Raw genomic sequence first — 72,089 nt, 5'->3', positions numbered from 1 at the left:
AGTACCTAGACATCAAAGGAGAAAAATATTTCATTCATCTGTTGATGGTGGTACATATATATAATGAAATGCTACTCAGCCATAAAAAAGGACCAAAAAGTGCCATTTGCAGCAACGTGGACGGACCTAGAGATTATCATACTAAGTGAAGTAAGACAGACAGAGAAAGACAAATACCATATGACGTCACTTACATGCGGAATCTAAAATAGGACACAAATGAACTTATCTATGAGACAGCAAGAGACTCAGATATAGAGAACTGGAGGGCTGGAGTGGGAGTTTGGGGTTAGCAGATGCAAACTATTATATATAGGATGGATAAACAAGGTCCTACTGTATAGCACAGGGAATTATATTCAATGTCCTGGGATAAACCATAATGGAAAAGAATATGAAAAAGAATATATATGTATAACTGGTTCACTTTGCTGTACAGCAGAAATTAACACAACATTGTAAATAAGCTATTCTTCAATAAAAATACTCTATCTCACATGCACACACAAATACACACACACTATGTAAGACTAAATTTCACAAGAAGGAGCACACATGAAGAGAAGTATAATGCGTCACTCAACAGCAAGGGAATAGCTAGGAGACAATACACCCTTTACTGGGGGGTAAGGCTACACCGTATCACAGAAGCGTTCCTTCTCTTAAATGAATATGTAAATTCACTGCAATTTCCATGAGATTCCTGCCTTGCTTTGCATCAACTGTGCTGTGAATTACAGAAATCCCCAAATAACAGCACCTTTAGCAAGAAAAAAAGGTTTATTAAGTGATGTTTACCTTTGAAAATCTGTACGAATGCTTTCAGGATAAAAGTGAAAATTGAATTGCAGAAGATGAAGGATAAGCGTGAGGCTGGTGTGTGTGGCCCTCCCGGGGAGGGGGGGGGAAGGAGGGAGGGGATGGGGGTGGGTGCTGAGCCCCAGCACAACTGGTCTGTGGACCCCTGCCCGAGGGGTTTACAGCCCCCGGGAGGGAGGGCAAGGCTGGTCAGTCCAGCACAGGAAGATGGGTGTGCCCGAGGAGGGCCCGCCTGCTCTACGGCCTTCGTCCCGGTGGGGGTGGGTGGCGTCACGGGTGAGATGGACCTCGCAGGTGACCTAAGCCCGGCCCCTCTGCTCCCGCCCACGGGCCCCCGAGCTCTCAGAGCAGCCTGACAGGCTGGCGTTGTGCCCACATGAACCCAGCCCTTCTGGATGGAGAGGTTTGGGGTCCAGCGGAGCTGCCGGGGGTTGAGGGGGCCAGCGGCCATGTCTGGGACAGAAGGAGAGTCAGGGCAGGGCAGTGGCCAGGCCAGGACCAGATGTGACCCCAGAGCAGGGCAGGGTGACAGCCCCATCTCAGCACACGTCTCCAGAGCGAAGGCCGGTCTGGGTGGACCTGGCTTGGCTCATTGGGGGTTGCAGTGGGGAGGGCCTTGGGGAGGGGGTGGGAGATGTTTTATGGGATGGGGGCGCCCCAGAGCCAAGTGCTCCAGGGGGCTGGGTAGAGGGGGAGCAGAACCCCTGCAGGTGGGGTTCTGGGTAGGGGGCTGAATTTCACCGGCAGAGGGAGGGAGGAGATGGCAACACAGGGTAGGCGAGAGTCTGGGGATCATTTAGAGGGTGCCCCGTGCTCCCGCCCCCAGGCCTTTCCCCAGGGTGCCATCACATCAGGGGCACCGCCCCAGGCCAGGCCTTTTGAGGAGGACGAGGTCTTGGGGGCACGTGGGCCCAGCCTAGCTGGCCTGCAGCACCTCCGCAGCCCTGGACGCGCAGTAGGGCTGATCAGATCGGCTCTGAGCGGGGCACTGGGACCGCTCGGCAGACTGTTCTCCGCCCAGGGCGGGTTTCCCACCGTGGCCCTGTCAGCATCCGGGTCCTCAACTGTCTGTTGAGGGGGCCCCCGTGCACGGCAGGTGCTCAGAGAATCCCTGGAATCTCCACGAGATGCAATGCTCCCTGGGTGTGACACCTGGAAGGTCTGCAGAGCTGGCTACCTGTGGTGGCGGGAAGGACAGCCCCTGCTCCCGTGCCTTCCAGGCTCCTTTCTCCCAGGGCGGCTGGGGTGCGGTGAAGTCCAGCCTGGGCGGAGCCTTAACTGGCTTTGTCCCTGTCAGAGCGGCCAGCTCTCAGCAGCTGAAGGGCGGAGCTCGCAGAGGACGTGGGGTCTTCCTTGCAGCCACGATGATGGGCGGAGCTCGCAGAGGACCTGGGGTCTTCCTTGCAGCCACGATGATGGGTGGAGCTCGCAGAGGACGTGGGGTCTTCCTTGCAGCCACGATGATGGGCGGAGCTCGCAGAGGACGTGGGGCCTTCCTTGCAGCCACGATGATGGGCGGAGCTCGCAGAGGACGTGGGGTCTTCCTTGCAGCCACGATGATGGGCGGAGCTCGCAGAGGACGTGGGGTCTTCCTTGCAGCCACGATGATGGGCGGAGCTCGCAGAGGACGTGGGGGTCTTCCTTGCAGCCACGATGATGGGCGGAGCTCGCAGAGGACGTGGGGCCTTCCTTGCAGCCACGGGGGGTGCAGAGTCCATGGGCAGCCCAGGGGCAGTGCCAGCTGCCCTCGGGCAAGGCTGCTGTATGGTCTTTTAACCTGAATACATCTGTGGACGTCAACTTTGTCGTCTGAAAAATGGGAGGGAATTCCCTGGTGGTCCAGTGGTTAGGACTCTGCACTTTCACTGCTGAGGGTGTGGGTTCAATCCCTGGTCAGGGAACTAAGATCCCCCAAGCTATGCAGTGCAGCCAAAAAAAATAAAGGGATGAAAAGACACAGGGGTTGCCAGGAGGTGCCCTGAGATGATGCCCGCCGAGGCTGCACACAGCGAACCAAGGTCTCTCCCCGACCCACTATGCCGCTCTAGTCCCTAAAGACCTCCGCGTACAGCACACTTCTGTGTGACTCGCCAGGAGCCTGGGGGTTTATTTCTGGCTCCACCGATACCAGGCTTTGTGCCGTGAGGGTGGATGAGCGCCCTCGGGGGTACAGAGGGTCCCTGTTCCCTCGGCTCAGCAGGGGTTGAGGCCCGTGGGGCGTGCACAGCGGTCCCGCGGCTCCAGGACACTGTCCCTCACCGTCCTGTGGGATCCCAGTTGGGATCAGCCCCAGCCTCCTCTCCCAGGAAGCCGGTGACGGGCTGCGGCTGCACTTGGCCCCAGGCTCAGAACGCGGACCCCGCGGGGCCAGTCAGAACCCTCTGCACAGGAGCGAGTGCGAGTCCACTGACACCAGCCGGTTCCACTGCTCCGTTGGTGGGCGAATCTCTCTGCCCAAGCGCTCAGAGGGCCCCGGTCTTCTCCCTGCCTGTCAGCTGCCTCCGTGCCTAACGCAGGGCTGGTGTCTGACGGGCTCCTGCCCACTACTCAGAATTTTTATTTACGTGCAAAACTGCACATGCGGATCGCGGACAATAAAGGGAGCAGAAGTGCAGAGTGCAGAAGAGGCAGCCTTTGCTCCCGGCACCTCCCTTCAAGGCCAGCCCGAGGACACGGTCCCCACGTGTAACCTCCGTCCTTCTCCAGTACAGACTCCTCTTCTCAGCTGGTGGTCAGCCGCGGGTGGTCTGCAAACACCCCGCGAATCCTGGGACCTGCTTGACCCTTCAAATGTGTTGGGTTCCTGAGACAAGACCCTGGCCGAGCCCTCTGTGCTCAGGGCGGTGGCCTGAGAACCACGGGGGGGACAGCCTTAGATGATGCAGAAGGAGGGCAGGGGGTCCCCCGCCCCCGCTCCAGGTCCCTCCCCAAACCAAAGGGAAAGGAGTGGATGGCAATCACGGGAGATCTCAGCCAGCAGGACTTCGATGGTCAGAGCTGAAAATAAAGCACTTCTAGCATTAGTCGCTGAATCTGTGCTGTTTGTTTGGTAACAGGGCTCACATCCTCCTGGATGACAAGAGGGTGGAGGCCCCGTGAGTACGGAGCCCCCGGAGGCTCAGGGGGACACTTTGAACCCACGACGGCCCTTCCTAGATTGGAACGTGCTCACCAGCAAACTGCAAGGACAGGAGAGTCAAGAGCTTCCCGTTAGGAGTCTAGGCCAGAGGCGGGGCTGGAGGCGCCCGGGAGCCACGCCCACTCCCTGGGGTGGAAGAGCTAAGATCTCCCCCGCCGCGCTTCACCTCCCTCTCCACAGGCTGAACCTCGCTTCCCACTGTCCTTTCAGTGCCCCCTGCCCACCCCCCTAATATTAATACCTTCAGGTCTCATCCCCCCAAACCCAGGCCTGAGATGTTTCCTGCTGTCCTGCACCCAGGTGACTGGAATGAGGCTGCAGTGACCGTCCATGAACCTCCCACTCGGTCTTCAGCCTGCCAGCAACTGACCAACCTCCTGGCTTCACCATGGCTGCCATCACGTGCCGCTCTCATCCCAGCCCCCGGTTAGGGCCGACGGCACCATCCTGGGAGCTCCTTCTCCCATAGCAGGAGGCTCTGGGCAGACTTTCTTGCTGTTCCTTGGCAGGAGGCCTCTCTTCCTGTGTGCGGCTGTTTCCTCACCTGGCTCCCTCTGCCAGGCCTCTGCCTACCTCGTCGGGGGCTCTCCCAGCTCCCCTGCCCTCAGTAGGGTCCTCTCTAATGACTCGGCGCTCAGGGCCGGCCTGGCTGCAATGCGCGCTTGGGGACTGGTGGCTCCCAGAAGATACGTCCACCTCCTCACCCGGGAACCTGTGGCTGTCACCTTATTTGGAAAAGGGTCTTTGCAGACATGATGAAGTTGAGATCTCCAGACAACTTCACCTGGGATTAGGGTGGGCCCTAGATCCAGTGACTGGTGCCCCTGTAAGTGACTCACAGGGCCGGGACACTCGGGGAGGAGGAGGACACGTGAACACAGAGGCAGAGGTGGGGGTGATGCGGCCGCGAGCGCAGGATGCCGAGGGTGGCGGCAACACCAGAGCCTTCCAAAGGAGCCAGCCCTGTCCGCACCTGATCTCCAGAAATCTCTGTGCTTTAAGCCTCCCAGCCCGAGGCACGGCCGCCCTGGAAGCAGCCCCGGCCCTGTGGATTGAGTGGAGGTGTCTTTCTTCTGGTGTCGTCCAGACGCCGTGCACACCTGGGACAGGCGGCATTGCAGCTCACAGAGCAAGAGTCACGGTGTGCTCAGGGGGGTAGCAGTGGCCACCGCCAAGGCCCGGGGTGCCCCATGTCGTCAGCTGCAGGAGAGGGTCTGCTTACGTTTCGTGCATCACGGAAGGGAGGTTTATTGCTGTAACCCCAACACCTTGGAAACCAGGAGCAGCCAGGAGGGATAACAAGGAACCCCTGCTGAAAATACGCAATGTCAAAGCATCGCTCGGAGGAAGCGCTGCAGGGGCCCAAGGCCACGTGGACACGAGCCACAGACTGAGCTGCGCCTCAGGATAGGCAGACCCAGGGTCTGGGTGCAGCCGAGGCCCGCGTGGCTCTTTGAGGCCCTCCCCAGGGGTGGTGCTGGTGGAGGGGAGCGAGCTCTGCACGAAGACCCTCATCTGCACGTAGGTGCACTTGTCCTGGGCTTGAGGTAACCCCTGGGGTGGTTTTGAAGCCCACGGGTGATAATAACTGTGAGCATTTTCAGTGCAGACCCTTGTGGTCCCGCAGACGTGGAGGCCGGGTGCTCCGGCCGGCAGCTGAAATTTGCTAAAAATACGAATGTCCCCCCTTTCAGGTCTTGCTTCTCTGGGAATTGTTTTGTTTTGTTTTGATCCGGAGGAAGAAGGATTACACCTAATTAGGCATTGTCACTGCCAAGGATTTAATTGCAATCTCTCAATATTTTGCCCGTTGTTGAGCTGCGTGGGGGGTCTGTAATTATTGTCTACTGACGCGGCTGCTTTTGCCAACGATGCATCAGCCCCGGCTGCCATGCCTGCCCCCCCCCCGCATATCAATGTCTGGGAGTCACCCCCCAGCCTTCCCGTGGAGGTCAAATCTCTTAATTCACTGAATAATTAGATTTCCATGAAAATCAAAGAGGCCCGCTCGTGACAAGTAATGGAGACTTTGACGTATATGATCCCACACACCTTGGCCGCTTTTTATGGATGTCTCTTTATATTTTAGTGAAAGGAAGCCACTTAGCTATAAACTGATTACTAAGAACATAATCGGGTCATTTCTTTGCAACAAATCAATCAACACAATGCTAATTACGGATGGTCTTTTAGATTTGGATGAATCTATTAGTAATTAAAGTGAAGTGCAAATCCAACCTCCATCTCAACTGTAGCCAAAAGGCACAAATGTCTTTCTGTTGACGGATAACATGCTGTTATCTCTCCTGATGGAGGAGAGCCGTTAAGACATTCACAGACCTAAAGACATTTTTAGGGGAGGTCTTGGGAGGCATTTGGGGGAAGTGCAACCGGGGTGATGCTTTGGAAAGATGGGATCTTTTTTCTGATTCATTTATAATTTAATTTGCATTTTTATTGTGTGTATAAAATAAGCTGTTTTTCCTACAGCAGAGTCGTAAATTCCCAGGCCAAATTCTCATGTCACACGTCTCATTTCTCTCTTTGGCAGAGAATGGCGGGTGGTTGGGGTGATGTCAAGGTGATGTGCTGAAATTGAAACGGCCAAGGCGGCCCCGGGGCTGAGGCTGGGGCAGCCTCACCTGGATGCTCCCCTGAGAGCAGGTCCCACGGCTACTACCAGGGACCCCACGTCCGTCCAGAGCCATCCCCCGGTTTTCGTTACAAAGCCTTTACGTTATTTTGATTTGTAACTTTAAAACTAAAGTACGTTAAGAGCTTTTTATTTTACTAGTTGAGGAAAGTCAGAGTCAGACAGGGGCCTTTGTGCTAGAGGTGACGTGGGTGACTGGAGAACCAAGGTCCGGGGCCCCTGGACGTGGGCAGAGGGTAAGGAAGGAATCGCTGGTGCGCTGATGACCACATAGACAAAAGCATCATAAACAGGCCTGTTATAAATGGGGCTTGTTTGGTGAGGACCGTCTGGGGAGAAGTAGCTTCTGCTCCCAGGAAGGGAGACACCAGCCCCGGCTGGACCACGTGTGCTGGCTTCCTGCCTGGTGGTCCTGGCTTTGGCCCTGGCCCTGGCTTGTCCTCCATGGGGTGACGACTCCGCACCCCCTCTGCGAGGGCCCTTTCTCAGGGTTCCAAGTCTGGCTGTCCGTTCGCGGGACAGCGTGGCCATGGACCATGGATGGGGTGCCCTCTGGTGCAGCCTCCTCGCACGTCCGGGGTGATTTCACTCTGGGCCTTGGGGTAGCTGCCGCTATCATTCTATCAGAGCAAAACCTCTTGAAGTTTGAGGATAAACATATAAAAAACGGCCGGAGAAGTGGAAAGCGTAATTAATCAGAGAATTAGCATTTCAAAGGGACTTGAGCCCTTGGCCTGAGTGATGGGGAAACCGAGGCCTCTCTCACTGGTGACTGGACTGTCACACCCACTTGTGGAAGGAGGCGCAGGGCAGGGACGGGTGCCTTTAATCACGGCCAGTCAGGTGTTCAGCCGACTTTGTGAATCGGGGTTTTACAGAACCTCTCCGACAGGCGGGCACCACCAGGCTGTGGGGAGACCAGAGCTGGGTGCAAGGGCACGGGCTGGCCTGATGGGCGTTTGACTGCAGCTCTGCTCGCCCAGTGCTGCCCCGGGGGGCTTACATGGCCCCTGCACTAACCAGCTCTGGCGGTCCACGTCTCTGTCGAAATTCAGGTCCAGGGAGCTGGGGGGTTCCAGTCGCAGCTGCTGGGCTGCTATCCTTGGCGAGGACATTTCCTTGGGTTCTGTGGTCCAGAGGCCACACAAACGGCCCGGGAGCTTGGTGGCTGCAGTCTGACAGCCCGACCACCCGCCCTCCCCCAGCATGGGTTGCGCCCCATCTAGTCCCGGCCTCCCAGGTTGTTGACTCCTTTCTCTTTGCCCCCAAATCAGCCAACTTCTTCCAAGAAAGCCGGTTAAAGACAAAAGGCACATCATGTCATTTGATTCAGGCTGTGAAACAGGCTGAGTGGTGAGCTGTCCACTTGTTATTTCATGTGCAAAATCATGCGTGTGCATCGGGTTGTCATCCTGCTGCTTGGAGAGGACCCTCTGTCTAGTAACCGGGGAAGGGAACATCTTTCATGTCATGTAATTAGTTTCTCTTTCCCTCCTTTGATAAACAGCCTCATTTAAAATGTGTTCCACGGAGGCTCTCCTCCTGGTAAAGGGAGAGGTTGCCCCTCATGCAGCCCTGAGCCCAGCATCCCCCCTCGCCTGCGGTTCATGCTTCATCGGGAGATTCGTTCGCTCTTGCCACACGCCCAGAGACCAGGCCTGGACTGGGCGTCCTCCAGATGCCCACCCCCTTCAGCATAGCTTCTCCTGCTGTCTGGGCCCTGGACCACGCTGGACCCAAAACCTGGGTGGGAAGAAGGGGGGAGGCACATGTCTCCTGTCTCCATCCTTGGTCTCCCCCGTCCTCTCTGTCTTTCTGTTCTTCATTCAATCCCTCGCTCATTCAAATGAGGCAGCATGCTCCCCCCCCAACCCCCGTCCTCAGCCTCACAGGCCCCCGACCCTCGCCTGCGGGCAGTTCTGTGGGGTAATTAGTGGGCTAGCCTCCCCTCTTGAAGACTCAACCCACCGAGAGCTTCAGCAAAGCAAACTATAAAAAACAACCAAGTGGGAACCAAAATGTACAAAAACTAGGGAAAAAAAGGCATCAGTGTTGGCACTCTACAGCAGATTAGAGGTCGCAGAAGGAAAGGTCAGTGAACTTTCAATCAACAGAAATGATCTCGCTGGGGAACAGAGACTGAAGAAAAATGAGCGGGGCCACAGGGAAAATGAAAACAAAGTGAAAATGTGTGTATGCAGATAAATCAGGGATTAGAGGAAGTCTGATCACTATACCCTTATATTGGAAAATGAGCAATGTTTCCTGTAATCTAGGTTTGCACCATGAGCAGTTATAAAAAGACAGTAACTTAAACTTAACGGGAGCAGAAGGAAATAATCAGGTGAGAGCTGTGAGTTGATGATAAAGAAAACAACCAATAGAACAATGGAAAAAGAATCTGTGAAAGTGTTGATAAAAATGATAAATGTCTAAGAAGGGAAAACATGACCCTAGAAGAAGTTCAAGGTCTGCAGAGCTCTAGACCCGTCGAGAAACAAATGAGAAATCTTCCTCAAGTAGGTTCAAGCAGTTTCACAAAATTTTGCTGGTAAATTCTTAAAAAAATCGATGAATGAAATTTGCCATAACTAAGAAAGAAAAATGGTATGATCTCTCACTAGATACAGAAAGATCATCTGATAAAATCCACCATACTTTACTTAAAAAACCTTTCTGTGGCTGTGGAGAAAAGGGAACCCTCCTACACCGTTGGCGGGAATGTAAGTTGGTGCAGCCTCTGTGGAGAACAGCATGGAGGTTCCTTAAAGCACTAAAAATAGAGCTCTCCTATGACCCAGCAATCCCACTCCTGGGTATATATCTGGAAATGACAAAAACTCTAATTCAAAAAGATACGTGCGCCCCAGTATTCATAGCAGTACTATTTACACTACCCAAGACATGGAAACAACCTAAATGTCCATCGAAAGATGAATGGATAAAGAAGATGTGGTACATGTATACAACTCAGCCATAAAAAAGAACGAAATAATGCCATTTGCAGCAACATGGATCATACTAAATGAAGTAAGCCAGACAGAGAAAAACAAATACCATGTGATATGGCTTATATGTGGAATCTGGAAAAATGATGTAAATGAAATTATTTACAAAACGGAAACAGACTTACAGACTTAGGAAATGAACTTATGGTTACCAAAGGGGGAAGGTGGTGGCAGATAAATTAGGAGTTTGGGATTAGCAGCTACAAACTACTAGATATAAAATAGGTAAACAACAGGAACCCAAGTCTCAGGAAGAGAGAGGAAAGCAGGAGACCCAGACACTCTATTTTCACCCCCTTTTCCTGGAGGAAATGAAAGTAAAAGCTTAGACTGAATCTCTTTTTCCCAAGAAGACAAGAGAAAAGGAACTCGTTCTGCTTCTGTGGGAAAGTCGATGGTCCTCAGGATAAAGTGGATCTCGGGGGCTTTCCGTCACCTCAGAAGCTGGAAAATCCTGCTTCCAAAGCCTCAAAAGGAGTTTTTCAATGTTTCTGATTACTTTATCTTTTTCTTGAGACTATTAGGAAAATAGTCCAACTGCACAAAATAGCAAACACACGAAGACGAGACATTTTTAATACGCATTTTATATAATCAGGGTGTTCTTGATTAAAAAGCCAACTTCCACGTTTCTTTTCTTTTGCTTACGTTATGCAAAGACTTAAAAAAATCGTTTCCCTAATGTCAGCAAGTTGGGAAAAGATATATTTATACGCAATGTATAGGAATGTCAACTGGAACACATTTTTAAAGACCCATTTAAAAAAATGACTCAAAAGCTAAAAATAATATTCTTAAATAATTCACTTTTAGAATTGGCTCATTCAGTTCAATGGATCTAACCCCCCCCCCCAAAGTACTCTTAAGGACTTGGGATCTTTAATATCATTTGACTCCAGGGGTGGGTTAGAGAGTGTGGATAACAGCAAACCATCGCCACCATAACCATAACCAGCAGTAGGTGAGGAGAGCATACAAGCCAGCCTGGATCACCACCCATCACCTTGGTGGCTCTGTTGCTACGTCCAAACTAGGCTTGTTTACAAGCAGGACACTGGCCGAAAACTGGGTTGCTGGCTGTGCTCCCATTGTAACACTGATGCATCCATACCCAGAAAGATCCCGGAATGGGCTACGTGTCAACGTGAACTCTGACTTCTGCCGGGGGCGTCACAGGTGTGTTTCCTTCCTTCTGTGCACTTGATTCCATCTCCTGAACCATATGCCCTAGCAGGGGACATCCCAGCCCTGCGTCCAGCTGGGCTCAGGGCAGAGGGCCCTGCCCTTAGCTGACCACTCAGAGAGGAAGGGGGGTCCAGGTTCATTTATATTCAGCATTTCTTATGGCCTCTACCTTTTTGTTTCCTATATTTTAGGTTTCTACATCCTAGGTTTAAATTCTATACCTTTTCTCAAAGTACCTCTTTTTCTGAACCTCACCCGTCTTGCTAATGTGGTACATTGATTATCCTTCACTTTTAAGTATCTTCTAATTCCCGTATAGGAATGCGTTGATCAATTTCCAAACATGTGAGTTTAAACAATTCATCTGTTTATTGCTGACTTCTGATGTAACTGACTGTCACACGTATTCTTTGACCTTTGTTGGTATTTGCTCTTTGCCCGGTGTGTGCCCTTAATGAGAGGGAAGCTCTACCTTCTTCATTTATGACCCATTTAGGTAGTTTGTTCAGATGCATCTCCTAGCTTACCGGTTATTCTCTCTTCAGCTGTGTGCCCATCGCCTGAATTCTATGTCAACAATTCCAATTTCCATTTCGAGGAGGTAATTTTTTTCTATTTCTGCCAATTCATTACTGATGACCTCTTGTTTCTTTCTCTTTTTATTTTTTTGGTAATTTCAGTTTTATTTCTTTAAGCATTTTACAGATGGTTAATTTATGTTCTACAGTTTATGTTTTCCCATGTTAGGGCCATGTGGGGATAAGGTCCCCGTTGTTACGTCACCGCTGACTCATTCGTGCAAGACTTTCCCTTGTGTGTTTGGCGATTTTTGGATGTGAACTCATTTTGGGGAGATTTTAATTGCTGGAAATCATGAAGGTCACTTTGAGAGTGACTTTCTCCAAAGAAGATCATGCTCGTCCGTCTACTTCTGGAGACACGGTTGACCTGAGATGCTCTCCTGACCGCTGAGCTGCCCTCGGGTGGCCACCCACGCCAGGTCACTGCCCTGCTCTGTCCAGCCCGACTTTCTGACCCCCCTTCCTTGGCAATTCCCATTACTCTCCGAGTCCTTAAAAGGAAAAAATAAATAATCTTATCTGTGGGATGGAATAACTTAGAACTTTCCTCTTGTAAAGTTGTCTTAACTGTACTGATGGTACATCTTGCTCTAGGAGAATGTGGTGGGCACAGATGGGCTGACACCTGCGTTTCCATCCCACTTCTTGGCACCAGGCTCTGAGCACACCCCTGTGGCTGGTTTGCAGCAGCATCATCAACGCCCCCATCCTCAAACCCTACATGTGCCGGTCGGTCACAACGCCAAATGAAATCATGTTGAGTCCATGAGTGAATGAATGAACATAGGACGCTGAGGGCGTGCCTGGCACAGGAGTTTGGAGTTCTTAATCCACGACAATAAGTAACAGTGATCTGTAATGTCGACTGTCAGCAAAGGTGATTTCTCGTGATTTTGGCCAACTTCTGCTTCTGCATTTATTTTACATTTTAAACGTGTAATATGTCTTTATACATCAAATTTTAATGGCTTTGCCATTGTCTAAATTCACTAAATTCTGAATCAGGAGAATTAAGCTTTCATTTGAATTACATGTACTTCTCAGGTTATCGATCTTGAAATTAATTCTTGCTGACTTTTCTTTTGGAAAAGTAATTAGAATGCTATGATCAGGCTTTTAATTAAAAACAGGATGATGTAACATATGAATGAGTTTATTCTCTCTTACGGCCTCGTGCTCACTGGATGAAGCCCCTTGAGGACAGGTCTCTGCCTCGTCCACCACTGACCGTGACGAGGGCTGGCCCTGAGCAGCCCTGGATAAAGGTTTTCAAAGAAAAAAATGAAGCTTTGGGATTAGGTCCATCAGAAGTCATCTCGGAGGCACTGGAGGAAGAACAGGAGATAAGTGGGGTGTGGTCCCAGCGCAGAGCGGGGCCTTGAGAGGTGGCTGGCGACCCCAGGGAGCTTTCAGGAGACGCGCTCGTTAGAGTCTAGAAATGGAATTTCTCCACATGGAGGGACAGCCTGCCCGATTCTGAGCTCCTGGGATGGACTTAACTGCACGTTCTTGAAAATCAGCGTGTTCTTTCTTTCTTCTCCTATGCATCACTTGCCTACACATGCACACGCACACACGCTCACACACGCACACAGAAAGCAATGGCTGATGGCCTCCCTTCGCATTAGGGTTTCTGGGGAAGCAATGCTTCCTAAACCCATCCCAGACATATTTGCGACGCCTCACTGATGTTCGTCTGCAGAGCCTGGCCAGTCCCTCTGAGCGTGTCTGGGGTGGGATGTTTTGGAAGAGCTTCCTTCCCAATGCTGAGCAGGCAGGATCCCTGTGGGACCCGTGGCGTTTTGCCTGCAAAATGATCAGACTGAAGATGGCCCTTGCCTGGAGTTCTCAATATTCTTGAGCAATAGCGACGTTGGTACAGAAGCCACACAGCTCAGACAGGCAGACACTTGTGTCCCCAAATACTGTCTAGTCACTTGTTACAGTAACCGCTCCTGGACATTACAGCCACACCTCGCAGGTTCCTTGACCTTCCTGTCAAAGTCATCAGCTTGCTCTAGACCTGAAACCTGCTCTCACTGGCCCTAAATGTTGTATTTTCAAACCTGCGAGGTCCTCCACTGTGACACCTTCTGCCACCCAACCCTGTGGTTCCCTAACAAGACAGCCCTTCTCATCTTCCGTTGGTGCAGGGATGCCAGGTCCCCTCCAGACCCCGACAGCCTGTTTAGCATCTCAGGCTTTGGCTGCACCTGGGAACCACCTGTCCAGGATGCGCAGAGCAGCAGGGGCCATGGGGTCGTTTCCCAGCAGAGTGAGCTCCTCCCGGCCAGGAACCTGGCACACACGGGGCTTTGGCTGTGACAGGAGGTGGCCGGCAGTTACCCGGCTCTGCCCCACATGCAGGTCCAATCCCAGCCATGGCCCAGGACCCTGGGTGCCGGCCTCGAGCGTCCCGAGGGGCTCTGTCACCACGGTGCAGCTGGTCTCCCGCGGGGCAGGGTTTAGCATCCTCTACTCTTGCCGCCACATGGGAACGCAGGTATGCAGCTGTCGCTCTGAGCGTGATCACGGCCTCACTGCAGTTTCATGGCCCATTAACGGTTTGCTAATGTTGTTTCAGTTTGCAAATTAGTGCCACTCCGTGGGTGCGGGAAGGGTCCGTGGCTGCCATCAATCAGCCGGGAGCTCCTCATGCATGAGATGAAAGCGATTTCCAGGCTTTGAGGCTCAGCAACAGGTACTGTGACCAGAACTTGGTGGGGGGCTGCAACGTGCTCTCTGCAGTTCCACTAACTTCATTCCTGACGCGGGAGTGAAGCAGACAGGATTGCAGGTAACGGAGCTTGAGCCCCTCACTTCCTAGAACCACAGCGATTGGAACAGAGCCCTCTGACGTTGCTGCTCTGGAGGGTGGGGGACACGGACCCCCGACGACCCCCAGGCCCCTGAGGCTGAGCTCCTAGCTCCAGACGCCAATTGATGCACAGGTTTGCTGAGGGTGCAGACAACCCTCGCTGGGGACCACGCTGTCCCCCATCCTTACCAGCTTTAATCACCAACACTCCTTCCTGTTACATATTTAGATGAGATTCTTGTGAAATGTCTTCTCAATGATTCTGTGCCATTTTAGCTTGGAAGGCAGTTCAGAGAGGGTGTTGGCAGCAGGTGTAGGTTTGAACGCTGCTCTGATGCCTCTGAGCAGCTCACTACTATTGTTATTATCACTAAACCTCCCTTAATGACTGTAATGTAATCCCACCAGGAAGCTCAGGGTCTTCAGGAGGCCTGGCGGAGGCCTGGCGGCTGAGCCTGACGCAGGTCAGCGCACCGCATCTCCCCCGAGCCTGTTATTACATGGATTGCAAATATTCACTCACTCGGGGCTCTTGGCCACACTGTGAAGCAGGTCGTCATGCTACGGCTGAACTGCATCCCCCCCCAAATTCATATGTTGAAGCCCTAACCCCCAGGACCACAGAATGTCACTGTATGTGGACGCAGGGTCTTTACAGAGATTATTAGGTGAAATGAGGTCACCAGGGTGGGACCCTGATCCAATAGGTCTGGTGTCCTTATAGGAAGAGGAAATCAGGGCACGGACTCACATGGGGGGACGACCACGTGAGGACAGGGGGAGAAGATGGCGTCTACACGCCCAGGAGAGGCCTCAGTAGGGGCCAGCCCTGAGACACCTGGATCTTGGATTGCAGCTTCCAAGATGTGAGACAGTAAGTGTCTGTTCTTTAAGCCACACCGCCCGGTGTTTGTTATGCAGCCCGAGCTGACAGTTCACTCCCATTTCCCAGATGAGGACACACAGAAGGTACAATGACAGACAGCGTGCCAGACTCCCACATGACCTGAGCATCCGAGCTCAGGTTCCAGCTGGGGCAGGAGACCCAGAACCCGCACACAGACAACTGCCACCCCGCTGAGGAGAGTTGACCAGATCCTTGAAATCACGAATGCACATTTCTGATAAATCGCTGAGGCTGCAGCCACCGTGGGACCTGTATCCTTCCCCTGGGATCACAATCCAGTGTGAAAGGCAGGGGTCTGAGCATCACCTGGGCCACTCTACACCCGGACTGTGCCCTGCTTCCCCTAAGTGGGAGTGCATGGCATCTCCATGTGGACATGGGCAGGTCGTGGGTCCACCTGAGGCCGTCCATCCTTTCCTGTGTTCATGCAACAGATGGTCATTCATGGTGTCCCCAGTTTCCCCATAGTGCACGGGGCTGCCACGAATATTCCTGCAAATGTTTTTCCGTGGATGTTGGAAGATGCCAGCTTACCATGAGCACAAATTTAAATGTTGGTAAATGTGATAAACTGCTCTCCAGAAGGTCCTTCCACTAGGTGGGGCTGCTGCCCCCCAGGGCCTTGTCAGCACTGAGTGTCAGCAATCTTTCCAATGTTTGCGACCGATTTCACAAATAACAGTTTATTATTATTCCATTTTTCTTCATTTAATTCTATTGAGGTTGAATTTCTTGTTTATTCACTGTTTCTTCCCCTTCCCCTCCTCCTCCTCCTTCTTTTTAGCGCATTGGACAATTTTTTTCTCAATTGAGGCTCTGTGTTGACTTTGAGGAAATTTCATATTTTATAGATACTAATTTTTTGTCTGGCAGATATGATGTAATGAGTTATTACAGCTTGCAGTTATATAATTATGTATCTGTGCTTCCCTTGAACACTACTCTGGAGCCAAATCTTTCTTTTTTTGTCTGCGTTAAGTGCTTTTAAAAATAAAAAATACCTTCCCGACAAAACTATTCTCTATTTTATTTTGCATCTTTTTTATAATGAAGTCATTAACCCTCTGGAATTTAATTTGTACTAAGGAGAGGTTCCTCCCTCAACCCAAATGCCTCACTAGTGACCCAGCACCATGAATAATCCATTTTTAAGACCATGATTTAAAATAATGTCCTTCTAATTTTGACAAAGCAAGACCCATTGAATTCAATTATTTATTTGACAACACAAAACACAGTTCCCCTCTGGTCAGTCAAGAAACAGATGCTGAGCACCTACTATGTACCAGCGGGTACTATGTACCTACTATGTACCCCGATCATAGTGGGGCCACAGGGATGAGAAGCAGAACGGTACCTGCCCTCCGAGCCCTCCGTCCATCTAGGGCAGCAGCCGAGGCTGCCATTAGGATGTAGGGCTGGCAATCGCGCAGCAGATGGGCTTACAGCCCTGAGGTCTGTGCTGGCCACACCCTGCGCAAGTCTCTTCTAGTTTATATTTATCTATCTAAAATCTAAATAATATATAGTTATTATACATTTCATATATAATATTTAATATATTATAAAAAACATATTACACAAATATATGTATATTATATGAAAGTATGTATTATTATCTATCACATACAATAATCTACATAGTGTATAGTATATATAACATTATGTTTTATTTTGTATAATATACATACTATACTGTGCTGTAATATAATATATAATATAATGTAATATATTGAATATACTTATATAAATAATACACAGGCACACCTCATTTTGTCGCACTTTGCTTATATTGCATTGTTTACAGATTGAAGGTTTGTGGTTACCCTGTGTTGAGCAAGCCTCTTGGTGCGTTATTCCAACAGCATTTGCTCACTTCTTGTCTCTGTGTCACATCTTGGTAATTCTTGTCATATTTCAAACTTTTCTGTTATTGTTACATTTGTTACAGTGACCTGTGGGCGGTGATCTTCGATGTTTCCGTTGTAAGAAGATTGACTCACTGAAGGCTCAGCTGATGGTTAGCATTTCTTAGCAATAAAGTGGTTTTAATTAAGGTCTGTGCATATTTTTTAGACACAGAGCTATTGCACACAATAGACTACAGTATAGTGTAAACTCAACCTTATACGCACTGAGAAACCAAACACTTTGTGTGACTTGCTTTGTTGCAAGATTCACTTTATTGTGGTGGTCTGGAGCTGAACACACAATATCCCTGAGGTGCCTGTACATAAATATTTATGTACATTTGTGTATATTCCAGAAAAACGGGTGAAAAATACTGTGTGACTCATATGATGGTGGGAGAATTAAAAGGAAAAACACAAGGTCTCAGTATCTGGCTTGGAGAAGGCTGTGAACAAATGTTAGAGTTGTGATGTTTCATGATGATAAGAAACTGAACCAGAAATAGGAGATGTTCTGAGTACAGCAGAGACGAGGGAACGTACACTGTGGGTTTGGGGAGCCCACACGCAGAAGCCCAGGCGGAGTCAGGTAGGCAGAGGTAGGAGGGGAGGACGTGGCTTGTCAGGGGCTCAGGGACCTGCAGCAAAGCTGGGGAGACGTTTGGCAGGGGCAGGAGATCAGCTGAGACGTCAACACTGGTCGTCGGTTTTGTTAAGATTAAGTGACAGTGACGTATCAGTTAAAGGTTGGAGGAGGAGTGAATTATGCTTGAAAGAGGAGTAGGACGTATAATTGAGCACCTTCAGGGTGAACTTTATTGATACAGTTCCCTCAAAAATCCCTGAAGCCAAAAACTGTAATTAGTAAAATTGACATGGTGGGAAGAACTATTATTCATACCTTTTTGAAAAATGTCAAATATGTGATCCCAGTGAAAATAACTCAATAAAATTAAAACGCAAGTGAGTATGTGGGGAATACCTTGTCTGCCCAAGTACTGCAATTTGATGAAAGAATTAAATTGGTTCAATAGAATTTTGAAAATTCAGACTCCATGGATGCTCACTGGAATTGGCATAATTTTGATGAAAATATTTGTATTAAAATATCTTTCCCAGTGAAACGGCTGGTTCCGGGGCTGTGGTGGGAGTGGCCAGCAGGATTTGCTTGGACTCGGTAGCACAATCACCAGAGAAATTACTGGTTTGGGTAAGGATGATGAATGAATGCTAAAATTAGAGGGGGATTTTTAAACTTTATTATTTTTTAATTTTTTTTTAATTTTTATTTTTTGCGGTATGCAGGCGTCTCACTGCTGTGGCCTCTCCCATTGCGGAGCACAGGCTCCGGAAGCGCAGGCTCAGCGGCCATGGCTCACGGGACCAGCCGCTCCGCGGCATGTGGGATCCTCCTCGATCGGGGCACGAACCCGTGTTCCCTGCTTCGGCAGGCGGACTCTCAACCACTGCACCACCAGGGAAGCCCTTAAACTTTATTATTTAAAACTTTATTCTGGAGTAATTTCAGACTTAAAAATGCAAAAAGTGAAAAACAAGAGTATAGAAAATTTTTAAAAGAGAAACATTGAGGAAAATAGATAATCATTAAAAAAACCTAAATAAGCAAAAAAGTTTAAAAAAAGGAGAGAGAGGGAGATAGAGAGAGAATAAAGAATTAAGTTATAGAGGGGACAAGTAGAAAACAAATGACGAAAGTATTCCACTAAAAACATATGTTACCAGTATTCACATTATTTGCAAATGGTAAAAAAAAGACAGCAATTAAAAGAAGAAAATCACGTTGTAACAAAACAACAATTATTTATGAGAGATGCATTTTAAATAAGGACAGAGGAAATTTGAGAATTGATGATACAAAAATAAAAACAAATATATATCACATAAGCCCAAACCAAAAGAAAACGGAGGCTTTACAAAGATCAGACAAACTAGACATATTATTAGAGAGAAAAAGAACATTTCTTTATGATGAAAGGGCGCATTCAACCGGGAGTATGACGCTTTTAAGCATTTACAAGCTTGTAAATTTGCATGAAAGAGTAAACAAATTGACCATTATACATGGGGGTTTTCATACTCCTCTCTCAGTAACTCCTAAAAGGAGAAAAAAAAATCCAGGAAGATATAGAAAAGCTCAGGACCATGATTCATCCATGTCAGCTAATAGATTTATAGAAACATTGTACCCAAATAATGTGGAATATGCATTCTTTTCAGGTCCATGTGGGATGCTTAAGGCTGGTCAAAAAGCATGTGAACACAGTATAAATGCTGTGATTAATATTAAAAGGAATTTTAATTTTTTAATTTAATTTAATTTTAATTCAGTTTTCCTGATTTTTCAAGAAATGAAGTTTTATAAACAAGTTCTATGATGAAAGGGAAATGGTATCTTGATACATAAACATTTTGTTAAACAAGATTTAAAATGGTTAAAATCAGAAAGTATTTAAGACTGAATTGTTTCAAAAGTCCAAACAACAAGAAAAAGAAACCTTTACAATCTCCGTGCTAAAACGTGTCCTTACACATGTCCTGGGCACTTTGAACATGTGGAAATGTTTGAAGTCAGAGGGGTAGAGGCACTCAAGGGTAGATAAAGGTCAAAGGATAGAAATCAGATCATATCCTCAGACCAGTGGGGACTTAAATGGGAAATCAATAGCAGAAAATTAGAAATTCTCCACAGCACCTGAAAATTAAGCAAAACTCTTTTCTATAACTCATGGGTTAAAGGAGTCAGAAAGGATATGACAGAACAGTTTGAATATTTTAAGTAATGGTGAAAATGCAGGTCGTCCCCTCTGCTCCCCTTTCCTCCAGGCTTTTCTCTGCCGGGAGGATTAGGAAGGTTTGTGAACTGTGTCCCTCACGCTCCCCTCTCTGTTCCTGGAACTCTCCCCTCTCCCCATGCGGTTCTTCCAAGGTCTGGGTTCCCTGCGGCGGGTCAATCAGCCCTGAGGCATCTGTCTTCCCGCTGCTTTGCTCTTGCCCTGGATTTCACGGGGACACGGTTCTCTTCCCTTGGATGTTCTGCCCCAGGAAGAGCTGTCTTTCTGCATATTTAGCTGGAAGCAGAGGTTCTATTTCTTTCTCCAATTATACCTGTAATCCATTCACTTGTAAACCCCTTGTCCTCCCAACCCGGGCTAAGCCCCCATCCCCTCTCTGCTGGACCACAGGGGTCTCCCAGGAAACCCGAATCCTTCCTCACGTCCTTATACCCAGTGTTCACACAGCAACCAGACCGATGTTTGTAAACACAAGTGGATCGCGCTCCTACCCCCATGGATTCTCCACGTACTTGGGGTAAAATCCACACGCCTCACCATGACCTTCAAGGCCAGGTGTTCCAGCCCCTGCCCTCCCCCTCCCTATCTCCTTCTGTTCTCGTCTCCCCCGTGGAGCCCTGCCTTCTGCTGTGGCTCAGGACACCCCAGGCTCCTCCACACCCAGAGCTGGGGACCCATCCCTGTGCTGGGGACCACGCCACCTCCAGGTGGTCTAGACATCACCCCATGAGAACCACACCCCCGCCCCGGGTGACCCCTGCTTAGAGTTCATGAAGTTTTTTTTTTAAGATTTTTTTTTGATGTGGACCACTTTGAAAGTCTTTATTGAATTTGTTACAATATTGCTTTCTGTTTTATATTTTGTTTTTTTGGCCACGAGGCATGTGGGATCGTAGCTCCCCGACCAGGAATCGAACCTGCACCCCTTGCACTGGAAGGCGAAGTCTTAACCACTGGACCACCAGGGAAACCCCTCATGAAGCTTTTGACATTTTCAGGGTGACACCTTCCATCAGTTTTGCAAGATTCCTGGGCATCCTCTCTTTAAGTTTTCACGATGACACCTTCCATCAGTTTTGCAAGATTCCTGGGCATCCCCTCTTTAAGTTTTCACGGTGACACCTTCCATCAGTTTTGGAAGATTCCTGGGCATCCTCTCTTTAAGTTTCCTGCTCTGATCTCTGTTCCTTGTCTCCTAGGACTCCGCTCGCACAGCAGTGGATCTTCACTCCTTTCAGTGCTTTCCATGTGTTCTCGTCCTTGTTTCACTGAGGACATCTTCTCATGCCTTAGCAATCGAAGGATTGTCAGGAGGTTTGAGCATGTGAATAAGGAAGTGTGAACACACCGCCTGGCAGGGCGCCGTGTGCCGTAAGCGCGGTTGCTGCCACCACCCTGGCCTTCTCCATCCTCCGCGGCTCTCTCCCCTTCCAAGCCCCACCGTCTCTCCTTCCCTCCCGCTCACCCTGACGCTGAGGGCAGATTCAGCCCCTGCTGTCTCTGTGCAGGTTCACAGACAGTGTGGGGTTAAAGGATAAATAATAGGCTTGTGGTTCAGCCCAGAAGCTCACTGATTCTGTGTCCCGCGGGAGCCCAGCGGTTTCTGCACTGCCATCTCCCCCTCAGTGAAGTAGAGGCAGGCGGAGCGTCTACCTGTCGGGGTTGAAGCTGAATGGGGTCAAAACGTGGAAAGGACCCAGAAGAGCACCTGGCAGGTGATGACCAGGACGCAGGCGTCAGCTGCCGTTGTTGCAATTCACTGTGTGCTGTTGTGATGGGTAGAGCGCTGGCAGGTAAGGCATTGAGGGCTGAGCACAGTGTCGGAGGCACGGTGAGGGCCCTTACATAAGAAATAGAAATCCCGTTATTTGCTACTTTCGGTAAAGTAGTCTATAATTTGTATTCAAGATAGTACATCTTCTTTCTTATTAAAAACTTTTTGGATTATGAATCTCACACCTGGACCAAGCACTCAGGTGGGATTGTGATCCTTCACTTGGATCCTCCAGCAGTCCAGGAAGGCCACGTGGAGACCCAGGCTCCTCAGACAGAGACCCCACCCCCCCGCACCAAGCCCAGAGGCCCAGACTCCAACTAGGAGTGGTCGTGGATGGCTTGGAACCACACGTGCCCTGCCCTGAGGACATGGTCAGAATGTGTCACGTTCGGGGTATTTACAGTCTAGACATTTCCACACCCAGGAAGCAAAGCCCAGTTATGCTGCCCTTAAATCATCGTTTTGCAACGTGTAATTAGGGTATTCTCACGGTGGAACATTTGGAAGACGCACACAAATAGAAAGATGTGAATGGCCATCGTCCAGGGTTCTGTCCCCTGGGGACAAATCACGGCTCAATGTTGGGGAAATTATCTCAATCATTTTTCATTCATGTATTTTACATCCTTGAGGGTATAACACGTGGAGTTTTAAGTCTTCCCTTAGTCTAAAAATTAATGAAGAAAACATTTAACGCTCTCCTTGAACTCCACTATTTCTTAACCTGACATCAAAATGCACTGACACGTCCCACTCTGATCACCACCTACCCCATGTCTCACTGGCTCCGACACAGTGGCCCCTGCCAAGAGCCTGCAGGGGGCTTTCCCCGTGCCTCCTGTCCTGGAGGCCCCTTTCAGTGCCGGGGGCTCTGGGCATTGCTTTGTACAGCAGGTGCAGGGAAGCGGCGGCAAACCAGGTCAGAGCCCGGGGCCCGGGGTTCCTGAACAGGTAGGTTAGTCTGCTACCTTTGCACCTCTGGGAAACAGCCAGGCTGGGCATGAGAGGTTGTGCGGGCAGAGCCTGGGCATCACAGGCAGCGGAGGTCACACCCGCCCACTGACCCGCCGATGTGCGGGAAACAACAGGTGGGTTGTCTTTATGGGGATGGTTTGTGCCGTAGAAACAGCAGCTGAGGCGGCCACTCACTAGTATGCGACCATGGGACGCGTGGGGCCTCTGCTTCTCACCTGTGAAATGCAGGTAAGAGTGGCCTCCAGTTCATAGGATTGTTACAAGGTGTAAAGATGGGAATGACACGAAGTGTAGGGAAACTGTCCGGCAGAAAAAAGTTAGTGCTTCATAAACATTAGCTGTTGTTATCACAGCCCTCCGGACTTTCCTCTCCAGACCCTTCAAGTTTTAATTCCCCACCGTTTCCAGCTTGGCAGTGGTCCATCCTTGGACATATTATACTCACCTAGAAAAACCCAACTCTGGACAAATCCCACCGTCTGTCTTTGCACTTGCGCACTCAGACCGGGTGTCTCTGAGGAAATCGTCGCATCTGGGGGCTGAGGTCCCAGGAGTCATGAAGACCAACCTTGACCCAGGCCCAGACGAGCTCAGTCCCGCGTGTCTTTCTGGTTAACTGGCTCTGTGTCTCCATGGAGCCACCGCCCTCCTGGAGCTTCAGGTCCTGCTGGTGCCCCATGCCCTGTCTCTGTCGCCATGTGTGCTTCCTAATCAGTGCTCTGGGAACCCTGCCCGGAGCCAGGCTCTCACCGCCTGAGAGGCGGGAGGCTGCTTGCAATGCTTCCCTCGGGGGTCATGGGTGTGGTACCCAAGGGACCCAGGACCCCCCACTGGAAGGCGCAAGGCCACGTCTAGATCCAGATAAAGAACGTCCCAACCGTAAAACACACAAATAGCTACAAAAAAATGCGTTGTGCGATGTCACCGTTCAGAAGATTTTAAAAAGGCGGCTTGAGAAATTGCTACCCCAGGCTCTGCGTTTACCATATTTCAACCCCCACAGAAAACCACGCATGGCAATTACGAGACAGCAGAGAGAGGCCAGGCAAGCTCCCCGCTCGGGTCCTCTGGATCCTTCTCCATTTAGCTGGAGACGAGGTCCAGCCAAGGTCGTGACCACACAGGCGGCGCCGGGACCACTCTCTCATCACGGTTCCTGTTCTCTTCATTGTCCCAAGTCCCTTACACGCATGTTTCTGGTCCTCATGGCTGCCCCAGGCAGTTTGGGAAGGATGTTTATTTAACCCATGAGAACCTCACGAACTCTCGGTGGGGAGGGAATTCGGGAAACGCCCCCTGTGAGAATCCAAGGTCGCCGCCATCAGGAGAGCAGAGCCCCGGGGCATCTGAGAAACGAGAGCTCGGAACACTGTCCACAGATGACTAGAGACCCTCCGCTGTATCCTTGGCTGTTGAAAAGGAGCGCGCTTCTAGTGTGCTATCGAAAAGTACAACTGAGCCTCGCTTTGTCCCCAGGCCTGGTGGGTGTGGAAGGTGGGGCTGCTTCCCTTGCTACTCAGCCCCAAGGCCTCAGGGACACCTGGGGAGCAGGGGGTTGTCCAGGGGTGAAGCCGCCTGTGAGCAGGGACCCCCTCCTTTGCACCTGAGGAGCTCCTGGCATCTAGAGCTCCTCAAACTCCATCCCTGTCCCACAAGACTGGCGACCCCAGACCCAGGATGCAGGCGGAGGAATGTCCACAGGGAGGGGACAGAGGACACCAGCTGGAGCTGGGTGGACAGGAGGGGCCGAGCTCTGAACTCAGAGATCAAATTTCCTCCAAAAAATTAAAGATCGTTTCCATTATAATTTTGACAAATCCACTTCAGTTTCCAATAATCTCCTGGAGAATGACAAATGGTGATAAAGTGGACAGAATGTTCTAGATCCTGGGAAGACCTGGGTCTGGATCCTGTGTCTGTCACAGCACGAGCTCAGGCAGGGTGGATCCCCGCCAGCCTCAGTTTCCCCACCTGTAAAATGAGGTGCTCACGCGGGTGACCCTCACACTCATGCTCAAAGACCCCCGCTGGCCGCACAAGGGATCTGAGCCCCTAAGTGAAGCTCCGAGGCTGAAACGTGGGAGGACGCGCTGGTCGCCCAGCACAGAAGAGTCACCCCAATTAGGGCTCCGTGATTGGACCATCCTGCGGCGAGGGTACCACACTTAAAGATATTTATACCCCTTTGTATCTGAGCAACAGAAAGCAACCATCAATCAAAAAAATAATTATCCATTTCTGTTTCTTTCCATTAAAAGGGACATTTCTCACCTGCTTGACAAAATGAGTCACGAGCTCCATTTCCAAACTTCACTTCCTGCTGCACGTTCATTTGGGAGCATCCACGTCGCAAAAGGCAGCAGGGGGGAGGGAGCGATCACCACCCCCGCTCCACACCGATGCATCTTTATTCATTTTGACTATCTTTTAGAATTAATAAATGTGGCTCCCCTGGGTGTGCTGGGCATTTGGAGGACGATTTAATTTACTCCAGAGGAGAGGATTTTCCTGTAGATCTTGTCCCCGTGTTGTTCACATGACTAATATTTTCTGTCTCCTTTGTAGGACCAAATAGAAAAAAATAAATGGTAAAAGCATGAATCATATTAAGGAGTTCCGGGTTGTGAGTATTTTGCCGTTGAATTCATCAAAAATTTAGGTGGGAGGCTGCTGACTCGTCTGTATAAAGCACTCACCTGTAGGGCTGACTCTTGATACGTGAGAAAAAGGAACAGACTGTTTCTGGAACTGGGCAATAGGAATCTGCCTTAGCTATTATTTCCCCTCTCTCTCTGCATTATTTATAGGAAACTTAGGGCCAGCACGGAGCTCCAAGAAAGTCCACTTTGAGCAAAGTTTGAGAACAGTACCTGCTGTGGCAAACTTGGCTTTGAAGAAATCCTGTTCCCTCAGGAGGAAAACGTACCTTTAGGACACGACGCTCGGTTGGAATGGCCGGCCCGCTGTGCGGATGGCCCGGAGGCAGTCCTACCCTTTTGTGCAGATGCACCTTGGATATGCCATCGGCACACGCCCCTGCCTCGTGGGCACCAGCTTGGGGCCACCGCCCGTCTGTCTCAGAGGCCCCGCCGCGCCGGAGATTCCTCTCCTGCTGGTGCTGGTCTGTGACGGCCCCTCAGCTCACGGGGCTGTCCCCACTTGCCCACCCCACCTCCCTCCCAACCCTGCTTAACACACACACCCCCGCCTGCCCCCCGCCCCCCTCCCCGGGCTGTTAGACCCAGAGCTTCCCTCTACCCGCAAATCCTTGTTCCCAGAGTGAGAATCAGTTTTCCCTTCTCTTTGCTTCGATACCATGTTGTTTATGTTTTCCCTAAAGCACTTACCTCAGGCCTGTTGCGTTGGGTGTGTGTGCATGTGTGCATGTATGTGCCTGTGCATGTGTGTGCCCGCATGTGTGCATGTGTGCGCGTGTGTGAGAGTCCCCATGATATGATGGGTTTCAGGTGTTCATGGCCTGTGCCTTCTCCTTTTGTTGCTTTTGTCTTGATACCTTCACAACACAGGCGTGTGTCTCTACACCAGTGGCTCTTAAAGCACGTTCCAGGGACTCATGGGGCCCCCAAGGTTCTATCTGGGGGTCCTTGGGACCCTATTTTCATAAAAATATGATGACGCTTTCTGCCATTTTCACTCTCTTTCTCCCATGAGAATACAGTGGTGTTTTCCAGAAGTTCCACGACATGTGATATCACAATATTGGTTGCAGAAGCAGGTGTGAGCGTCCGGAAGTCTCCTATGAAGCCAGACATCTAAGAGATTGGCAAAGCTAGAAGGTGATGCCTCTCTGATCGCTACGTGTTTTTGGTTTGGGAAAATGCAGTCATTGCCCATTAAATTATGTAGTTTATATCAACTTGTAATGAGTTTATTACTGTTACTTTAAAAGGAGCATAAAAATATTTTCAATTTCCTGCTTTAATCTCTAATAAATCTTGATAGACATAATCTTCATTAAGAAGCTCTGTGGTGTCCCCGATCTTCCAGTTTGCCAGGTGTCCCAAGACCAAAGCCTTTCAGAATCACTGCTCTGCACAGTGTGTCCCAGAGCTGTGTGTCCTTCTGGACTTTATATGGAAGGACTCTGTGAATTTCCTTATGGGACTGTTACGTCATTGAGGGACACCCTTTGCTGAAATGCACGCGTTTTCATGTACGTACAGCACTCTAATGGGCAAACAGACACAGTTTAGTTATTCTGCTGCTGCTGAGAACGTGTGATTTGCCCAGGCCGTGCACCTCTCACTTGTCTCCAAGCCTATGCTGTGCGTCCCGCAGACTGTGTGTGAGAGTGGATTTGAGGGGTGATGGGCTGTGCACACACGCCTCCTGGCGCAGTGATGCCGCCTTGTTTCCTGCGGTGCTTGTGCCCGTGTGTCTTCCCACGAGGAGGCCAGAGCTTGGAAGCCGAGGCTGGGCCGTGGAGCAGAAGCGGCCTCCTGTCAGTACCCTCTGCAGGAAGCCAGCCGCCAGGTCCTCGTGGTGAGGGCTCAGGCCTCGGGCAGCGGCCAGTGTGCCAGAAAAGGACCTGCTGGGGAAGGGGTTGCTGCGTGTGGTCCTGGCTTAAGCGTCAAGTTCAGGGTCTGTGGGGATGAGGGAAGCCAAGCCAGTGGATGAGCGATGGTGGGCCCGTGGTCACTGTCCCCTGCAAGTCCCCACCCCGGGCTCTGTGGCCCCTTCATCCGGGCCTTCTTACCTCACTGCCAATCCCTCTGAGACTTTGCTTTCTTTTTGTGTGTGTGAGACTTTATTTTATTTTCATTTTTTGGCTGCATTGGGTCTTTCTTGCTGCGCGTGGGCTTTCTCTAGTTGCAGCGAGCGGGAGCTACTCTAGTTGCGGTGCACAGGTTTCTCATTGCGGTGGCTTCTCTTGTTGCAGAGCACGGGCTCTAGAGCACAGGCTCAGTAGTTGTGGCGCACGGGCTTAGTTGCTCCGCGGCACGTGGGATCTTCCCGGACCAGGGCTCGAACCCGTGTCCCCTGAACTGGCAGGTGGATTCTTAACCACTGCGCCACCAGGGAAGTTCTGTGACTTGATTTTAAATGTTTATTTTGAATGAATGAGAGCATGATATAAACAAACATTTTTTTAAAATGCTAAGGAACCTTGTCCTATCAAATTTTTAAAAAAAATTTTATTGATATATAGTTGATTTACAATGTTGTGTTAGTTTCAGGTATACAGCAAAGTGATTCAGTTATACGTACGTATTCATAAATGTATATATTCTTTTTTACATTCTCTTCCATTATAGGTTATCACAAGACATTGAGTAGAGTTCCCTGTGCTCTACAGTAGGTCCTTGTTGTTTATCTATTTTATATATAGGAGTGTGTATCTGTTCATCCCAAACTCCTAATTTATTCCTCCACCCTTCCCCTTTGGTAACCATAAGTTTGTTTTCTATGTCTGTGGGTCTATTTCTGTTTTGTAGATAAGTTCATTTGTATCATTTTTTAGATTCCACATGTAAGCGATATCACATGGCACTTGTCTTTAGACTTAGCTTCTTGATTTAGAGCTTAGTCATGGTTTTAACTTTTGTCTTCTATCTTCCTCTATTGCTATGTATCTGGAGCAGGAAGGAAGGGTCTGTCGCGTCTGTCACGCTCCCTAAAAATGTCCCCTTTCACCTCAGTCCTCAGACAGCTGTGCTCATTCCTGGTGGCCTGGAGCTAAGTTTGCCTCAGTGACGGCCAGGAATTTGATTTCTTCATCTACTGCAAATTATTTTTTTATCAGACAATGGCTTATTAAAAATATAAGGAAAATATGATCCCTTAGAAGGACTTCAAGGACACTGTTTCCATTTCTACTGCAGAGGTTTTCGCTTTGATATTGAATATTCTGTGTGAGTTTTTCCTATGTTTCCTCAGCCATAAATGTGTCCATAAATCAGTCAAATATTCAATTTTCCTGCTCTGCTCAAAGAATTACAAAAAAGTCCTCTTGGGTTGGAGGGATAGCTAAGCTGATAAATGTTGAAATATATTCCTGAAATCGCACAAAATGAGAAATTCCAATAGTCACCAGTTCAGATCACAGCGTCCCAGACTGAAGGACCAGAGGGGCATCGATATTTGCTCACCTAAATGTGAGGGTGCGATGGCCTTGAACTCCTAGCACTGGGCGGGTGAGAGTCCCGTGTGCTCCATTCACGTCTCTGATGGTTAAATATTTTATAGACACCTTCCCAAGTTCCATTAAATTAGTGTGTGTGTTGCCAGACGCACTGTGCCCAGAACACCCTGGCTCGGCATCTGGTCGCAGCCACTGGACACAGAGGCTCCTTCAGGGCTCATCCCACAGCAGAGCAGCCCTGGGAGGTGAGAGGCGTGACCGCTGGTGATCCAAGCAGACAGGGACTCTCCCGACACGTGGGCATCAGTGAAGATAAAGAGCTGACAGTGTTAAATTCCCTGCTGTTAGAGACCCCGACAGAAAGAGGTGCGGTCCACACCCTGCAAAGGGAAACAGGCATGTGGACAACAAACACGCCGGAAGGTGCTTGACCTCAGGGGTTATCACAGACCGGTGACGGCCTGGGGGTGTCACCTGGACAGCCCGACCCCGCTGACGGCTGCGTGCTTCCATAAAGCTGACTGAAATCTGCATGGATAACATTTTGTGATGAGAGCATTAAATATCACATTGAAACAAGGTTTGTAACAGCTGTGTAACACCCAGTCATCCGTTATTGGATGTCGGTGACCTAGTGATGAGCTGTTGCTTTACACACCAGCAGGACAAAGCCCGTCACCTGTGTCCCCGAGTGATCTCTCTGAGGGGACGCTCGGGGGAGCTCATAGAGGCTGAGAACCATGATGGACCCCGCAGTGTTCATGAAGTTCCTGATTCCTGCCCTGGTGGCTGCCCTGGGACTGTATCCTGCAAACAGGCCACCTCTGTGGTTTTCTCCTAGGGCTCAGCCAAGGCTGTAAACAGGGACCTGGGCTCAGATCCCACATGGAGACCTGCATGGAGGCCCCACTGGATCCTGATGGCTCTACCCCTCTCTCCTTCCAGCACTAAAGCAAGCACTCCATAAAACAACCTGAACCTCTGGTCATTACAGGCATTACTTGTGGGATTGGCATCTCAAGGTGAAGTCTTTTCCTGAGATGTTTAGGTGTTGAGTCCATTTTTTACATTTTATTTTTTATTACTTAAATTTTTTCCCCTGGCTTTAACATTTTATAAAATAAAAGCACTCTATTAAAGTGATGTCAATAGAATTCTACTTTAACCAATTCATTCATTCTTTCTTTTTTTTCTCCCCATTTACTCAAAAGAGGAAAACCAGCCGGTGACCCCCGGGGATGGAGACGAGGATGTGGGAGGTTACGTGGCTATGTCCAGGTCCCCGAGTGGCGGTGCAGCTCTGTCCGAATCTGGCGCTGGAGTCGCGTCCAACCCTCCCTGCTGTGCACCTCAGGAGCCCCCGATTCCCAGGCAGGTGGAGGTGGGCACAGCAGTGCAGGTGTGCATCCCGTGTGCAGCCTGGTCCCCACATCTGCATTTGCTGTCCTAACTGATGGGCTCGAGCTTGTTTTGACACCCCTGGTGCTTTTTGCTTTAACTGTTTCCAATTAAAAAGAACCAAAACTTCTTTCTTCTTTTTCTCTTTTTTGCTTCCTTGCTGTTTCACGGACTTTCCATCTTTTGCCTTCTGTACTACACTTTATATGACTTAGAATTCCCTATTTATTTAGAAAGTAAGTATCTTATTCCTTAACTCTTACGGCGGTTATCCTTAGTAAGAACACTTACACCTGCACCCGCATTTCTGTAATTACTAACAAAACCCCGATGCGGCCGCTTTGCACCACCACCTGTCTGTGGGATGATGTAGGATGTGCTTTATTTTTTCAGCCTCCCCTCCCACCTGCTGGGATCGCAGATAAAATCTAGCATTTTGTACCCGACCTTTTAAGTCGGTGTGTTACCGGCATTCGCCTTTTGTTTCAAGAATGATTTATGACAATCGCGCTGGCTTTGAGTCTGGAGTGGAAATAGAGTAGAATCCCTTCTGTGGTCAGATGCCCGGCAAGAGGGACGGAGGCCCGTGTGGATGCAGTCCGCGCCCTTCGCAGATCCGCTGCTCTCGGGGGCCGGCTTTGCGGCGCCCCACCCACACCCCCGCCCGCGGAGACTGTGGCTGCCCGGCCCTGTGGAGCCGTCCGGGCCGGCCGGGAGGGGAGGGGAGAGAGGAAGACTTGCGGCGGGGCAGGGTGGGCAGGGCCTGGGGACACAAAGTCCTGGAGGGCGTCCCGGCAGGCGGCACTGGTTTCCGGTAGAAGCCGTGAGGCTCCGTTAGGGGCCCGGAGCATCCCTCCAGCAGCTGTGGGGCGCGGAGAGGGTGTGAGGGGGCCGTGGAGGCGGGGCCATCGCGGTGGCTTCAGCCGGAGATGCTGAGTATGATCAAATGGCCACAGACAGGCGGAGAGAACGGCCAGTTACGGGGAATCCAGGAATCAAAGAACCGTTAGTGGGCGGGGGGCGGGGAGAGAGAGGGGTCCAGACCCGGGGGCCCCAGTGACATTCTGGACCACTGCCCGCTTCTAGGCTTTCCTGGAGCTGGGGACCAGCAGGCAGCGGACTGAGGGAGGCGCTCTCACGGTGGCCATCGCGCATCGTACACACGGATGAATGTTTAGATCAAGTGTGGTGGATCCGGAGGGCAGACCGATCGCGGGCGTCAAAGGAGAGAAGAACCCGCACAGGACGCCACGTGGATGAAACCAGAGGAGCTGCTCAGTGGGAGGAACCAGTCACCAAGACCGCGGTCTGTGATGCAGCCACGGGGTGAATCTCAAGAACACGTTCAGCAAGGGAGCGAGGACAGAAATATACATGTGAGGTGTTTCCACGGGGATAAATCCAGACATGGGCAGACTAATCTAAGGTGATAGAAAGCAGTTCCTCGTGGGTGGGCAGGAAGGAAAGAAAACATGGAAAGGGCTGGAGGGACTTTCTGGAGGGGGCGGGGTCGGAGATCTTGTTTAGAATGATGGTTACACAGACGTATACAGTTGCTAAAACTCATCAAGCTGAGCGTTTAAGATCTCTGGAATTTTGTATGTCAATTATAAGTATGTATGTATTTATTTATGGCTGCACCGCGCAGCATGCGGGATCTTAGTTCCCAGACCAGGGATCGAACCCTCACCCCCTGCAGTGGAAGCTCAGAGGCTTAACCATTGGACTGCCAGGGAAGTCCCAATTACATCTTAATTAGAAAAAAATTAATATAATTTACCACATGAATAGAATAAGCTCAGAAAAAGTGACCACCTTAATAGGCGTGAAAGAAAGACTTGATAAACATCAATATTCATTCATAACAAAAACTCTTAGCAAAGTGGAAGTCGCATGGACTTCCTTAATCTGATAGAGTAACAACGCTGAAATAGTGAGGCCTTTTACCTGAAATTGGGAGCAAGACAGAGACGCTTATGTCACTACCATTTTTCACATGGAAACAGAGGTTTTTAGATGGTACATTCAGGCAAGGGGAAAAAATGAAAGTAAGAGAATCACAGTGTAAGAAATAAAAGTTATTTGAATACAACATAATTGATTATGCAAAACTTCGGAAAGGTCAGAGAATAATTATCAGAATTAATAAGCTACATTTATCATGGTTTGCTGAACAAGGTAAATATCAAGTTTGTTTTTACATAAAAGCCAACAATTAGAGGTGGAATTTTAAAAGAGGTTATATAAATAACTACCAAAAATATTAAACACATAGGAATAAAGTTAATGAGAAGTGTGAATGACCTCGAAACAGAAAACACTCATGAGAGAAGTTAGAGGTCGTCTGAAGTGGATGGTGGTGCGCACAGCAGGGGCGCCGGCTTGGTGTCCACCTGGGGTGGTTTAGGGGCAGATGGAACAAGATCTTGGGGCTTGAGGTAAAGAGACACCCTGGGGACTCTGACATTGGGCACAAAGACTCAAGGAGGTGGACCCCATGGCTGGCCTTGGCCTGGTGGCCTGACCACTTGAGAGGCCTCTGAGCTGAGTAGCTCCGGCTCCTGCTGAAAATTTCCTCTGTGGAGTAGAACAGGGCCTTTCTCTTCTGGAGCAGCTGCACAACCACGCTCACACCGAGGTCTGTTGTCTTTGGTCTTGACCCGGGCCCTCCCCAGCCCTATAAACAAACACCTGGCAAACAGGAACGGATAACCAATTTGCAAAACTCTCAGATGATGAGCGTTTCTGGTGTGCTGGCGTGTCCTGACCTGACTCCAGGCTGGAGGGAGTGGGGATGGCGGGGGTCGAGAATGACTCACAGATTCCTCCACATACTGAGCTTTCACGGAGGTTGAGAGGACAAGTGGGCATATTTGAGGAAGAAGACAGCAGATTCCACTCTGTACCTGTCGAGTTGGAGGTTCACACCACATACCAGGTGGGGACATTGACAAAGTGACCAGATGCACGGTCTGGATCTCCTTACTCCGTGCAGTGAGGCAGTACTAGGGTCTGGGTCAAACATGGGGATGGCAGAGCTGGAAACCCAGGAGGAAGACTTGATGTGGTGAGGAAGGCAGCCACTTTGTGTTTGGAGGTTCATCTGTCGCATATCCCAAGCAGAGGTGACTCAGGAAGAGTTGTCCTTGGTTGGCTCTCTCTCCTTTTAGCTTTGTGGTCTGAGCCTGCATTCCACCATTTTAACTGACAATTTGGATCCTTGAAACCCCACAGGTTCTAGTCTTTGAGGAAATCCAAGTCATGATTTTGAGAATGGTCCTGCTTTCCCAGCACCCAACCCCTCCATGTCCAGCCTCATTCTGCTTCCTGGAGTGTCAGAAATTCTGCCAAGTGCTCCACTGAGGGCTGTGTTCCCACCCAGTGTGGTACTTTCGTGGGGACACGTGTCGGTCGGGAGCATCTCTGCGCCCCCGGCTTGAGACTGACTTTTAAGTGCTTACTATTATATGTGCTCAATTATTTAGCAGATGGTTTAGCTGAAAGTGTTGAAAGGATTTGCAATCTGTTACATTGCAAATGCCCCACTATGAAGTCCCCCACATCCCCTGAGTCCTTTTGGCAACTGACACAATGAGGGTATGAAATAACTTTTTGTTCCCTGTTAATAATGTTGGTGGGGGATGCAGAATTGATGTTTTAAAATATTTCAAGGCCTTCCATTCTGAGATGGGTAAACAAAGGAGAAGCAAATTGCAAGACTCATCTTAGTGGTTGGTGGAGACTGAGGGCCTGGTGCATCAACTCATCAAATCAGTTGGGCTAAATCTTCCCCCACTGAGGACACGTCCCTGTGCACTGCTCAGACCAGGTTCTCTGAAGCTGTGGTGGATGCGTGAACTCACAGTGTGAGAGAGGAGAGGAGGACATGGGACCTGGCATCGTTCCGCGACCATGCAGCCCAGAGTCCCGAATTCCCTCCTGGGGCCTGCGGAGACCAGGGAGAGACACACTTGGTACTACCCAATTAAATACCCAAATGATATTTAATTCAGCCATTGGACACACGTTTCCACTTCATTTGGAACCGTTGGTCACCCCCTTATTTCTTAGGAAAGAGCAGGGGGAATGGGGTGGAATTCTACATTCTACACTTTGAATAACATAAACTCTACTTTGCATGTAGAGATTTAAAATAATTCACTGTGTACACATTTTGTAAAAGAAAAATTCCCGTGCACTTATTGTGGACTATGGGAATTTTTTATGGGGTGATGTCCTGAGTCTAGATCCCAGGTGGAAATAAGGGTCCAAAATAAATCCATCTCTCAGGAAAGAAAGATTGTTAAATAGCATCTCATTGCAATAGTGAATACTCTCACACATAAAGCTGGGAGTCTTCTCTGCATAGTTTTCTGTTCTGCTTTTTCACGGATTATACTTCTTTTACTGCGGATGTCGTTTTAACTCTTGATGCCAATAACAATGAATTTGTAAGAAAATATATGTAATTTCATGACAATTATTGAATCAGAGTAATATGCAATCTCATTTTATATTAGCTAAATTGAGAAAATGGAATGGAGCACGTTTGAAATACTAAATTGCAGTGAATTGTTTTTCTTATATGGAGCATTGGGTTGGTTGGTAATTAAATTAGTTAGTATACTTAATGCACTTGTAACAAGACCTGGTAAAGTCTAGGTCATACAGATGTTAGCTGCTGTCGTTATTATGATGCTGATAATATTTGTTCTTTATATTGTTACTTGCTAAATGGATCAAAATGAATTTTAATCGTACAATTAAAAAATAAATTACAATTAAAAATAAATCATTTAAAAATAAATTAATTTATTAGAAAATTAATAAATAAATTATTAAAATTAAATCATTAAATTAAAAATAAATCATTTAAATTAAATTAAAAAATAAATCAATTAAAAAATGAATCATTAAAAGCAAAATGAAACGTCAAATGAAAACCAAATTGAAAGTGCACTTGGATGACTTCTATGTGCCCGTGGGGCATCAAAGACCCCAGGACCCCCCTCACGGCCAGGTTCATTGTCATCGACGTTTTGATGAGAAAACACAACTTCCACGGCAGACACTCTTCTCCACACTGTCTTTGCCTCCTCTCAGCTGCCGGGCGTCCCCTTGATGGTTAAATATTGCTCTGGTACACCCCTCTGTGCATGCCGTTTTGCCATTTTTGGGTGAAAATACTTTGATTTAGTTATAGAGAAGCACTTGGGATTGTCCTCTGCTTCCCTTGCATTCTCTTGCTTTCCGTTTGTCCAAGTCAGTGTTATGTTAAGCTGCAGTAACAAATAGCTCTAGATGGTCGGTGGGTTGAATGTAACCAAGTTCACTGACCTCCCAGGCTGCTCAGTCTCCCACTCCATGAAGTGCTGCTGACATTTTAGCCCCACGCCTTTTAGTTCCCTGCTGCAGAGGAAGGCAGGCTGGGAGCCCAGCATCACTGGTAAATGCTCCATCCTGGGACTGACCTCAACGACTTTTACCCCTACTGCATTGGCTGCAACTGGTGACATGGGCCATGCCTAACTTTAAAGATGAAGGGGAGTTCTCAGTGTATCCAGATCCAGAAGAAATCCAGAAATCAGTAAAACTGAAAAAACATTCAAACACACCAAAAAAAGCCATGGCATTTGGTGTGGACCCAGAATGGCATTAAAATAAGTGATTGTCACAGTCACCTGATACCCAGGCTTTATAACATGGTTGTGAAGTCAGGTGGCAATTAAGAGTTAAATAGGAATAGAAGGTAATTTTAAAAGGTGAGAGCAATAAGTGTCAAGTGAGTGCAAAGGAAGAACGAGAGGGAGACAGAAAAGGGAAGGAGGGGAGGGAACACCTATTTTCAGCTCAAAATTGTGCTAGGCATTTTTACGAATGTTGTCATAGATAATCTTTGCAAAACCCACAGAAGAACTTCCCCTTCTATGTAGGAAATTGTAGGGTGGGGCAGTGAGACTTGCTTTCCCCTCCCTCCACCTGTCCACCCCTGGCTCCCTGACCTCTGACCTCAGTGTTGGGGAAACAGCTGGGACTCCTCTAAATTCCACTTATTTATATACAGAAAGCAAGAGGATGCAAGGGAAGCAGAGGAAAATCCCAAGTGCTTCTCTATAACTAAATCAAAGTATTTTCACTCAAAAACAGCAAAATGGCATGCGCAGAGGGGTGTACCAGAGCAGTATTTAACCATCAAGGGGACACCCGGCAGCTGAGAAGAGGCAAAGGCAGTGTGGAGAAGAGTGTCTGCCATGGAAGTTGTGTTTTCTCATCAAAACGTCGATGACAAGGAACCATTCTTCCTACATAAACAATAAGAACAAATGAGTAAGTTATAAAACGCAACCTGGCAACGTGGCAAAGTGAAGTGGAATTTAGCCTCCAGCTCGCCCTGCTGCTCCCACCCTCAAAGCAGTGCCTGCAGTTGGCTGACCTCTGCCCTACCCAGTCCACCCTCCCCTGCATGCTCCCAAGGGTGGCCCCACACATGCCTTCAACAGCCCTCTATTGTGGGTGTCTCCTGCAGGACCACCAAGAGGCTGGCCATCCTGGGGACAGTGGGGAAGGGGTTGCGCCTTTGGAGTAGATGAGTGACAGCACAGCCTCTGGAGTAGGTGAGTGACAGCACAGCCTCTGGAGTAGATGAGTGACAGCACAGCCTCTGGAGTAGATGAGTGACAGCACTGCCTCTGGAGTAGATGAGTGACAGCACAGCCTCTGGAGTAGATGAGTGACAGCACAGCCTCTGGAGTAGATGAGTGACAGCACAGCCTCTGGAGTAGATGAGTGACAGCACAGCCTCTGGAGTAGATGAGTGACAGCACAGCCTCTGGAGTAGATGAGTGACAGCACAGCCTCTGGAGTAGATGAGTGACAGCACAGCCTCTGGAGTAGGTGAGTGACAGCACAGCCTCTGGAGTAGGTGAGTGACAGCACAGCCTCTGGAGTAGATGAGTGACAGCACAGCCTCTGGAGTAGATGAGTGACAGCACAGCCTCTGGAGTAGATGAGTGACAGCACAGCCTCTGGAGTAGATGAGTGACAGCACAGCCTCTGGAGTAGATGAGTGACAGCACAGCCTCTGGAGTAGATGAGTGACAGCACAGCCTCTGGAGTAGATGAGTGACAGCACAGCCTCTGGAGTAGATGAGTGACAGCACAGCCTCTGGAGTAGATGAGTGACAGCACAGCCTCTGGAGTAGATGAGTGACAGCACAGCCTCTGGAGTAGATGAGTGACAGCACAGCCTCTGGAGTAGGTGAGTGACAGCACAGCCTCTGGAGTAGATGAGTGACAGCACTGCCTCTGGAGTAGATGAGTGACAGCACTGCCTCTGGAGTAGATGAGTGACAGCACTGCCTCTGGAGTAGATGAGTGACAGCACAGCCTCTGGAGTAGATGAGTGACAGCACAGCCTGTGGAGTAGATGAGTGACAGCACAGCCTCTGGAGTAGGTGAGTGACAGCACAGCCTCTGGAGTAGATGAGTGACAGCACAGCCTCTGGAGTAGGTGAGTGACAGCACAGCCTCTGGAGTAGGTGAGTGACAGCACAGCCTCTGGAGTAGGTGAGTGACAGCACAGCCTCTGGAGTAGGTGAGTGACAGCACAGCCTCTGGAGTAGATGAGTGACAGCACAGCCTCTGGAGTAGATGAGTGACAGCACTGCCTCTGGAGTAGATGAGTGACAGCACAGCCTCTGGAGTAGATGAGTGACAGCACAGCCTCTGGAGTAGATGAGTGACAGCACTGCCTCTGGAGTAGATGAGTGACAGCACAGCCTCTGGAGTAGATGAGTGACAGCACAGCCTCTGGAGTAGATGAGTGACAGCACAGCCTCTGGAGTAGATGAGTGACAGCACAGCCTCTGGAGTAGGTGAGTGACAGCACAGCCTCTGGAGTAGATGAGTGACAGCACAGCCTCTGGAGTAGATGAGTGACAGCACAGCCTCTGGAGTAGGTGAGTGACAGCACAGCCTCTGGAGTAGATGAGTGACAGCATAGCCTCTGGAGTAGATGAGTGACAGCACAGCCTCTGGAGTAGGTGAGTGACAGCACAGCCTCTGGAGTAGGTGAGTGACAGCACAGCCTCTGGAGTAGGTGAGTGACAGCACAGCCTCTGGAGTAGGTGAGTGACAGCACAGCCTCTGGAGTAGATGAGTGACAGCACAGCCTCTGGAGTAGGTGAGTGACAGCACAGCCTCTGGAGTAGGTGAGTGACAGCACAGCCTCTGGAGTAGATGAGTGACAGCACAGCCTCTGGAGTAGGTGAGTGACAGCACAGCCTCTGGAGTAGGTGAGTGACAGCACAGCCTCTGGAGTAGGTGAGTGACAGCACAGCCTCTGGAGTAGGTGAGTGACAGCACAGCCTCTGGAGTAGATGAGTGACAGCACAGCCTCTGGAGTAGGTGAGTGACAGCACAGCCTCTGGAGTAGGTGAGTGACAGCACAGCCTCTGGAGTAGGTGAGTGACAGCACAGCCTCTGGAGTAGATGAGTGACAGCACAGCCTCTGGAGTAGATGAGTGACAGCACAGCCTCTGGAGTAGATGAGTGACAGCACAGCCTGTGGAGTAGATGAGTGACAGCACAGCCTCTGGAGTAGGTGAGTGACAGCACAGCCTCTGGAGTAGGTGAGTGACAGCACAGTCTCTGGAGTAGGTGAGTGACAGCACAGCCTCTGGAGTAGATGAGTGACAGCACAGCCTCTGGAGTAGGTGAGTGACAGCACAGCCTCTGGAGTAGGTGAGTGACAGCACAGCCTCTGGAGTAGATGAGTGACAGCACAGCCTCTGGAGTAGATGAGTGACAGCACAGCCTCTGGAGTAGATGAGTGACAGCACAGCCTCTGGAGTAGATGAGTGACAGCACTGCCTCTGGAGTAGGTGAGTGACAGCACAGCCTCTGGAGTAGGTGAGTGACAGCATAGCCTCTGGAGTAGATGAGTGACAGCACAGCCTCTGGAGTAGATGAGTGACAGCACAGCCTCTGGAGTAGATGAGTGACAGCACAGCCTCTGGAGTAGGTGAGTGACAGCACAGCCTCTGGAGTAGGTGAGTGACAGCACAGCCTCTGGAGTAGGTGAGTGACAGCACAGCCTCTGGAGTAGGTGAGTGACAGCACAGCCTCTGGAGTAGGTGAGTGACAGCACAGCCTCTGGAGTAGGTGAGTGACAGCACAGCCTCTGGAGTAGGTGAGTGACAGCACAGCCTCTGGAGTAGATGAGTGACAGCACAGCCTCTGGAGTAGGTGAGTGACAGCACAGCCTCTGGAGTAGGTGAGTGACAGCACAGCCTCTGGAGTAGATGAGTGACAGCACAGCCTCTGGAGTAGGTGAGTGACAGCACAGCCTCTGGAGTAGATGAGTGACAGCACAGCCTCTGGAGTAGATGAGTGACAGCACAGCCTCTGGAGTAGGTGAGTGACAGCACAGCCTCTGGAGTAGGTGAGTGACAGCACAGCCTCTGGAGTAGATGAGTGACAGCACAGCCTCTGGAGTAGATGAGTGACAGCACAGCCTCTGGAGTAGGTGAGTGACAGCACAGCCTCTGGAGTAGGTGAGTGACAGCACAGCCTCTGGAGTAGATGAGTGACAGCACAGCCTCTGGAGTAGGTGAGTGACAGCACAGCCTCTGGAGTAGATGAGTGACAGCACAGCCTCTGGAGTAGATGAGTGACAGCACAGCCTCTGGAGTAGATGAGTGACAGCACAGCCTCTGGAGTAGATGAGTGACAGCACAGCCTCTGGAGTAGATGAGTGACAGCACAGCCTCTGGAGTAGATGAGTGACAGCACAGCCTCTGGAGTAGATGAGTGACAGCACAGCCTCTGGAGTAGATGAGTGACAGCACAGCCTCTGGAGTAGATGAGTGACAGCACAGCCTCTGGAGTAGGTGAGTGACAGCACAGCCTCTGGAGTAGGTGAGTGACAGCACAGCCTCTGGAGTAGATGAGTGACAGCACTGCCTCTGGAGTAGGTGAGTGACAGCACAGCCTCTGGAGTAGATGAGTGACAGCACAGCCTCTGGAGTAGATGAGTGACAGCACAGCCTCTGGAGTAGATGAGTGACAGCACAGCCTCTGGAGTAGGTGAGTGACAGCACAGCCTCTGGAGTAGGTGAGTGACAGCACAGCCTCTGGAGTAGGTGAGTGACAGCACAGCCTCTGGAGTAGATGAGTGACAGCACAGCCTCTGGAGTAGATGAGTGACAGCACAGCCTCTGGAGTAGATGAGTGACAGCACAGCCTCTGGAGTAGGTGAGTGACAGCACAGCCTCTGGAGTAGATGAGTGACAGCACAGCCTCTGGAGTAGATGAGTGACAGCACAGCCTCTGGAGTAGATGAGTGACAGCACAGCCTCTGGAGTAGATGAGTGACAGCACAGCCTCTGGAGTAGATGAGTGACAGCACAGCCTCTGGAGTAGGTGAGTGACAGCACAGCCTCTGGAGTAGATGAGTGACAGCACAGCCTCTGGAGTAGATGAGTGACAGCACAGCCTCTGGAGTAGATGAGTGACAGCACAGCCTCTGGAGTAGATGAGTGACAGCACAGCCTCTGGAGTAGGTGAGTGACAGCACAGCCTCTGGAGTAGGTGAGTGACAGCACAGCCTCTGGAGTAGGTGAGTGACAGCACAGCCTCTGGAGTAGATGAGTGACAGCACAGCCTCTGGAGTAGATGAGTGACAGCACAGCCTCTGGAGTAGATGAGTGACAGCACAGCCTCTGGAGTAGATGAGTGACAGCACAGCCTCTGGAGTAGATGAGTGACAGCACAGCCTCTGGAGTAGATGAGTGACAGCACAGCCTCTGGAGTAGATGAGTGACAGCACAGCCTCTGGAGTAGATGAGTGACAGCACAGCCTCTGGAGTAGATGAGTGACAGCACAGCCTCTGGAGTAGATGAGTGACAGCACAGCCTCTGGAGTAGATGAGTGACAGCACAGCCTCTGGAGTAGGTGAGTGACAGCACTGCCTCTGGAGTAGATGAGTGACAGCACAGCCTCTGGAGTAGATGAGTGACAGCACTGCCTCTGGAGTAGATGAGTGACAGCACTGCCTCTGGAGTAGGTGAGTGACAGCACAGCCTCTGGAGTAGATGAGTGACAGCACAGCCTCTGGAGTAGATGAGTGACAGCACAGCCTCTGGAGTAGATGAGTGACAGCACAGCCTCTGGAGTAGGTGAGTGACAGCACAGCCTCTGGAGTAGATGAGTGACAGCACAGCCTCTGGAGTAGGTGAGTGACAGCACAGCCTCTGGAGTAGATGAGTGACAGCACAGCCTCTGGAGTAGATGAGTGACAGCACAGCCTCTGGAGTAGATGAGTGACAGCACAGCCTCTGGAGTAGGTGAGTGACAGCACAGCCTCTGGAGTAGATGAGTGACAGCACAGCCTCTGGAGTAGGTGAGTGACAGCACAGCCTCTGGAGTAGATGAGTGACAGCACAGCCTCTGGAGTAGATGAGTGACAGCACAGCCTCTGGAGTAGATGAGTGACAGCACAGCCTCTGGAGTAGATGAGTGACAGCACAGCCTCTGGAGTAGATGAGTGACAGCACAGCCTCTGGAGTAGGTGAGTGACAGCACAGCCTCTGGAGTAGATGAGTGACAGCACAGCCTCTGGAGTAGATGAGTGACAGCACAGCCTCTGGAGTAGGTGAGTGACAGCACAGCCTCTGGAGTAGATGAGTGACAGCACAGCCTCTGGAGTAGATGAGTGACAGCACAGCCTCTGGAGTAGGTGAGTGACAGCACAGCCTCTGGAGTAGGTGAGTGACAGCACAGCCTCTGGAGTAGATGAGTGACAGCACAGCCTCTGGAGTAGATGAGTGACAGCACAGCCTCTGGAGTAGATGAGTGACAGCACAGCCTCTGGAGTAGATGAGTGACAGCACAGCCTCTGGAGTAGATGAGTGACAGCACAGCCTCTGGAGTAGATGAGTGACAGCACAGCCTCTGGAGTAGATGAGTGACAGCACTGCCTCTGGAGTAGGTGAGTGACAGCACAGCCTCTGGAGTAGGTGAGTGACAGCACAGCCTCTGGAGTAGGTGAGTGACAGCACAGCCTCTGGAGTAGATGAGTGACAGCACAGCCTCTGGAGTAGATGAGTGACAGCACAGCCTCTGGAGTAGATGAGTGACAGCACAGCCTCTGGAGTAGGTGAGTGACAGCACAGCCTCTGGAGTAGATGAGTGACAGCACAGCCTCTGGAGTAGATGAGTGACAGCACAGCCTCTGGAGTAGGTGAGTGACAGCACAGCCTCTGGAGTAGGTGAGTGACAGCACAGCCTCTGGAGTAGATGAGTGACAGCACAGCCTCTGGAGTAGGTGAGTGACAGCACAGCCTCTGGAGTAGATGAGTGACAGCACAGCCTCTGGAGTAGATGAGTGACAGCACAGCCTCTGGAGTAGATGAGTGACAGCACAGCCTCTGGAGTAGGTGAGTGACAGCACAGCCTCTGGAGTAGGTGAGTGACAGCACAGCCTCTGGAGTAGATGAGTGACAGCACAGCCTCTGGAGTAGATGAGTGACAGCACAGCCTCTGGAGTAGATGAGTGACAGCACAGCCTCTGGAGTAGATGAGTGACAGCACAGCCTCTGGAGTAGGTGAGTGACAGCACAGCCTCTGGAGTAGGTGAGTGACAGCACAGCCTCTGGAGTAGATGAGTGACAGCACAGCCTCTGGAGTAGATGAGTGACAGCACAGCCTCTGGAGTAGGTGAGTGACAGCACAGCCTCTGGAGTAGGTGAGTGACAGCACAGCCTCTGGAGTAGATGAGTGACAGCACAGCCTCTGGAGTAGATGAGTGACAGCACAGCCTCTGGAGTAGGTGAGTGACAGCACAGCCTCTGGAGTAGGTGAGTGACAGCACAGCCTCTGGAGTAGATGAGTGACAGCACAGCCTCTGGAGTAGATGAGTGACAGCACAGCCTCTGGAGTAGGTGAGTGACAGCACAGCCTCTGGAGTAGATGAGTGACAGCACAGCCTCTGGAGTAGATGAGTGACAGCACAGCCTCTGGAGTAGATGAGTGACAGCACAGCCTCTGGAGTAGGTGAGTGACAGCACAGCCTCTGGAGTAGATGAGTGACAGCACAGCCTCTGGAGTAGGTGAGTGACAGCACAGCCTCTGGAGTAGATGAGTGACAGCACAGCCTCTGGAGTAGGTGAGTGACAGCACAGCCTCTGGAGTAGATGAGTGACAGCACAGCCTCTGGAGTAGGTGAGTGACAGCACAGCCTCTGGAGTAGATGAGTGACAGCACTGCCTCTGGAGTAGGTGAGTGACAGCACAGCCTCTGGAGTAGATGAGTGACAGCACAGCCTCTGGAGTAGGTGAGTGACAGCACAGCCTCTGGAGTAGATGAGTGACAGCACAGCCTCTGGAGTAGGTGAGTGACAGCACAGCCTCTGGAGTAGATGAGTGACAGCACAGCCTCTGGAGTAGATGAGTGACAGCACAGCCTCTGGAGTAGATGAGTGACAGCACAGCCTCTGGAGTAGGTGAGTGACAGCACAGCCTCTGGAGTAGATGAGTGACAGCACAGCCTCTGGAGTAGATGAGTGACAGCACAGCCTCTGGAGTAGGTGAGTGACAGCACAGCCTCTGGAGTAGATGAGTGACAGCACAGCCTCTGGAGTAGATGAGTGACAGCACAGCCTCTGGAGTAGGTGAGTGACAGCACAGCCTCTGGAGTAGATGAGTGACAGCACAGCCTCTGGAGTAGGTAGTCAGCACAGCCTCTGGAGTAGATGAGTGACAGCACAGCCTCTGGAGTAGGTGAGTGACAGCACAGCCTCTGGAGTAGATGAGTGACAGCACAGCCTCTGGAGTAGGTGAGTGACAGCACAGCCTCTGGAGTAGATGAGTGACAGCACCTGAGTAGGTGAGTCAGCCAGCCTCTGGAGTAGATGAGTGACAGCCAGCCTCTGGAGTAGGTGAGTGCAGCCAGCCTCTGGAGTAGATGAGTGACAGCACAGCCTCTGGAGTAGATGAGTGACAGCACAGCCTCTGGAGTAGATGAGTGACAGCACAGCCTCTGGAGTAGATGAGTGACAGCACAGCCTCTGGAGTAGATGAGTGACAGCACTGCCTCTGGAGTAGGTGAGTGACAGCACAGCCTCTGGAGTAGATGAGTGACAGCACAGCCTCTGGAGTAGATGAGTGACAGCACAGCCTCTGGAGTAGATGAGTGACAGCACAGCCTCTGGAGTAGGTGAGTGACAGCACAGCCTCTGGAGTAGGTGAGTGACAGCACAGCCTCTGGAGTAGATGAGTGACAGCACAGCCTCTGGAGTAGGTGAGTGACAGCACAGCCTCTGGAGTAGATGAGTGACAGCACAGCCTCTGGAGTAGATGAGTGACAGCACAGCCTCTGGAGTAGATGAGTGACAGCACAGCCTCTGGAGTAGATGAGTGACAGCACAGCCTCTGGAGTAGATGAGTGACAGCACTGCCTCTGGAGTAGATGAGTGACAGCACAGCCTCTGGAGTAGATGAGTGACAGCACAGCCTCTGGAGTAGATGAGTGACAGCACAGCCTCTGGAGTAGATGAGTGACAGCACAGCCTCTGGAGTAGGTGAGTGACAGCACAGCCTCTGGAGTAGATGAGTGACAGCACTGCCTCTGGAGTAGGTGAGTGACAGCACAGCCTCTGGAGTAGATGAGTGACAGCACAGCCTCTGGAGTAGATGAGTGACAGCACAGCCTCTGGAGTAGATGAGTGACAGCACAGCCTCTGGAGTAGATGAGTGACAGCACAGCCTCTGGAGTAGGTGAGTGACAGCACAGCCTCTGGAGTAGATGAGTGACAGCACTGCCTCTGGAGTAGGTGAGTGACAGCACAGCCTCTGGAGTAGATGAGTGACAGCACAGCCTCTGGAGTAGATGAGTGACAGTGCCATCTCTGGAGTAGATGAGTGACAGCACAGCCTCTGGAGTAGATGAGTGACAGCACTGCCTCTGGAGTAGGTGAGTGACAGCACAGCCTCTGGAGTAGGTGAGTGACAGCACAGCCTCTGGAGTAGGTGAGTGACAGCACAGCCTCTGGAGTAGATGAGTGACAGTGCCATCTCTGGAGTAGGTGCTGGATGAATGTGCTCAAAGGCGAGTCTCGCCCTCACCAGGCTCCCCCTCGGCCCCCCTCCACACCCCCGCGGCACCTTGAGGGTCCTGGGAGCGGGGGGCCTGCACTCCACATATAGGTGTTAGAACTCACCGGCCTGGGGCCAGAAGCACGGCTGCTGGGGAGGGGTCACCTGCTGCCCTGTCCATCCTCTGTCCCTGCAGGCGCCTGGCTGGTCTCCACATGGATTAAAGTGGGAACCCAGTGCTGCTGGGCCTGGAGGCTTCACCGTGGCCCATCACCGCGGGCCCAATGAATGTGAGGGTCCAAACAGTGGTCCCAGAGGGACGGGCCGTGGGATGGAGGGGAGGCCTCCCTATGTCTCCACAGTTCCGTCTGAGGATGGCTGAGCTGAAGAGAGCCCGCGTGCTGGCGGGGCCCGGGGTCATGAAAGGGCGCCCAGGTGCCAGCCTCCCCGACGGTCCTGCTTTCTGTCTGTTGTTCCCCGTTATTCCTGGTGCCCCCTCCCCCCTGGCGGGCCCAGGGAAGGGTAACTTGGTGGTGTCCCTAGCAGGCTGGCCACGCTCCCATGGGGCACCGCACGGCTGCACATCTTGCCTCCTCTGAGTTTCCCAAGGCCCTTTTAGAGTTGGGAAAATCCCAACCAGGAAATCTTCCTGCTCTAAAACTTCATGGTGCTGTTGGCGGACTTTACAGAGCTTGCAAACGGCGTTCCACACATCACCAAGCCTCCCTGGTTGCAGAGAAGGACCCTGGAATATGCGGGGCCCCGGAGACGTCGGGGCTGGTGCAAGGCTGAGCCCCTGAGCAGGTGCCTTTGGGTAAAGCTGCTGGGAGGAACTTATGCTTAATTAATGTGCAACTGGCTTGGAGCCTTCATTCCCATGCAAAGCAAGTTCCCATCTCTGCTCCCTCCTCAGTGACCTTCAGACCCTCAGGCCCGGCTGGGGAGTGAGCCTCGCCACTAGAGCATGAAGGGTGCGTCCTGAGAGGGCACTTGAAGAAGTGAGAATTAGCCCTGGAAATGGATCCTTTCTGAGTAATGCGAATCCACCATTCACACGACTGCCCAGCGCACAGGGTGGGGTGTGCACCTGGGGACAGGTGTGCACGAGAGCGTCTGCATTTCTCTGAAACCACTCCTATGGTCAGCATCTATCCTGGGGACCTCGTCAAATGCAAACAAATCAGTAAATTAGAAAGAAGAGCCAGGTGCCCATCGCCCGCCTCAGTGGGCAAGGCAGGGCCCAGCCTCATTTACTAACCAAGAAAAATCTGTTCGTCTTGCTGAACAGAAGATCCTGCGCTGTCAGGTGAGAGAGAAGCAGCCACTACTTTCCGGAAACAATATGCTTTGAAACATGGCATCTGCTTTTCCATCCACAATGTGAGGCTTGCATTATTGAACAATCTGCTTAATAATTTAGGCTGAAATAAACTTGCCACAAAGAAGAAAGGGCTCCATCCCCCCACACAATAATGAAATGCTATCAGATTTGAGTTTGGAGGATGTGGACTTCCAGTTAACCTGAATTACGAGGCCTTGCGGTCACTGAGAAGGAGCTGGTGACTGATGCCCGAAGCAAGCGGCCTGAGCACGTCTCCCACGGAGCAGACTGCACAAGCCCGGCCCAGGGTCCCCCGTCCACGCCCAGCGCCAGCCCGGGGAAGGGGCAACTCTGGGCAGCGTCTGCCTGCAGCCCTATCTCTGCTGTGCGCCGGCCAGTATGACAACCAGGGGTCCCTCATTTCGCCCCACCTGCACTGGAGCCACAGCCAGTGATGGCAGCCCTGCCTCCCCGCCCCTTTCTGGAAGAGGGGGCGTCCCTGCCGGGGCACCTGCCGCTAAAACTGCCTCCAGCCTTCTGCGGCCTTGACGCCTGTCCTCCTGCCCCTGCCCTGCTGTTCGTGCCACCTGGCTCTGCATGTGGTGTTCCCCGAGTTTCCAGAAGACAGACACGTGTTCACTCCCCCGGCCCTGCTCTGACCCCCAGCCCGGCCCTCCCACCATCGCCCACCGTCGTGGTTCTGGTCCTGCGTCCCTGGTGAGATTTGCATACACGGTGTGTGTCAGACGCTCGGTGTGAAGTGAATCAGACTGATCTCAACTGGACGGGGGACCTCAGTGGGTGACTGCAGACCCACCAGGAAGGAGGACTTTCTTGGTTTCTTGGCTGCTTTATAGTGTGGGTGTCAAGACCACAAAGACATGCTAGGCTACATTTTATTTGTCCACGCACCTGTTAACGGATACCTGGGTTGTTTCTGCCTTTCGGCTATTGTGGTTAATGCTGCTATGCACCTGCTTTTGATTGAACACGACGGAATATTATTCGGCCACGAATAATGATAAAGCACTGACACACGCTACAACATGGATGAACCCTGAAAACGTCTTGCCCAGTGCAAGAAGACAATCCCAAAAGAACGCACGTTATATGATTCCATTTTTAGGAATTGTCTAGAATAGGCACACCCAGAGGGACAGAAAGCAGAGGAGTGGCTGTGGAGGACAGTGGGGCATGGGGAGTGACTGCCCATGTGTGTGAGGTCCCCTTTTGGGGGCATATGAGACCGTGGCTGTGGTTACACAACACTGTGAATGAACCGAACGTCCCTGACGGTACATTTTATGCTCTGTGTGTTTTATCACAATAACAAAGATACGTGCTATAGAATTTGAGTTCCAGGGTGTGGGTTTAGCCATGTTCGAGCTGCTGTTGTGGTACTTTTGAATTTGTGATTTAGGAACGGGCTCTTGTTGTATCACAGACAAATGACTGGGGGCCCAGAACTCCCCCCTTCCACTCCCTACTGCCCGTCTGTATCCATCTGGGTGCCGGATGTGTCACACTCAATTATCCCTAGAAGCCAGGAAGACCCACCCTCTCTATGTGGACAGGTGGGCCGGCTCCAGGGGCATAGCTGTGTCCCCGGCACCTGCAGGTCCGTGTCCAGCCAATTATGAGCTGAAATGAGATCCAGGGACGCAGATGGCAAGTTCTCACTGAAGTACATGGGCACCCAGGCTTGCTGGGTGGGCGTGACGCTTTTGTTAAAATCAATCCACCTGAAATATTCCTGTGCGTTGATCAAAAGCGTGAAATCCCAGGGCTCATGGATACGAAGTCAAAGCACATTATTGAACCAGTTATCCGTTGGCCCCGCAGGGCGGGGGCAGGAGGGATGTATGGGCTCCAGCTCGTTCAGAGGCAAAGATGATGGGAAAGTAGGACAGACAGTTGCCGTGGGCCATCTTCCCAGGGATACACTGCCGGCCCTGCGGGGTCACATCCACATGGAGCCCACGAAGCTTCCATTACTTCCTCCCCATCACATGCCTTCTCCACGCCATCCACCGGGCTGCCCTGCTCTGGCCCCATCCTCTCCTGCATCCCCATGGCTGGTGGATCGCAGGCAAGTCTCATCAATTTTGTTCCGAAATACTCTCTAGCTGGGCTCACGCCCTTGTCTCAGTGTGGACCTCACCCTTCGTTTTCCTGGGAGGACCCGCCCTCCGCTGCACACGTGTCACAGCTGAGGTACAGGGCGTGTCGCTGGCGGGACCGCTCCCGCTCTACACATGGGTTACGGAGGGTCACTGCTGGCAGGCTGCACAGCCTCTGCCTGGAGCCACCACGCTCAGCTCCGTTTCTGTCGTTGCATCCTGCCTGTTGTACAAAAGGGGCTTGGGAAACGTGTCACTGGTGAGTGACTGGTGAGGCCCTGTGTTGGTTTCTATGGCAAACGACCACAGACTCAGGGACTTAAACAGTTCTGGAGGTCAGAGGTTGAAAACGGGTCTCTCTGGGCTGAAATCAAGGTGCGGCAGGGCCGAGTTCCTTCTGGAGGCTCCAGGGGAGAACTTCTTATCTTGCCAGCTTCTAGGGGCCCTGCACTCCTGGGCTCCTGGCCCCTCCTCCAACCTCCAAGTCCTTCCCAGGCTGCCATGTCTCTGGCTCTCCTCGGCCTCCCGCTTCCACGATTAAGGACCCTATGAGGATACAGGGCTCACTGGGATGACCCAGGATAACTACCCAGTGTCGGGGTCAGCCAATCAGCAGGCTTACTTCGCTTTGCCACGTGAGCTGACGTACAGGCTCCAGGGCTGAGGCGGGGACAGCTCTGGGGCCAGTATTCTGCCTACCGCCTGTGCACTGATCAATTTAATCCAGCTTTGACCACGGACTCAGAACTTGGATGAGTTACGAAAAATGACTTTTTGAAATGTCATTAGAAGTCGTCCCAGTGCAATAGATTTATGGGATACGCTACAAGAAAGCCCGAATTCCATATGGACACCGGCCCACACAAAGTCCGTTACACTGGACTTTGTAATGATGTAATGGTGTAGTCTGCAATCATTTCATAAAATTACAGTAATAATTTCATAAAAAAACAAAAGCTCCTTCCGCCACTGCCCACGCTGCGCTGGTTCCCTTCCCCCACTGAAACCCTGGTGTGGGTGCCGTGCTGCTCTCAGCCCCAAGGCCGCTCCCGTGACCTGTGACCCACAGAGCCGGACAATAACGAAAGTTGCTTAAGCCACTAAGGCGGCAGGGATCTGTTCTCGCAGCCGCGGGTCCCTCACACACACGGCTCCCTGAGCTTTGGACGAGGACGGCTGACCCAGCACAGCACGGGCACAGGGGCCTGCCTTCCTTTCCTCCACATTCCATGGAAGACAGGCTGCCCATCTATTCCCTACACACACCTCACCCTGCTCCTCAAACCCCTGCATCCACCAGCGGCTCCAGCCCTGTCCTTTCCAGTCCTGAGCACCGAGCATCTGGCCACGTCCCGCCCTTCCTGACCCGACCACCCCAGTTCAGGTCTGCATTTCATGCAGCCCAGAGAGAGGTCATTCCAAGCCCTGAACCTCCACCAGGGTCTCTCGAAGCCCGTCCCATGCATACTTCACCCTTGTTGACCCTGTTCGTCCATTCATCCCTTCATTCATCAATACCTACGAGCACAAGAGGGCCAGGGCTCTGGGCTGTGGAGGAAGCAGGGTTTGTCTCCCCAGGGGTGGGGTGGGCTTCCTGGAAGAGGGGACCTTTGTGCAAAGACCTGCAAGAGGTGAGGGAGTGAGCATCCCAGGTGGAGGCTGCAGGGCAACGGCCCTGGGACAGGAGCCCACCTGGTGAGTCCAGAGAAGAGTCCGGGGGTGAGAGAGGTCGGCCCTGGAGGCGTGAGGTTCCGCAGAGGGCAGGGCCCTGCAGGTGTCGGGCAGAGGAGTAGCAGGTCCTGTGTTCCTGCAGCAGCGGTGGGAGAAATCCAGGAAGCCGGGCTGGTAGCAGGGGCCTCTTAGGAAGCCCAGACTCTGGAGATGCGCTCGGGTGGGGAAAGTGGAAGCAACCAGAGGAACCTGGATTCTCGATACTTCTGGAGGCTGGACCGATTTCCTGGTGGAATAGGTTTGGGGTGTGAAAGAAAGTGGGGCGTCCAGACACCGAGACTTTGACCCCACCATGTGGAATGGGATTTCCCCTGACCTGGCCGTCTCATCCTGGAGGGCTTGGTCCCCGATTTACCTGCAGTTCTGTGCAAAGTTGTCACAGTGAGCATGAATGAGTGGAGAGGGGGTCCGCCCTGCTCCAGGGCTCTCGTCCACCCCTCTCAGGGAGCCCGGAGTCTGAGTGGTTGGCGGGGGGGGGGCGGTCACCTCCCAGTGGGTGGCCTTGCAATCCTGGCATTTTTCGAGGAGCAACAGTGCCCTAGGCCCGTGGAGGGTCAAAGCGGTGGTGGACATGCAGGCTCACTCGGCGGGGAGGAACCATGGACCAAGGGGCTGAGTCAGAATTTGGTGTTGGAGGTTGGCGGGCATGGCTGGGTGGTCATCACAGTGGCCTTGACTCTCCTAGTGTGTCCACAAGCTCACCAGTGGCCTTAGACTGACCATCTGCAGGGGTCCTCCTTGGGAGGCAAAGTGCCTGCATGGCGCTGTCCACCAGGGCAGGTGGATGGCTAAGGTGGGACCTCCTCTTAGGTTCCCACGGATTCCCCCCATCCCCTGAGCCGTGGACTCACACACAATTAAACCCTGTTACGACATCCCTGCCTTTATGGACAGATTAATTATTTGCTGCTTGCCTTGGAAAGGCGCAAGCGTTTGATTTACGGTGTGGATGGGTCACAGAGGTGAGCAAGTTGATAAATGCTGCAAGCGATTTCCCTGGTGGAGGCCATCTTTGATTGGTTTTGTCCGATAATTGAAGATTACTTAAATACGACAGCTTCTAATGGGAGCCTCTTATCTGCAATTTTCCTCACTGAGCCAGAAAACACCAAGCAGAACCATGCAAGCGCCTTCCAGGGTCCAGGCATGGCCAGGCGAACACGGGCATGTCTGTGTGCTCTGTGAGTCCCGAGAAGACACGTCCAGGGGTGTGGCCCAAGGAGTCAGAGTGATGACCTTTGTCCCCGTGTGGCCACACATCCCGAGTTAAACCTACAGTTGACACCTGCACCATGTCTTATTTTACGGTTTCATTTAAACCTTCTGCGATGGAAACCCACACACATATTTATGGAAATAATGCACACTCGTCATAGGTAACCGAGATGATGGAAAAGGGTGTATATGGAAAAAGACAAGATTGAATCTTCCTCTGGGGAGAAAACCACTGAAAACCATTTGGCACGTGGGCGTTCTTCAAGATATTATCTATCATCTATCTGTCTATTGTCTGTCTATCTGTCTATCTGTCTATCTATCTGTCATCTATCTAACTGAATCATCATTTACCTCTCTATCTAGAAATTATAGGTGCTTAAATATAACACAATATAGCATAATATAATATAATATTATATAATACAATGTGGTGTAGGCAGAATAAAGCCCTCCCCAAAGATGTCCATATAATAATCCTCAAAGCCTGTGAACATGCTGCCTTGCATGACAAAGGGGGTTTAAGCCTCAGCTAGAACAAAGTCTGCTAACCAGTGGACCTTAAATTCGGGGGGTTGTCCTGGATTATCCAGGTGGGTTCTGTCTATCAGTAAGGGTCTTTATAAGTTGGAGAAGGAGGCTGGAGAGGAGATCATGTGATGCAACCTGAGACCTGGGCCTGACATCGCTGGCTCTGAGGAGAGAAGGGGCACCTCTCTGGAGGTACCAAGGCATGTGGCAAGAAAATGGATTCTCCCCTGGAGCCCCCTGCAGGACCCCGCCCTGCCCACACCTTGATTTAAGCCCCATGAGACCCAGGTCAGACTCCTGGGCTCTAGAACTGTAAATGAATACATTGGTATCAAAATGTTATCAGTCTGAGGTCTCCTGGTCTGTGCTTTTGAAGTTTTTATTTCTTTAAAGCAGCCCTTCCCTTTCCCTGGGTGATAAAACATACGATTCTACATTTTATTCTGTTAACATCGTGGTTTCATCTTTCACAGCTGGGGTCCATCGTTGTACTTGTCAGGCGTGGGAACAGTTCTGTTTTCCAGTAAATGGTGAGCCCTCTGGACGTCCCACTGATCCCATGCATGTAACACCCTGTGCACTAAGCCATCTCTGAATCCTCTTCAGGTCTGCACTGGCATCCCTCTCACACCCTACACCGTATTTGTTACTGTGGCCAAGTAGTCTGTCATAACACATGCTTGCATTTAAAAAATTAAGTTTACTGGAACCATTTGAGAACATTTATTCATCCATACAAATTTTAAAATAATTCTGTTTTTTTCCAAAGCTCCAATTAGAAATCTAATTCAGATTGTACTGAATGCATAGATTAATTTGGGGAGAACTGACATCTTTGTAATAAATAATTATATCCTAGGTGATGGCACCCTTGTTCATTTATTCAGATCATTCCCTTTGTCTATTATCAGAATTTTAAAACCTTCTCCGAGGAGGGCTCCTGCATGTTTGGTTAAATTTAGTCCCAGGCGTAGATTTTTTTGTGTGGCTACTGTGAATGGCATATTATTTTTATCATATATTCTATTGATTATTAAAGGTCCAGGTAATGCTGTTGGTTGTATATGTTGACCTTGTTTCCAGCAATATTGATGAACTCTTAGTATGTCTGTTGATTCTGCTCATTATTTTTTTCCTGGGAAGATGATCTTTATGTCTGCGAAGGACGATGGTGACTCCGCCCGCCCCACCCCAGGGCACTCACTTCCTTCTCCAGAGGACACGGAACTTCAGTGCTGAGCTGGTCTTAAAGGGAAGGCATTTCAAGTTCCTCTGCGGAGCGGCCCGTGTGTCTGTAATTTCAACATGTATTGTTTAAATACAATATTGTGTTCTGTAACTAATATTTTATTTGTAATTTTGGTATCTGTGTTCATCACTGAAGAAGACATATTTTTTATTTTCTTTATAACCCTTGTTGATTTAAAAACCAATATTACATGAGTTTCATAAAGCTAGCTGGATATTTATATTATACTCTACTATATTGCATTATATTATATTGTATTTGGTCCTTGAAAATTTGATAGACTTGAAGAATTTTTTACAGTCTTTTCCAGGGTTTTGAAGACTGATGTCTTTGGCTGGAATTTTCATTTCTTTAATAAGTAACAGATCATTCACATTCCTTATTTATTTTTCAGCCAGTTTTTGCATTGTGTCTTTTTATCCATTTAATCTAGGTTTTCAGATGCATTGGCATATCCTATTGAAATACCTGTGAAGTGTTTTTGTCTCTGCTAGTCCCTCTGAGTCCCCATCATTTTTGTCCCCATCCCTTCTGTGTCATTTTAATCTTCTCTCCATCCTCCTACTTTTTTCCATATGCAGATTTGTGGAAAGCTGATTCATTACTCTTTTTAAAGAATCAAATCTGGTTGTATCTCTCTTCTAATCCTCTTTTCTATCTCACTGACTTTTATCTTTTTCTTTCTTGTTTTTTTTTTTTTTCACTTCTTGTTTCTTTGGGTCTGTTCTGTTGTGTTTTCTAAATTCTTGAGTTGAATCTTCAGATTGTTTGTTTTTAATCTCACTTGTTTCCTGGTTAATATATTTAAAGCCATAAATCCCCCATTAAGTACTGCTTCCGCTAAATCCACAGATTTTACATGTAGTGTTTTATTTACATTCACTTCTAGATGTTTTTAATTAGTTCTCTTCTCCTTTATAACCCAGAATTTCTATAATAAAATATCATTTCATTTCTAAATGTATAGGCAATTTGGATACTTTTTGGTATTTTCAAAACTGGCTGTCTTATAGTTGGGATATGTTTTCTGTATAATATTGAAACTTGGGAATTGTTGAGACTTTATATGTCTACACTTGCAAATATTCCACATGTCTTGAACTTGATTCAATCTTTACATCTCTTTCTTTGTGTATCTCTCTTTTCTGGGTGCGTGTTTGACTGCTGGACCCAAAGGATTCCAGAGGAGTTAAAATTGCCAGTCACAATATCTGACTTACCCTCTCTTCCACCAGGTTTTTTTTTTTTTTTTCAGTTTTTACTGATATACTTTCATTTATTTATTTTTTTGCGGTACGTGGGCCTCTCACTGTTGTGGCCTCTCCCGTTGCAGAGCACAGGCTCCGGACACGCAGGCTCAGTGGCCACGGCTCACAGGCCCAGCCGCTCCGCGGCATGTGGGATCTTCCCAGACCGGGGCATGAACCCGCGTCCCCTGCATCGGCAGGCGGACTCTCAACCACTGCGCCACCAGGGAAGCCCTACTGATATACTTTTAAGCTGTATGATTAGGTGCATACGTGTTAGCGGTGGCTCTGGGTCAGTGGAGTTGCCCTTTTACCTGCCTTGATATTTAGGACGTGCTTTAGTCACATTTTATTCCGTCCAATATTATGATGACCAGCCATCCTCCCCTGGGCTCACATTCAGGTTGAATGTCTTTTCCATCTTCTCAGTGCCGACCGTTCTGCACTTCAGTATGTATATATTGATAGATGCTGTGTTGTTGTGTCTTATTATTTTTCATTCGCCTGATACATTTTGTCTTGTAACTGGTAAGTTTAAATCTTTTAACTTTATTTTAAATGCTGTTATACTAGGACTTCTGCCATTTTATTTTCTATTTTCCATTTATATTTGTTACTTACCCATTTATTTGTTTCACCTTCATTTCTTTCCTGTTTTCTTCTATTGTTATATGTTCTATATATTTTACTCTAGGGGCGATTATGTTTAAGACCACACTTATATTTACCTACTGCTGTTGAGTTCTGCCGTATCAGTTTTTCTCTTGTTCCTCTAAGAAGACACCTGTTTTGGTACATTTGTATTCCTTCCTGAGTTGTCATGAATATTCTCTCTCTTTTCCTTTTCTTTGGCTTAGTTTATTTTTTATATGTTAAGACAAAAATAGCGCCTAGATATTAGGTCACCCTATTCCCCATACAGCTTGTGAATTCTCTGGATTTGCTGATTTTATTTGAGGAATTTAAGAGTTTATTTCTATTTACAAGGACCTACTGTATAGCACAGGGAACTATGCTCAATATTTTGTGATAACCTATAAGGGAAAAGAATCTGAAGAAGAATCTATCTATATCCATATCTATATATACCTGAATCACTTTGCTGTACGCCGGAAACTAATACATAGTAAATCAACTCTTATCGCAACAAAAAAGACCATTTACTTATTTATTTTTAGTCACACTCCAGTAATATGACTCAGTGATAAATGTGTAAACCGAAGCCTCTTTTCTCTAACACTCACTAGGCTGGGGGCAGAGACCTCTGGTGGGGGTCCTGGCGCGGCCGCTGGGAGCAGATGCTCGTTCCCTGCAGCTTCTGTAACCCTCTCACTGCCTGTGGTGTCCTCACGTCCCACAGTGATGTCGACTGCTCCTCCCTGTGGTCTGCAAGCCCACGGTTTTCCCCGGCTGTGCCCATTCTACCACTTATCTGGCTTCCTTGTGCTACATCTCAAGTGCTACATTTTCCTGCCCGAGATCCCCTCTGGTTGCTTCTCCAGTGAATTTTCCTCGTCCCATCTCTTCCCTTATCTTCTTACATGTCTTTGGCCTTCCTTGTTGACAGGAGTCAACTCCTCAGTTTTCTGAGTGTTCTCCCTGGAGAGCGTGAGTTTCTTGTGGGCACCATCTGCCCTCGTGCTCTGGGGAAGGGTGGGAGGGCTGCCTCTCCTGCATCAATCCCTGGGGAAGAGGGGAGATGACCCCAAGGCAGGGACCACCCGTGATCGCTCTCCTTTCTGCCTGCTCAGCACGCACCTGCCTCCCTCCTTCCTCTGCAGGTCTCCCATGAGCCCTTCCCGCCAAGCTTAGGTGACCCTAGGACAGAACGAGCATCCCAGAGCCCTAACTGCTGCCTCTGCAGGGGTGACGGGTCCTTGGCTGAATCAGGTAGTGTTAAATGGAACTGAATTGTTAGACTCTTCAGGCTCCCCTCGATTGAGATCACACACACACACAACACACACACACACACACACACACATCCTTCAAATCAACAGCAACAAAAATGCAACTAACAAAGAATGGGAAAAAGATACAGACAGGCAATTCAAATAAGCTTGTATGAATGACAAATACACATAAAATACCATCAACCTCACAGGTCTTAACAGTCTTAATAAAAACATGAAGGTCTCTGTCAAAGAGAAGAGGCATCCTTTCTTCAATCCCAAGATATGTGTCATTTGTTAAAGTTTTGTTTGCATATGTCCTCTATTATTATTTTGACATCATCAAGGAACATTCTCCATATAATTTATGATTTTGGATGTTCTTGAACAGTGTTTTATTTGAATATGTAGGATATTAGGTTATTTATTTTTTGAAATCTTTTCAGTACAGTTAAAATAAATTAATTGCTTCTGAAGTATATTGTTAGAACTTTTACAATATCACTTCTATTTGTTGTAACAAATACAGAAATGTATGGGTTAGTGTCTCCTGTGATACTGTTTGTGTATATTCTCTATTATCTTCTTGAATTTATTTGCCTATTAATTTTGGCAATTAAAACATTCATATTTTGTTTTAGGCATTTCCCTTACAAGTAGAAAATCAGTGAACTTTGTTTTCTGACAGTTTAGGCAAATTTTTATTTTGAGAAGAATAGTTCGTTTAAATTTTAAAACAATATCGTAAGTTGTAAAATATAGGATATGTTTGTATATGTCCACAACAGTAACAAGATTTCGTGTAGATTGTGAGACATTGGTCATAGGGTTACTATCAGTGCAGTGCGTCATTCTGCACTGGGTAGATACTGGGTCCCCTGGACCACACCAGCTTCCTGTGTGTCTCTCTTACTCCATCACCAGCTCTGCCCTGGAGGAGATTTTCTCTTGAATTGTGCATTCACGGTTTCTGTGTTTTCCTTTATGGTGTCTTTCCTATCAGTGCATCCTTAACGAGATATTTATTAATTTTGTCTGCTCTGACCTATAAATGGGACAGCTCTGTATTTATCATTCTTTGATTTGATCCTTTGCCCAACACTATCTTTTGAGATCCATCACATTGAAGTGCATAAAGTATTTTCACTGTTATATGGGGTTGGTTGTTAGGGTCACTGTATTTTTACAGTCTGCTGTTGAGGGGCATTTAGGTCGTATTCAGGCTTTTTTTTTCCTATTAAAAATCGTGCTCAGCCAAAATGGAATAGGGACCAGATTTACCCTCCTGCCTGAAAAAAACAAAGAACACAAAACAGAAGCGATATACAAAGCAATGGTTTTCAAGATGCTGGACACCAGTCAACAAAGGGCAGTCACTGCTCAGAGATGAACCAGATTCCAAGACAGCCCCAGGTAAGCACCTGGGGTGCTGCAGGATGGGGAGCCAGATGGGTTGTGTGTGAGGCCAGGTGGAAACCGGCAGCCCACCCCCACCCCCGCCTCCAAGTTGAGGATGTGGAACTAAGGGTCTGGAGAGACCACCACATCTGGATTGCACAAGACATGGTGCCCGAGAGATGAGAGATGGGCAGAGAGAAGCTTGGAAGTTTACAGGGGGCCCCTCAGGTATTTATCAGGGACCAACGCTGCAGAAATAACTTCCTGCAAGAACTAGAGGGAAGCACACCAGATGCTCAGGCAGGGACAGAGAGCTCATGTCTCCCCCAGCCAGACTCGACCGTTTCACAAATCACGGCACTGGGTCAAGGACTTGCCTTGGAGGTCTTGCCTCATTAGGAAGAGGGCATAACCAGTCCTAGGCCGTGTAATACTGTTGTTCTGTGAATAAACCTTAAAGCAAAACCCAAGGGATAAACTGTTTCTGAGTATCTTACCTGCATCCCAGACCAACACTCAAGCATATTTACGGGAACACAAAAATATCTGGCACCCAACAAGATAAAGTTCAGTGTCTGGTATCCAAAAAAAAAGTAAAGATATGCAAAAAAATTGAAAAATATGACACGTGAGAAGAAAAATCAATTAATAACTGAACAATTTTTAAAAGGACGAAACTGGGGGGGCTAAAACTACCTGGTTTCAAGACATTACAAAGTTACAGTAATCGAAGCAATGTGATCCTGGCATAAATATATACAAATAGATCAATGGAGCAGAAGAAAGTCCCAGCATAAAGATAGACAAATAGATCAAAGGGGCAGGCGCAGACGCTGCAAAGCTAGTAAGCAGTTTTCGCCAGAGATGCAGAGACAATTCAGCAGATTGAAAATAGTTTTCTCAACGAATGGTGTTGCAACAATTGAATACACATCAACGTGCCCCAAATGAACTTCTACCCATAACTTGCACCTGATAGAGACATCACCTCGAAATGGACCCCAGACCTACGTGGAAGATCTGAATGAAACTATAAAACGTATAAACAAAGGAGGAAATAATCGTGCCTGGGTTAGGCAAACATTTCTTAGACCTAAAACCAAAAACATGATCTACAAAAGAAAATTTCATAAAAATTCATCTAAAACAAAACCTTTGGCTCTTTGAAGTATATTATTAACAGAATGAAAATGCGAGCCACAGACTGGGAACAAATACTTACAAATCACCCATCTCATATGAAACCTGAATTCATAATGTACAAAGAACCCTCTCGAGTCAATAATAAAACCCCCAGAAACTCACAAAAATGGGCAGTAGATTTGACAAGACACATTACCAAGACTATATATAGATGGTAAATAAGTACCTGAAAAGATGCTCTAGGCCATCAGTAATTAGGGAATATAAATTAAAACCACAGTAGATACCATGACACACCTATTAGAATCACTAAGATTAAAAATAATGATCATAGGTGGATGGGTCAAGAAATGCAGGACACCCACACAACGGGACGCTACCAGCATTAAAAAGGAATGAACCGCTGATGTATGAAGCCACATGGATGATCTCAGAATAATTAAATGGAAGGAAAGAAGCCAGAGAAAAATGAGGACACACCGTATGATTCTGTTTATATGAAATTCTGAAAGATGCAATCTAATTCACAGTGAAGGAAGACAGACCAGTGTGTGCTTGGGAATGGAGGGAACAGAGCAAAGGCTGGGAAAAGGAGCGGAGGGAACTCCGGGGTCTCTGCATTTGTGCTCTATCCCCATTGTGTTGATGAGTTCACAGGTGAGCACGTATCAAATTGCACTTTTTGAATTTACGCCCTTTATCGTATTTCAATTAGACCTCAAGGAAGCTGTCAATAAATCACTCTCCAGGCTGGATCTTCATATCTGCGGGAACTTTTCAAAGTCATTTTCCTGAGAGTGGAATTGTTGCTTCAGCAGCATTAAGTTTAACGTCATGTATTAATGTTCTACTGCTGCTTTAACAGGTCACCCCAAACCTAGTGGCTTAAAATGACACAAGTTTATTCTCTTACAGTCCTGGAGGTCAGAAGTCTGAAATGCATCTTATTGGCTCAAATCAAGGTGTGGGCGTGGCTGTGTCCCCTCTGGAGGTTCTAGGGAAGAACACACTTCCTTGCATTTTCCAGCTTCTAGAAGCCCCTGCACCTCCGGGTTCATGGCCCTTTCTCCACCTTCATCTTCGTCGTCAAACCAGAGGTGGTCAGGGGCCCCCATCACTTCGCACTGATGCTCCCTCTTCTGCCTCCGTCCCCTGCTCCTCAGGACCCTGTGATTATGCTGCCCACCTGGGGAATCCAGGGTCCCCTCCCCATTTTAAGGTCAGCTGACTAACGAGCTACAATCCATCCTCCGTGTGAAGCCCCCTCTGCCGTGTGACGTAACCGATTGACAGCTTTTGGGGGTTTGCATGTGGACATATTGAGCAGCCACGATGCCCACGATGCTACATCAGATGCGGCGAAACACTCTACAGTGACAACATCAATTTCCGTTCACTGGAGCAATGAGTGAAAGTTCCCATTACTTTTGGACTTTTTTTTCCTTCAGTCTATTGAGCGTGAAATGATATCTCAATTTGAGTTTCATTTGCCTTTCTTTAACTAATTAGAAAAAATGCAGATTCTTTAGAATTTATAAGCCCATCTCATTTTCTCCTTGGAGCACGTTATTGCAAATGTTTCTATTGACTGTGGCTTGAATTCTCAGAACATTTGTGCTTTTTTGGATGCAGGAAACTTTAATTTTAATATTGCCGACGTTATCTGTCTTTGGAGTTTTCTGTCTGAAGACATGTTATCATACCCCGAAATCATAAGGTACTCTCCAAGCTTATTCCTGCAGTTACCATTTTGACTTTTACCTTTAAGGTTTTATGTGTCAGAAATGGATTTTTCTTTATTTTATAGAGTAGGAACTTAATGTGAGTTAAATTTTACCCGTCAAAGTTTTGACTGCAATTGCATTAAATCCACAAAAACTGTTTAAGACAATCGACCTCTTTATGCTTTTGAGTCTTCCTATCAAATAACGGGTGGTTAACGCGAGGTATTTGGCTACATAGTTTCACCTCACAGTCTTTAAGGAAGAGGCACAATGTTTCCTTGTGTGCTCACATTCTCCTACTTTTATTCATGGCTTCATTGTTTGTTGTTGCTAATTAAAGTCATTAAGTTAGAAGTTTTCCCTACCCTGCACAAATAGTGCCACCTTTGTTTCTCTCCTCGCCACTCTCCCCTTTTCCTGTCCCCCCCTCACCCCATCACTGGCTCTTCTGAACGGCTCCCAGGACTCTGGACCAGACTCTTAGGAAGGTGTCCTCGCCTCATCCCGGATCTACAGCCAAGACTGTTTCTTTCCCCACCACGTGGCATGTGTGCGGCTGGCATTCTGTCTACACTTTTCACTGAGTTTCAGTTGGCTGAGAATTTTTATCGCGAGTGGATGGTGGATTTTCCAAGGATTTTTCTGTGTCCATTGTGATGGCACACAGCTGTTTCTAGCCCATGTCTTTACACAGCAGAATGAGCCTCAGGGTGTGAGAAACCTTGTCTCTTTGCTTGGGTCTCTTGGGGTGCCTGCTGTTGGAATGTCTCATCTCAAAACCCGCTGCCCAGCTCTGGGAAGCCAAAGCCGCCTGCAGAGGCCACATGCGATCACCTTGTTGACAGCCCAGCTGAGCCCCTGGGAAAGGCCACCATCACTGCCGGCCATTGGCTGAGCCATCTTGCATGTCCAGCTCAGTGGACCCTTCTTATGACTCCTGTCTCAGTGTGATTTTCTTCTGTTAAAAGGACCAGCTCTTAAATATGGGAGTTCCTGTCTGTAATTTCTCCTTAACAAAAAGGGAAGAGAAAACAAAAGAAAAGAAAAGAAAAGAAAAGGCCCAGCTCCAGTGCCCAAAGCCCCGTATTTAGTGACTAGAGCTGGCTTCCCACCAGACTCTGCTCTGCGGAAAGCCCTGACTCCCTCCCCCTCCCCCTGGATGTTCTCAGCTGGCCCTGGACCTGGGAGGGGCACGGCTCCTGCCACCCTCCCCTCAGCCTTTCTTTCCAAGCTGCCCCAGCCCATCTGAAGGGCACTGCAAGCCCCTGACAGCAGGGCAGCTCATCCAAAGGGTACCTACTGAAAGGGGAGTCCTCTTCCAGAGGCCCTGATTCTGGAGAAAGCTACCGTCTCCCAGTTCCTCCCCATGGCGTGTGCCTCACGTGGATGCACGCTTGCTTACATGCACACGTTCACACGCAGACACACACCACACGGTTGCACGCAGGCACACATCAATCACTCACATGCACATGCGTATCCTTCTGTCTCTCCCCAAGGCACATGTTTCCTTTCTGCGGCTCTTTCCTTCCCACGGTCAAAGTTTAAAACACACACATGTGCCTGAGCACACACAGACACACACAGAGACACGCAGTGCGCAAGGTCTCTCTCTTCCCTGGGATCTGGTGAAGGCACACAGTCACGGGCATCCAGACCTGTGCTAACAAGCTCGGCTGGAATATGGGCCATTCACAGAGGATGTGCATGTCCCACAAGGCTCTTTAACTCGTGTTCTTCAAGGATCTGAGTCCCTTTATCATAAACGCGGTGTCCTAACTCCTTGTGTCTGAATGATCACCACGTGATCATCAATCATGGACTTCCTCAGTGCATTAAGGACTCATCTCTGAGTTGGAAAAATATGTGTTCTCCTTACAAACAAACTCCAGAGGAGTCCAGCTGTTGATAAAAGGATCTGGAGCTGAGTCCCTGTGCCCAGGTGTCGTGGCTAAAGATTGAGCTGGCTGTGGACCTGGATGGAGGGAACATACATCACCCTGTCATCGTGTCCCACCTGCCCCCCGGTCATCCTTGTTACCACCAGCTCAAGCTGTGACCCCTCACCTTCCATCGAGCCGATGGCACTTCTCCAATGCAGTCAAGCATTTACAGAACATGTAACACCTGCCTAGTTGGTCTCAAGTGTCCAGGCTTCTATAAATAAGCTTAAGTTCCATGCATCTTGCCTTTCGCAGCACAGCCCAGACTTGAAGCAGCAATCACACCTGTTTGTGTTTGTGATGCACGTAAAAATGTCATCAGCTTAGAATCGTGGCCAAGTCAGGGTCCCTAAGGAGGACTCTGCACATTTTCACACTTTGTGTGTCTGCTCGGCTTGTTACTTCGGCAGTGACACCGTTGCTGTCTCTGATTAATTTTCTTATGTTAGCAATCTCCCCGTGCTGCCTGTGTATGAGAGAAACAAGATCAAAGAAGGAAGGAAGGAAAGAGAGAGGGAAGGACGGAGACCAATTAACAAGTCTTTTTGCTTATTCCCCTGTTTTCTTCATCTCTGAGGGTATTTTTGGAATTTCCTCTTAGCAGATACTATGATATTAGAAGTTATTTCAGGTCCTGTGCAAATTTTCAAACTTCTAGAGGACACATCTGGAATGCACCAATTAACCAGGGAAATGTGTGACCCTCAGCCACCCTATTTGGAAATGAGAGCTCTGTGGTCCCCAGTGCAGACGCCCTCATGTTTCCTTGAAATGATCCATCAAGTTTTAACCACACACTGTGAATACAGTAAATGAGAAACACAGGCGCATAACTTGCGTCCGCTAGATGGATTTGCTGAGCGGTGGCCCTGACTCTGCCTCCCAGGCTGGGGAGGGGGGTCACAGGCCCTGGGGACTGGGAGCCCTGTCTGACTCTCCAGGGATTCCACCAAACCAGGGCACAATCCCAGCACCTCTCACAGGCTCCAGACATGCTAGCCTCCTCTGGCCAAAGTCAACACAGATGGGCTATTTATCCCCAAGAGGAGAAAACAACACCATTCTGTTGGGGTTGGCCTTGTGGGACATGGCGGGGTCTTTCGGTGGGCTCTGCCTCAGTCTGCTCAGGCTGTGTAACAAACACCACAGACAGGGTGGCTTAAACAACAGACATCTGTTTCCCACGGTTTTGGAGGCTGGGGTCCAAGATCCAGGAAGAAGCATGAAAGGAGGGAAGTGGGGGCAGCCCAGCCGGGTGCACTTTCACCTGAGCTGGGAGCCTGATGGCCCTGGGCAGCACCGCAGCCCCTGAGCCCCGGATGCGAGGACGGAAAGGGACAACGGAAAACATCACAGAGGGAAAAGCAGCAGCTCCCGCAGAGACCCCAGGAGAGAGGAGGATTAAGGGGCTAAACCCTCGGTTCTGCTGTGCTGCCCGTCTGATGCCTGGTCACTGGCCCCGACCGGCCTCCCCATCCAGCCTGGGATGCCATTCCTGGTGTCTGTGTGGTTGTCCCCTCATTTCACGCACCACTAGGCCTATTGGTTGGAGCAGCGTGTGCCTGATGTGAGCCCCCCCGGTGGGGGGGGTCCTGACTCCCCCTGTCACTCCTTGGTGTTCCTCTTACAGTTGCCCGATTTCATCTCTTCGCCTCTTTTCTGCCCATCGCTCCACATAGGTATGAGCCCCCAGGGGCGACACTCTGCCTCTGGAGCCCAGAAGAGTCCGGAGTGTGCACATCAGCTCTGTCTGGTCTGGGGACAGAGCAGCAGCTGCAGGCCGGCACGCAGGGAGCCTCTGGGGGCCCAGGAGCTTTGCAGGAAAGAAGAGGCAGCTGCTCTGTGCGCTGCTCCCTGGGGCACAGCTGGCCCACTCCACTCCTGGATGGCCGGCCCCCTCCCTCCACATTTGGCCCCGCCCAGTCCCCAGGCTCTCCACCCAGCAGTGACACACACACGTCCACCCCTGAGAGGTCTCAGCCCTTGTCTTCACAGGCAGGGCTGCCGCTGTCTTCTGCTGTACTTTACCTCGGGACAGGAAGTAAGGGGGTGACCCAGGGAACGCCAGGATCCCCAGAACCCCGCTGGTGTAGAGCCACCTTGTTCCCCCGATGACAAAGGTCACTCACCCCTGAGACCCTGGTTTTGCCCGGGGGCCTGGGGACAGGGGCATCCCTGAATGGCCAGGATGCCCCCATGTCTAATTCCTGTCCCCTGCTGGGAGTGTGGGGGGCTTTGAGTTGTGAGAATTGGGGAGGGGAGGTCGGGGGGGTGTGTCTCAGGAGACCCCACGCAGGCCCCTGCCCAGGTCCCTAAACGTGGGAGGGAGGCTGGGCTGCAAAGTCCCTGCTTACAGGATTTCCACGTCCAGAGTCCCACTGAGAGGCCACACACGGACACAGCATCTGCAGGCACCGCTGTCGGCTGGGGACGCACATGGGGTGGAGCCTAAATAATAGAGATTTCTTGTCTTGAAGGCCTGGAGGCCCGAGTCAGAGATCCAGGTGCCGGCAGGACTGGCTCTCCCGAGGCCTCTGTCCTGGGCCTGCAGACAGCTGGCCTCTCCGTGTCCTCACGAGGTCCTTCCCCTGAGCCTGTGCACCTCTGGGGTCCCTTCCTCTTCTTATAAGGACCCCAGTCCCATTGGATCAGAGCCCAACCTGATGACTGCATTTTACCTAAATCACTTCTTTAAAGACCCATCTCCACCTACAATCACTCTCTGAGGTCCCGGGGGTTAGGGCTTCAACATACGAATTTAGGGGGCACAGTTCAGCCCATAACAGCTACGCACCCCACTTTCATTTTGATTAAGTGACATTATCAGTCATCCTCCTATGCTGTCTTCTTATAAACAGCAACTCCTGAAGCCGCAGCCACGGGCTGAGCTTCTCCCAGAGCAGAGCAATCCCGTCGGCAACTCCTGAAGCCGCAGCCACGGGCTGAGCTTCTCCCAGAGCAGAGCAATCCCGTCGGCAACTCCTGAAGCCTCAGCCACGGGCTGAGCTTCTCCCAGAGCAGAGCAATCCCGTCGGCAACTCCTGAAGCCACAGCCACGGGCTGAGCTTCTCCCAGAGCAGAGCAATCCCGTCGGCAACTCCTGAAGCCGCAGCCACGGGCTGAGCTTCTCCCAGAGCAGAGCAATCCCGTCGGCAATGCCGCCTGCCTCTGGAGGCCCCAATTTGGGAACATGCCAAAGAAAACTTGATAAAATACCATTATGTGGGTGACAGTGCAGGATTTTGGTGCTGACGATTCAGACTGAGGACAGACCTGTGGCCACAGACCCTGCCCCTCCCTGCTTCCCAAAGCCCCTCTCACCTGGGACCATTTAGGAATGTCCCACCCCTGACTCCCATCATTTATAACTTGTCTTTTATCTGGAGATTAGACCCTTGTGCAGCGACTTGTAACGTGTTTGGGCGTCACTGTGGTGTCAACCTGGGCCCTTCTGCCATTTGATTTCTCCCTGGGAGGGGGCCTACGTGTGGAGACCCTGGGGTTGGGGGGAATCCCCGCTCTTACATGCACGTGCACACATGTTATCCAAAGTCTGGTCCTTGCAGGCAACTCGGAGCTCCATGATTGGGGCCGGCTTTGCACTCACATCACACACACCAACCTCCTTCTCCCTGGTCCTTAGTGACAAGCTTCTAAAAGTGGTGTTTGGTACAGATGACCGTGTGTCTGTCTGTCCTGTCACATTGGCATCTCCACTGCCTAGAGCAGCCCTGGAGGCACCGGGTGGAAACGGGGCAGAGCTGAGCGGCCGAGCTGCGCAGTCGGTGGCCCCAAGGACGTCCTGCATCACAGCCCGGGGCCTCAGGGTGAGAAAAAGTCATTAGGAGATATGAAGTCACCCCAGCATGAGTGCAGGAGGGTTGCAGTACACTTTGGAACATAAGCATCAAGAGGGATTTTTTTTTTTATAATTTAGAAATTGTGTTAAAATGTACAGAACATAAAGTTTACCATCTTAGTGCTCTGTGACCTAACCCTGAATTTCACATCTCACCCCCTGCTTTCTCGAGTTCCCGTGCTCGTGGTGGCGTCTGCCCACCCTCCTGTCCCCACACTACGTGATCTAGTGCCCCATGCACATCCCTGCACATGCTGCTTCCCCGGGCTGCACCCTCTCGTCCTCCCAGGCACTTGGGGGAGTGCGTCCCCCAGATTCACACATTGACATCTGACCCCCCCACGTGCTGACATCACGGGGTGGGATCTATGGGAGGTGATGAGGTCACCTGTTGAGGTGAGGATGGGTCCCTCGTGAATGGCATTTGTACCCTGATAAGAAGCCCCAGAGGGCTCCCTTTCCCCTCCCTGTGGTGAGGACATGGGGAGGAGACACCGACCGGGAACCACCAGGTCCTCACCCGCCATGGATCTGCTGGCGCCTCGATCTCGGACTTCCAGCCTCCAGAGCTGAGAGAGTGTTTCTGTTGCCTGTCAGCTGCCCAGTCGTGAAGGAGCTGAGACAGGTGTTTCTGTGACCCCTGCCCTGTCCTGGCCAAGCTGCGGTCCCTCCTCGGGTGTGTGGCGCTGGAATCGAGGTCATCACGACTTTTGCTCCTGTGTCCTCCATGTGGCGGCAGCTCTGTGACCTTGGCTCTCGCGTCTGCAGGCCCAGCTGGCACCACTGGGAGGTTATCCAGCAGACTGGGCTGGTTGTTGTATCAGACTGTTTGCAGGGGCCACGCTCTGGATACAGATCTTCGTCCTCTTACAAGGAGGCAGGGGCGTCCCCACAAACGCACTGTAATTGGAAAACGTGCATTTAATACCCCCAAGCGACCAAGCATCCCAGCTGCACCTCACCTGCCTCACGGTGCTCAGAATGCTCACGTGGGCCTGCAGCTGGGCGACATCCTCATCGCAAAGCTTGTTTCCTAATAAAGTGTGGATTATCTCATGCGATGAATTTAATACTCGCTGAAAGTGAAAAACAGATGGTTGTCTGGGTCCAGAGTGGTTCTGTTTGTTGATTGGCAGCAACCCTGCAGGTGCTCAGAGAGAGAGGATTGGGCCAAATACCACTAGCCAGGGAAAGGTCCAGATTCAGAACTCCAAGTATGGTTTCTGCTGAATACATGTCCCTTTCACACTGTTGTAAAGTCAAAAAATCGTAAGTTCAACCACTGTAAGGGTACCGCCAGTATTCATTAATGACGTTCTAGTAATTTCATGTAAGAAGACTCTAATCATTCAAAAACAATAACTTAAAAGCCAGACCTGTCTTTGGCCATGGCCGTGGCAGCTGGGCACTGCCTCCAAGTCTCTCGGGGGATGAGGCAATGTCCCTGCAGGAAAGTGGCTGCTACGGTCACTCGGTTACAAATATAATGCGCAATGTCAAACACGATCTCAAAATAAATCTGTTGGGTTTAGACCCGGGGAAAAATTCACAATTTGTAATAGTCAGAATCACCTCGTTTACAGGGATTTCCTGAGACCAGATGCTAATCCAGAAAGGGCTAGAATTACTGGGAGGTATTGTTTCAATTTCTTCCAGTCTGGCTGGAAGTCTCCAGCTGGTGATAAATAACTGTGCAATTTCTGACGTGACATCTCACTTCCCAAACAGAAGCAGAAACCACCTCCCTCGGTCCTTCCTGGCGGCTGTCCCCACCCCCGACAGCTCTGCTCGGATTTCCCGCTACGCTGTCTCCTCGGGGTGTCGAAGACGGTATCCTCTCAGCACCGCAGGGGTGGACGCCCATCTGAATCTACTCCAGCAAAGCGCTCACACACACCCAGACGTTCTACACCCCGGAGTCAAAGTTCTTAATAACATTTTCCAAAGAACTGGTTTTTTTTTTTTAAATGACTGTATGGAGAAAATATGGTGTGGGTTGCATATTGCATTACGAGCCTGGAAGGATTTTAAAATATGTTTATGCCTGAATCTATAAAATGGGCATAGGTTGCAGCAAAGTTTCACTGTTGTACATAAAGTCTATTATAATAAAAGTTGTAAAGTTAGCCCTTAGTGGAGGATTGAAAAATGGAGAAAAGGAAATGCTTTTGGCTAGAGGCACGGCCCTTCTCCTGCCCTGTAAGGCCACTGGCTCCTGCTAAAGTCTTTACAGAGGAGCCACAAAGGGAGAGGAGTAATGGGTGGGCCAGCCGTGTGAGCAATAGAACCGCTCTGAGCCTGGGGTCCCCTGAGCAGCCCAAGCTTGAGCCAATGGCAGCTGCAAATTTGCCCCAGAAATACATTTGGATCAAAATCCTAAAAGCCTGGTTTGCAATGCTCCTGGAATGCTTCCAAGGAAAAACATGAGAGGCTTCAAAGCGTGGACACGGACACTTTTCCCAGGAAGCTTAGCTGAGAAATTCACGCTAAGAGCCACTCCACTCAGACCACTGTGTGGCCAGTAGGACAGGCTGGGTGTGCTGACAGGCAGGGCTTCTCCTGGAGGTATCGCACTCCACCTGTACACGCTCACACACTGCCTGGTCTTAGGTTCGGCACAGCAAGCAGCAACAAGTAACTAGATGGATTACTGAGTGTAATTTTTTTTTTTTTTTTTTTGCGGCACGCGGGCCTCTCACCGCTGTGGCCTCTCCCGTTGCGGAGCACAGGCTCCAGACGCGCAGGCTCAGTAGTTGTGGCTCACGGGCCCAGCCGCTCCGCGGCACGTGGGATCCTCCCGGACCGGGGCACGAACCCGTGTCCCCTGCATCGGCAGGCGGACTCTCAACCACTGCGCCACCAGGGAAGCCCCATTGTAAGTTTTTGGGTGAGGACTTCTGCTTCCATAAAAGATGGGGTAAAAGGGACCATGGAAACCCTCTACATAAAACAGTATAAAAGTGAAACAGTGAGTTTTACGACGCTGCTGTTAAGACACAGTCACAGTCACAAAGTACAGTGGTTGCTGAGAGATGAGAAACAGACCAGGTGAGTCCATGGTTGCCCCCCTCCCATTACCTACAGGGGCATCCCCAGACAGAGCCTTGAGTTGAGGGGATGTGGCTGAGAGTTTCGGGACACCAGGCAGAGTTCATAGGAGGGGACATTTTCAGAGAGGAGGGGCCACGCAGATGCGCACCTGAGTCCTGGTCAGCACCTGTGTAGGGGCAAAGTACCTGAGGGCAGGGAAGGACCTCCGGGCAGGACCACAGGCCTGTGCTCACCAAGGCCTGTGGGCTGCTCCCACCAGCCAGACCAAAACCCAGGGAGACAAACCCAAGACCAGTGGGTGCCGGGCAGGGCACTCCCGGGACCTTCCCTAGCGGTAGCACAGCCCACAGATTGGACCAGTGTGTGGTTCTGCTTAACAAACCCTAAAAGCAAGACCCAGAGGGATGAGAAACTTAACTGCATCTCAGAACAAAGCTCGGTACTATGTAGAGGAATAAAAAATATTCGCCACACTAAAAGGAAAAATTTACGACATCTGGTATCCGGTAAAAATGACGAGGCATATAAGAAAGAAAATAGGGCTCATAATGAGGAGAAAAACAAGACTGAAGATTACCCTGAAAAGACATATGCTAGAATTAAAAGGTCACTTTATGATGAGAAAGGGGTTAATGCATCAAGAGAACATGATGCCCATAAACAATACGTGCCCCAAGATGGAACAGTAGAACTGACTTCAAAGTTCTGTCAGTACATAAAAACCCACAGTTATAACCAGAGATCTAAATAGGCCTCTGTCAATATGGTTAGAAAATCGTCAAAGATACAGAAAACTTAAACACTCCAGCTAACTTGACCTAATTGACATTTATAGAACATTCCACTAATTAAAAGCAAAACACATGATCTTTTCCAGCCCAAATAGACTATTGCCCCAAGTAGACCATATTCTGGGTTGTAAAACATGTCTCAATAAATTTTAAAGGATTCAAGTTATACAAAGTTTGTGCTCTTATCCCAATGGGATTAACTAAAAAATTAATGACAGATATATCATTAGAAAATCTCCAAATATTTGGAAACCAAATAACGTTTCTAAATCACCCAGGGATCAAAGGATAAATCAAAAGGGAACTTAGAAAGTCCTTGGAACTGAACAAAAATGGAAAAAAAAATCAAAATGCACGGGATATTGCCAAAGGAGTACTTAGAACATTTCTATGTTAGGAAAAAAGAAAGGTCTTAAATCAGTGACCACCCCTCCACCTTAAGAAATTAGAAAAAATGAACAGAAGAAAGAAAGTAATCATCAGAGTAGAAGTCAATGAAATAGAAGAAAACAGAAAAGTAATTGAGAAAATAACTGGAACTAAAAGCTGGTTCTTTGAGAAAAATCAATACAATTGATAAACCTCTAGCCCCGCTGGTCAGGATAGAAGAGAGAAGACGTAAATTACCACCACCAGGAATTAAAGAGGGGTCATTACAGAGATTAAAGAGGGGTCATTACAGAGATTAAAGAGGGGTCATTACAGAGACTACAAATAGGAAAGTATTACCAACGACCTTATGCCAGTAAGTTAAACCACTCAGATAAAACGGGCAACTTCCTTAAAACACACGCCAAAGACCACTCAAGAAGGAATAGGTAAGACGAACATCCCTAGAGCTAGTTTAGAAATTGAACCTGAGTTTAAAAACTTTCCCACAAAGGGAACCCCAGGCCCAAATGACTCCAATAGTGGATTCTCCCAAACATGTAAGGTAGAAATTATGTGTTTCCACACAAATTCTTCCAAAAAATTCAAAAGGAGGTAATACCTCCCAATTAATTCCACGAGGCCAGTATTGCCCTGGCATAAAAAACAACAGTGTTACAGTAAAACTACAAACCAGTATCCCTCATGATCATAGAGACAAAAATTCTAAACACGAATTTAGCCAATTAATGCCAACAATATATGAAGAGGCTACCATATATATATATATATACATATATATATATTTTTAATAAATTTATTTATTTTATTTTATTTTTTAAATTTATCTTTGGCTGCGTTGGGTCTTAGTTGCTGCCCGTGGCTTCCTTTAGTTGCGGAGCAGGGGCTACTCTTCCTTGCGGTGCGCGGGCTTCAGTAGTTGTGGCGCGTGGGCTCAGTAGTTGTGGGGCGTGGGCTTAGTTGCTCTGCAGCATGTGGGATCTTCCTGGACCAGGGCTCAAACCTGTGTGCCCTGCATTGGCAGGCAGATTCTTAACCACTGCGCCACCAGGGAAGCCCCATATATTTTTTGAAAATTAAAAAAATTTTACCTTTTGATCTTTTTCGGTCATTTCTCCCACCCCCTGCACCCTTGCCCATGGGCTTGACCAATCTGTTCTCTGTATCTCTGAGCTTTTTATTTTAATTTTTAATTCTTAATCTTTTTTAGATTCCACATATAAGTGAAACCATACAGTATTTGTCTCTGTTTGTCTTATTTCACCTAGCTTAATACTCTCAGGGTCTATGTATGTTATCCCAAAT

Source organism: Delphinapterus leucas, chromosome 11, assembly GCF_059928025.1.
Source record: "Delphinapterus leucas isolate spDelLeu-1000000601 "Yukka" chromosome 11, BTC_Dleu_Yukka2, whole genome shotgun sequence".
NCBI classification, from domain to species: Eukaryota; Metazoa; Chordata; class Mammalia; order Artiodactyla; family Monodontidae; genus Delphinapterus; species Delphinapterus leucas.
This window is presented reverse-complemented; position numbering follows the sequence as displayed.